A 72,089-nucleotide genomic window follows, 5' to 3' on the forward strand; every position below is an offset into this window, starting at 1 on the left:
GAATATCCCAGGGCAGCTGTCTACTTTTTGCCATTTTTACTAATGACCTGCCACTGGCACTGATTAAAGTCTGTCTATGTATGCTAATGACTCAACATTATACACATCAGCAAGTGGAATCACAGCAACACTTAAAGAGCTGCAGTTTTAGAATGGTTTGCAAGTAATAAGCTAGTCCTAAATATGTCAAAAAATATAAGCATTGTATTTGGGACAAATCATTCCTAAACACTAAACCTCTAAATTTTGTAATGAATAACGTGGAAATTTAGCAAATTGAGGAGACTAAACTGCTTGGTGTAACCCTGGATTGTGAACTGTCATGGTCAAAATATATTGATGCAACGGTAGCTAAGATGAGGAGAGGTCTGTCCGTATTAAAGCACTACTCTGCTTTCTTGACATCGCTATAAACATAACTCCTACAGGCCCTAGTTACATCGCACCTGGACTACTGCCCAGTCATATGGTCAAGTGCCACAATGGGGGACATAGGCAAATTACAGTTGGCCCAGAATAGAGCAGCACAGCTGGCCCTTATATGTACACGGAAAGCTAACAACATGCCTTTCAATCTCCTGGCTCAAAGTAGATGAGAGATTGACTGCATCACTACTTTTCTTTGTGAGAGAGGTATTGACATGTTGAAAGCACTGAGTCATCTGTTCAAACAACTAGCACACAGCTCAGACACCCATGCATACCCCACAAGACATGTCACCAGGGGTCTCTTCACAGTCCAAGTCCAGAAAAGACTCAGTACTACATATGCACAGTACTACATATAGCCGTTACTACATGGAACTCTATGCCACATCAAGTAACTCAAGCAAGCAGATTTTTTTTATTATTATAAAACTACACCTTATGGAACAACGTGGACTGTCACACACACACACACAGGCACACGCTAACACACGATGTGGTAGGCTAACCCAGTGGTTCTCAAACCTCTGTTCGGGGACCGGAGCCAGTTCACGTATTTGATCTATTCCAGAACTAGCACACACGTTTCAACTTGTCAACTAACCCTTGATTAGGTGAATCAGGTGAACTAGTTCAAGGCTAAAACAAAATTGTTTAACATCTGGAGGAGCGGTTTGAGAACCACTGGGCTAACCTAACCAGATAAAACTCTGGACCCTAGGAGGATATGAAATAGTAATAAATCGGCTGTAAAACGGTTTTATATGGGCTATGATGGGACCAGATTTTTCTAATCAGGTCATATGGTAAAAAGTGTGATTGGACAATGGAACTAACAGGGCTGAGTTTGCTTTATGCAGGTTTGCCTTTGCATCTGTAATTAAAAAGTTACTCACACAGTATATCAAATACATTTTATTCGTCACATGCGCCGAATACAACCTTACAGTGAAATGCTTACTTATGAGACCCTAACCAACAATGCAGTTTCAAAAAATATGGATAAGAATAAGAAATAAAAGTAACAAGTAATTAAAGAGCAGCAGTAAAATAACAATAGTGAGACTATATACAGGGGGTACCGGTACAGAGTCTATGTGCAGGGGCACTGAATAGTTAAGGTAATATGTACATGTAAGTAGAGTTATGAAAGTGACTATGCATAGATGATAACAACAGAGAGTAGCAGCGGTGTAAAAGAGGGGGGGGGCAATGCAAATATTCTGGGTAGCCATTTCATTAGGTGTTCGGGAGTTTTATGGCTTGGGGGTAGAAGCTGTTTAGAAGCCTCTTGGACCTAGACTTGGCGCTCTGGTACCACTTGCCGTGCGGTAGCACAGAGAACAGTATGACTAGGGTGGCTGGAGTCTTTGAACATTTTTAGGGCCTTCCTCTGACAACGCCTGGTATAGAGGTCCTGGATGGCAGGAAGCTTGGCCTCAGTGATGTACTGGGCCGCTCACACTACCCTCTGTAGTGCCTTGCGGTCGGAGGCCGAGCAGTTACCATACCAGTCAGGATGCTCTCGATGGTGCAGCTGTTGAACCTTTTGAGGATCTGAGGACCCATGCTAAATTTTTTCAGGTCACTGAGGGGGAATAGGTTTTGCCGTGCCCTCATCATGACTGTCTTGGTGTGCTTGGACCATGTTAGTTTGTTGGTGATGTAGACAAAGGAACTTGAAGCTCTCAACCTGCTCCACTGCAGCCCCGTCGATGAGAATGGGGGCGTGCTCTGTCCTCTTTTTCCTGTAGTCCACAATCATCTCCGTTGTCTTGATCACGTTTAGGGAGAGGTTGTTGTCCTGGCACCACACGGCCAGGTCTCTGACCTCCTCCCTATAGGCTGTCTCGTCGTTGTCGGTGATCAGGCCTACCACTGTTGTGTCATCAGCAAAATTAATGATGGTATTGGAGTCGTGCCTGGCCGTGCAGTCATGAGTGAACAGGGAGTACAGGAGGGGACTGAGCACGCACCCCTGAGGGGCCCCTGTGTTGAGGATCAGCGTGGCGGATGTGTTGTTACCTACCCTTACCACCTGGGGGCAGTCAGTCAGGAAGACCAGGATCCAGTTGCAGTGGGAGGTGTTTAGTCCCAGGGTCCTTAGCTTATTGATGAGCTTTGAGGGCACAATGGTGTTGAACGCTGAGCTGTAGACAATGGATAAGCATTCTTACATAGGTGTTCCTTTTGTCCAGGTGTGAAATAGCAGTGTGGATTATCATCATCTGTGGATCTGTTGGGGCGGTATGCAAATTGGAGTGGGTTTAGGGTTTCTGAGATAATGGTGTTGATGTGGGCCATGACCAGCCTTTCAAAGCACTTCATAGCTACAGACGTGAGTGCTACGGGTCGGTAGTCATTTAGGCAAATTACCTTAGTGTTCTTGGGCACAGGCACTATGGTGGTCTGCTTGAAACTGTATTAAGGGCTGTATTAACTGTAACCAAGTAAAATCCTTGAAATTGTTGCGTTTACATTTTTGTTCAGTAAAGACAGATAGTACTTATACATTATAAATCATATCTGTTTTCAGTCATAACTATTATAGATCCAGAGCTTTTAAAAACACCTCAATCAATCCCACCTATCTTCGTAAACCACCCATTTATGATTTCCCTGTGCCATATATTTTTCAACTGTGCTGTTTCACAATATCTGAACCTGTCTAATCGCATAGTATCTACAGGTAGTAAATTAAAGTTTTTTTACTGAAAGTATTATATTGTTGATTGATTGGCTATGGTTTTCCAAATCTCCCAACAGTGCTATTATTATGGTTAATTTTAGATAAATGTGATTTTTCAGCCATTCCTGAATCTGTGACCAGAAACAAACTGCATAGGGAAATGCCAAAATAAGTGAACTAATGATTCTGTCTCTTCGTAGCAAAAACTGCAGAGATGAGATGGTTGTTTGCCCCATATAAACTCAGCAAAAAAAGAAACGTCCCTTATTCAGGACCCTGTCTTTCAAAGATAATTAGTAAAAATCTACATACCTTCACAGATCTTCATTGTAAAGGGTTTAAACACTGTTTCCCATGCTTGTTCAATGAACCCTGAACAATTAATGAACATGCACCTGTGGAACGGTCATTAAGACACTAACAGCTTACAGATGGTAGGCAATTAAGGTCACAGTTATGAAAACTTAGGACACTAAAGAGGCCTTTTTTCTGACTCTGAAAAAAAACAAAAGAAAGATGCCCAGGGTCCCTGCTCATCTGTGTGAATATGCCTTAGGCATGATGCAAGTAGGCATGAGGACTGCAGATGTGGCCAGGGCAATAAATTGCAATGTCCGTACTGTGAGACGCCTAAGACAGCTCTACAGGGAGACAGGACGGACAGCTGATCGTCCTTGCAGTGGCAGACCATGTGTAACAACAACTGCACAGGATCGGTACATCCGAACATCACACCTACGGGACAGGTATAGGATGGCAACAACAACTGCCTGAGTTACACCAGGAACGCACAATCCCTCCATCAGTGCTCAGACTGTCCGCAATAGGCTGAGAGAGGCTGGACTCAGGGCTTGTAGGCCTGTTGTAAGTCAGATCCTCACCAGACATCACCAGCAACAACGTCGCCTATGGGCACAAACCCACCATCGCTGGACCAGACAGGACTGGCAAAAAGTGCCTTTCACTGACGAGTCGCGGTTTTGTCTCACCAGGGGTGATGGTCGGATCGTCGAAGGAATGAGCGTTACACCGAGGCCTGTACTCTGGAGCGGGATCGATTTGGAGGTGGAGGGTCCATCATGGTCTGGGGCGGTGTGTCACAGCATCATCAGACTGAGCTTGTTGTCATTGCAGGCAATCTCAACGCTGTGCGTTACAGGGAAGACATCCTCCTCCCTCATGTGGTACCCTTCCTGCAGGCTCAACCTGACATGACCCTCCAGCATGACAATGCCACCAGCCATACTGATCGTTCGGTGGCGACACCAGATACTGACTGTTGCTAATGATTTTGACACCCCCCCTGTTCAGGGACACATTATTCAATTTCTGCTAGGCACATGTCTGTGGAACTTGTTCAGTTTATGTCTCAGTTGTTGAATTTTTCTATGTTCATACAAATATTTAAACATGTTTAGTCTGCTGAAAATAAACACAGTTGACAATGAGGACGTTTCTTTTTTTGCTGAGTTTACATTACATTCTGTTTGGCAATACTTTTGTATAATAATTTAAAGTAAAAAACTCAAAGTTTTGAAACAAGCTTTGTTTTGCGTATCAGTTCATAAACCATGTGCTTCGGAATCGGCACATCGAAAATCTCTAAGCAACTATTTTGCAAACAGCCTGTATGGCACCACGGTCATTTTTGGTACACTGATATTTTTATTTTTCAAAACATTTTGGGGCCAATTTTGGTCATTAAGAAAGGGCTATTGACTAAAGTAACTTAGCTAACTAGCTCGTGGCTTGACTTGTTGGCTCTGCTTGTTGACAAGTGTGCTTAATACACGTTAGCAAGAAGCATTTCCATAAAAGGTGAATAAATGGGCAAAACTAGCATGCATGCAATACCAATTGTTATCAATTATTTCGTGAAAGATAATAGGACTTTTTGCTTACCTTTTTTCTCTGCTCTTTCCATGAAAGCCAAACAGTGTACCGTCACCAAGGGATACCATGTCTCGCGATTGTTGGATCTCTTTGAAGGGGTTAGAATTGGGAAATTGTATTCAAATCTTAGCTGTACCATACATTGTATATAAAACAATAAACCGTCACACAATGATCAGACCATTGACTTGAATATCTGTGCACATTTATTAAGATAAGCGCAAACAATAATCAACAAGATCATCTCATGTGACACGTCACAGTATGTTGCTAATGCATTTGACCATAGAATTAGAATTCTAAGCATATGACAAAATGTGATAGATAATTATTCAGGTAATGTGCAGGTCAAATATATACAACATAAATAGACTGATACAAATACATTACATGATCACTGGTTGTGTCACAGTAGTCGAAGGGATTAGACCAAGGCGCAGCGGGTTGCGTGCTCATCATTATTTTATTTATATGTGAACACGAAAAAACAATAACCAAAGAACGACAGTTTCGCAGGCTACACAAAAGCAATGCAAAAAACAACTACCCACAAAGGGACAGGTGGAAAACAAGCTCCCTAAGTATGACTCTCAATCAGAAACAACAATGTACAGCTGTTCCTGATTTGAGAGCCACACCAGGCCAACAAAGAAATACACAACATAGAAACCCTAGAATACAAAACAAGAACATAAACCAAAAACCCCGGAACACATAAATCCAACACCCCTCTACATACACACACATCTAATAAACCCCGAACCACTTAAATCAAATACCCTTTCTACATAGATACACCACTAAACCTAGAAATACTCTACACAAAATAACCCTCTATATAAAGACATAACCAAAAACATGTACAACAAATAACCTCTGCCACGTCCTGACCAAACTACAATAAGAAATAGACCCTTTTACTGGTCAGGACGTGACAGGTTGATTGCATACTATAGGCAAAATGTCTCACCAACCACAAATTGCAAATTTGAGGCCATCACCTTGAAGAGAAGTGAAACGCCTGGCATAGCAACAGAAACTACCAACACATCTCTTACTGGTGTTGCAACAGGAGTCTGACTCAGATTCATCTTGGCTAAATATTGTGTGGCATCCTGAACTACAGAACAAAGCACTATGGGTCAAGGTCCCCATTGAACAGAGGGTCTGCTGCTCTGCATCTGGGTATAATAGTTCATTCTTAGCTTGAGCAGAAGACAGCGTGTTTTAACAACTGCCGTATAACACAGCATCTAATGGCTTTTCACACTACTGAGCCACAAACCAAGCCAACCAACCATGCTGAAAAGGACAATCAAAAAATAAAATATGAGAGCCAGCACAGTTTGGTTTGGGTAAGCATGATCGTGTGAGTAATAGTGTAGGGTTGCAAACCACATCCGTTGGGCCCTGTGGCTCACCTCTTGGTGTGGATGAGAAGTTCCCTCTGCAGGTCTGCCTCCAGGCTTCCTGCCTTGCTGCCCGGAGGGTCGGTGACCAGGGTCAGCTTGTTGAACACCCCGCGGCCAAAGTAGTCCGCCACCACGGAGAAACCGTCGTTGGAGCTGCGCAGCTGAAATGCATAGAAATAAAAAATGAGCCATGATAGAGAAGTAGTAGGCAACACATCAGTTCTGAAAGAAAGATTGAGAACTTTAGTGGTAAATTCAATTCAATATTTTTAAATATTATATTGAACCTCAGACTTGATATATTAAGTGTTGCACTATTACTAGTTCTGTTGTAGTTTTAAGTCGTGCCAATATAGCAGAGAAAAGACAAGCAAAGAGGGTGTGTGTGTGTGTTATGGTGGTTAATTTCTTTACTATCAAATGAGGAGAGACTAACTTATCACACAAATTAGAGTTATACTTAAACTACATTTTTATTAGTGAGAGCTTTGCAATAGCGATGGCTGGTCGACGAATCACCCTCAGATGATTCGTTGAGAGCCCCGAGACAAAAATGCAAAGTTATTTTATAGCCGAGATACACCCCTTTCAACCTACATAATGAACAACAGATATATAGAATGGGTCACAAGGTTAAGATTTGTATGAAAGATACCTATAATTCACAGCAGACAGTATCTGCTGTAAAAACAGTCATCTTTGTGTACAGACCAGGGTCTGGCCCTGGGGTCATCTCTCCCTGGTACCATATAGAACAGAAACATTACCTCATGCTCTGGAATGTGGTCTCTTTAGGTTTTATCACCCAAAAGACATCGTAAATCTCCTGTCAGTATTATCTCCCAGAGGCCATCCTCAGTAGAACACACACAGAATAGTTATAAGAATACTCTATTCTGTTGCATAAAAACAACCATTTGATGCAATAAAGGTATTATAACATAACCTTGCAATTTTCCACCATAGTGTATAATCTAGCACTCTGGTACCCTGCAAACCATGTATTCTACAGAAGTCAAATGTAATGCAGTCCACTGCCCATGTTGTGAATGATTGCTGTCCATACAATGATTTGTACATTGCTAGACATGACCGCCTTGTCAACCTGATAGCCAGCGAGTTGAGACAGGTAGTCTCACCAACAGCACAAATCCATAAACATTCTTGTGTAAGAGGAAGCTGGTTCGATGTTGTTGATTATGTATTTTCCTATGTGCCAAATACAAAAACATGGAGCAGGCCTTTGCCGACAAGCTTCTTAAATACCAGCCCCTCATGGAACGCTTGGACAATCTCGGGTGTAGGTGCAAGCTGGTACCACTGATATTTGACAGTCTTGGCCATGTACACAGGCTTGCAGTGCGTGGCCTCCAGATTAAGGGCAAAGCAGTTGGCTAGGTACTGTACTGTTTCTGCTGTCGTGGACAGCCTAGCTGTTTGGAGGAGGTGCTTTCTGTACCCTTGAGTGCCCTGCATACAGAGACTTTTGAAATGTTTGGATCCTTTTTTAATGTAAATGTGATTGGTGATTTAAATAAAGTATTTGAATGTGTGTGTGTTTCACCTGTCTGGTTAAGTGGTCGTGTAGGTCTCGCTTCTGGTCCTGGGCACGCAGCATTTCCATGACCTTGCGGTTTTCCGGTGTGAAAGTGGAACACTCTACCTCGCTCTCGGCATAGCTTTCAAAGTAGTGCTGGTGGAAAGAATGACTGCACAGGAAGTGAACAGAGAGCAACTCGAGGGGGCTGTTACAAATCAAATCAAATCAAATCAAATGTATTTATATAGGCCTTCTTACATCAGCTGATATCTCAAAGTGCTGTACAGAAACCCAGCCTAAAACCCCAAACAGCAAGCAATGCAGGTGTAGAAGCACGGTGGCTAGGAAAAACTCCCTAGAAAGGCCAAAACCTAGGAAGAAACCTAGAGAGGAACCAGGCTATGAGGGGTGGCCAGTCCTCTTCTGGCTGTGCCGGGTGGAGATTATAACAGCACATGGCCTAGATGTTCAAATGTTCATAAATGACCAGCATTGTCAAATAATAATAATCATAGTAGTTGTCGAGGGTGCAACAAGTCAGCAACACAAGAGTAAGTGTCAGTTGGCTTTTTCATAGCCGATCTTTGAGAGTATCTCTACCGCTCCTGCTGTCTCTAGAGAGTTGAAAACAGCAGGTCTGGGACAGGTAGCACGTCCGGTGAATAGGTCAGGGTTCCAGCAGGTCTGGGACAACAGGTCTGGGACAGGTAGCACGTCCGGTGAACAGGTCAGGGTTCCATAGCTGCAGGCAGAACAGTTGGAACTGGAGCAGCAGCACGGCCAGGTGAACTGGGGACAGCAAGGAGTCATCAAGCCAGGTAGTCCTGAGGCATGGTCCTAGGGCTCAGGTCCTCCGAGAAAGAGAAAGAAAGAAAGAGAAAGAGAGAATTAGAGAGAGCATATTTAAATTCACACAGGACACCGGAAAAGACAAGAGAAATACTCCAGATGTGACAGACTGACCCTAGCCCCCCGACACATAAACTACTGCAGCATAAATACTGGAGGCTGAGACAGGAGGGGTCAGGAGACACTGTGGCCCCATCCGATGTTACACATGCTGCATTTGGTCTTCTGGAAAATCTTTGCACTTGTGAGAAAAGAGGTGGTGAGAGAAACAAAAAAATACATTGAAATCAGTACAGCTTCAACAAATGGTCTTTGGGAGGTTAAATCAAGCTTTCAAAATACAGTACTAAAAACACATTCAGAATGTAGTTAAATTTGCTTCGAAGTTCAGCCATCAAACAAATTTAGAATGTGCTTGTGTATCTTAGTGCGCAGGACTAAAACTGCCCTTAGCCTCCACTCCACATAGATGTCAAAGAACTGGATGAATGGAATATGGAGGAAACTCCAGTTGTGAACATGACCCAGTCTAGGGAATAGGGGTTGTTTTTGGACTGGACTTTGGTTATGATTTTCCTCTCCCTCACCTGCTTCTGAGCTCCTGGATCTCGGTGTGGAGGTGGGCCGTCTCCTCACGGTACTGGCGGATCTTGCGCTCGTCGTCCTCGATCTGCTGTGTCTCCCTCTGCAGCTTGTTGATGAGGTCGTCCTTGATGACCGACAGCGTGGCCGTGGAGTTGTGTGCCAGTGTCTGCACCACTGTGGACCAACACGTGCATAGACACACAAGCACATACATACACGCAAAACTTAGCAACAGTGCCCAATAAAATTCTCAAACTCTGTTATAATGCTCCGATTACATATAAAGCCCTATAGATTACTTAACCCAGCAACTGGCACGTTTACCATGAATGTACGCATATGACAGAAATAAATCCGTACTCGTTTTTCCTATATTGATTTGAGGTTAGCCACGCAGCCAAAACAGAACAGAAACACTAGCTAGTGAGACATTCAATAACAGGAAGGAAGTGGAGCCAGAAAACTGCATAGAACACTTGAGTTTATTTTAAGTTGGTGAGGTCTGATAGAATTCAGACAGTGACTACTAGGGAAATCCCTACAGAAAGCCCCAGAGTCTTCATCTACAGAGAAGGAGAAATACTGAGAAAAATGGCCACCAGCTCACCCAATAAGGGAGGCATCAGGTTGTTCTGGTCGATGTGCTGCAGGACTTGGCTGATGAAGGCCTTGCAGTTCTCCTCTTTGCGGGCAAAGTAGCCCAGCGCCTGCTCCCACAGGCACACTTCCTGGTCACCGTAGCGCTTGCAGGCCTCCACCACTTTGCCGTACTCCTCATTCTGCATGTGGTAGTGCATGATCTGCTGGTACCTAGAGAGAGAATGACATCATTAACAACATCATTCAAATGACGTCATTGATAATTATATCAGTACATACCAATGAAGTCCCCATAGTCTGCACTTGTTCACTCTCCATCATGGATTTTAAAGCATTGGATCTGGGTGTTAAATGGTAGACAATCCGGCTACACCAATCCCATGGTTTTAAATCCACGAGGTGGAGTGAACGAATGCACACCTCAGAGAGAAGCAGAAATATTGGAATTTGAAGTGTTTCTGACTGCAACGGTTTAGAGACAGGAAGACTCACAGTACAGGACCCCTTCTTTGAAGTTGTGCATCTGGCACAGGACGAGGGCCTTGTCAAAAACGGTGTTGTCGCCCCCTGCAGGACCTTCTTCCTCTGCCAGCAAAAATAGAAAGACAGACAGACCGGACAAAAATTAAATGTTTGATACTCCAGACAAAACACAGAAATAGTTTAACATGAATTGGTGACACTACAAGTTCAGGAAATGTGTTTATTCTGAAATCTTAATTCAAAGTCATTTAGGCTGCAGGTACTTCATCTAATATTTCATTTGTAACATTTTGTACATTTTGTATATCTATACGAGTTTAGGTTGTTTGCGTGAACACATGGCGCTTTTCAGTACACGTGTGTGTGTGTTTCCATCACCTCAGGGTTCATGTGACCAGTCTTGCAGTCGTAGCTCTAGCAGCGTGTCGTACACCCCCTGAGAGGAGAAGGCTCCAGGAAGGCCCTTAGCTCCCACGGGTTATTAGTGAACACAGGGATGAACTTCTCTGAATTGGCCTGGGAGATAGAGGTACAGGGTCGTTCCATTTAATTTCAGCAAGCCATGACACCCACCATCTCAGATTGTTTGGAAATCATTTCTGTAGTTAGAAATGGATCAGATTAGCATTCCTGCAACATTATTTTGTTGAAATATAATTATATCAAAATAATTCAGCTAATTGATTGCACCTAAATTGGCCATTTTAATTTATAGGATTCAAATAAAATGTTATTGGTCACATACACATGGTTAGCAGATGTTATTGCGAGTGTAGTGAAATGCTTGTGGTTCATATCATATTCAATAAATATAGTATCTAACATTTGATTTGGACCAAACTTTTTCCTAACAATGAGTAAGACATGACAAATCTAAATAAATTGTCATAAGCCACCCACGGACCTCCCCACACCAGCAACGAGTATACAATATCAGTTCTTTATGTCAGACAAGTAGTATAGAGCTGCGGCTCGGAGTATTGTGTCTTCATCCTCTGTAATGTATTCTCAGTGAGTTTGGTGATGGTATATTTCCCCTGTTCAGAGAATTTAATAATTGAAGTTGTTAGGTTTATGTCCCATCCTGCATCCTGGTATCACCAGGTTCTGACCACTATAATGAGTAGTGTTATTACTATTACCATGAAATATGCATTTTACCATAACTTGATCATTATAACCATTAGAAATAGTCCCATCCTTATCAATATAAGCTGTATTACTTGTCTTAGACTAAATTGATAAAGCCATTTTAATTAGGGAAAGGATCTCAAATCCAAAGTGCTAGACTAATTGGCTGCCCGGGCGATGTAGCTGTTAACCACTAACAACTAACCGGCTGACCTTGTTGGCTGCCACCGGGCCTCTGTCCAGCCTATCTCTGTCCGTGGTGTCCCAGCTGGGCTGGTAGTCGGTACACAGGCCCTTGAGGAGCAGCGTGGTGCCGTCGGGGACATGATGCATCAGGGTCTTGCCGCAGCACTTCATGTTGCTCTCTGCCTGCTCGAAGGGAAGTCGCCCAATGTAGCGCAAGGCCTCATCGTAGTTCTGTATGGAACATAGAGGAGGAAGACAAAGGGGTTTGAATTTCGGTAAAGGGTCGTTCAAATCGGATTGACTTTACCCAAGTGTAGGGGAAGAGCCTCTTTGTCTAATTATAATCATAAATTGTCATTTGAAAATGGGTTTTGTGATCCAACAATGGGAGTAGAGGAGCTGCCTAAAATATGTACTGAATGTGGACAGAAGGCAGCACAAAAAGCCTGTGCCGTTGTCTTCCATCATATGTCCATTGAAAACGTAACTTGCAGGTGCCTTGTTGGAAGAGCGGGGTAACATCTCACAGCAAGAACTGGCAAATCTGGTGCAGTCCATGAGGAGGAGATGCACTGCAGTACTTAATGCAGCTGGTGGCCACACCAGATACTGACTGTTACTTTGGATTTTGACCCCCCCCCTTTTTTCAGGGACACATTATTCAATTTCTGTTAATCACATGTCTGTGGAACTTGTTCAGTTTATGTCTCAGTTGTTGAATCTTGTTATGTTCATACAAATATTTACACATGTTAAGTTTGCTGAAAATAAAGGCAGTTGACAGTGAGAGGACGTTTCTTTTTTTGCTGAGTTTATATTCACTTTGTAGTGTGTCTATGGTACGCAGACAAAGTGACCAGTAGTTAATGTTAATTGAAACCACTTGGATTTTGTTTTATTGGTGTTGTGCCAAAGTACTTACAGCTACCGACCCTTGTCTTATCCAATCAAGTCCTGTTGACATGATCAGCAAGCCGCATTCACTAATTCTTAAGCATTTCTGTCATTTGGAATCTTGTTGGGGATATGTGAGAGGAAGTCAGTGTTTCCCCTACCTTTGTATAGGCAAGGTGGGCTCTCCCAACTTGAGCTTCAATTGCTTTAAATTGAACATGTTGGTATCAGAGAAAAACAATGGATAGGGAACCCTAGAGGTGTTTAATTAAGAGAGAGAATGTGTTTTGTGTTCCAACAATGGGAGTAGAGGAGCTGCCTAAAATATGTACTGAATGTGGACAGAAGGCAGCACCAAAAGCCTGTGCCGTTGTCTTCCATGATATGTCCGTTGAAAACGCAACTTCTCTGCCCTCAGCACGATCGGGAAGCTTGAGCCCTCTTACGTGATACGTAAGTTTCTGGATGCTCAGCGGATCCACAACCTGACGGCCTACCTGCAGGCTCTGCACCGGAAGTCTCTGGCCAATGCCGACCACACCACCCTGCTTCTCAACTGCTACACCAAGCTCAAAGACAGCTCTAAGCATGAAGAGTTCATCAAGGTTAGCATTTAAACAATTAACCAAGGGTTGGTCTCCAACTCCGGTCCAGGGGAGTTAGCTGTGTGTGAAGGTTTTCGTTCCGGGCCTGCAACACGAATCCGACCATCACCCCTGGTGAGACAAAACCGCAATTCGTCAGTGAAGAGAACTTTTTGCCAGTCCTGTCTGGTCCAGCGACGGTGGGTTTGTTCCCATAGGCGACGTTGTTGCCGGTGATGTCTGGTGAGGACCTGCCTTACAACAGGCCTACAAGCCCTGAGTCCAGCCTCTCTCAGCCTATTGCGGACAGTCTGAGCACTGATGGAGGGATTGTGCGTTCCTGGTGTAACTCGGGCAGTTGTTGTTGCCATCCTGTACCTGTCCCGCAGGTGTGATGTTCGGATGTACCGATCCTGTGCAGGTGTTGTTACACGTGGTCTGCCACTGCAAGGACGATCAGCTGTCCATCCTGTCTCCCTGTAGAGCTGTCTTAGGCGTCTCACAGTACGGACATTGCAATTTATTGCCCTAGCCACATTTGCAGTCCTCATGCCTCCTTGCAGCATGCCTAAGGCATGTTCATGCAGATGAGCAGGGACCCTGGGCATCTTTCTTTTGGTGTTTTTTAGAGTCAGTAGAAAGGCCTCTTTAGTGTCCTAAGTTTTCATAACTGTGACCTTAATTGCCTACCATATGTAAGCTCTTAGTGTCTTAACGACCGTTCCACAGGTGCATGTTCATGAATTGTTTATGGTTCATTGAACAAGCATGGGAAACAGTGTTTAAACCCTTTACAATGAAGATCTGTGAAATTATTTGGATTTTTAGTAATTATCTTTGAAAGACAGTTTCTTTTTTTGCTGAGTTTATATACATTATACATTTCCTTATTGATGTTATACAATCCCAACTCTATGGGATTACTTTTCAGTAAAATCCCATGTTTAATACTAACTATATCAGCATCTATGACATGAGCTTGAAGCGACTTAAATCCTGCAAATAAATCATATTTATCATCATTAACTATGTATTATGAAGTTGAAGTTAGATACATCGACCCCTGGGTGAGCATTACCGGATGTACGGTTGGATGGCGACGTGGTCCCCCTTCACGTAGAGGTGGTCCCCCTTCACGTAGAGGTGGTCACCGTACTGCCTGAAGATCTCAGACAGCCCGTCCCTCTCTAAGTGCTGACTCTTAGCCAAGTTTATGGCAATCACAAACAGATTCTTCTTGAATAGCATCTAAAGACAGATTTGAAGAGTTAAGTGCCTTACTCAATGGCACAACGGCAGTAAACGATAACTGGGATCTAAAACCTGTTGCCCTCCAGTTTCCAGTTCAATCCGATACAGAGTTTAACATAATACGTTTGAGGGGAAAAGAAGGCATGACATCAGTCAGTGCACTTTGGCCTCACCTCTAGCTTGGTCTGAGTGTCTTTCTCCTGCAGAACAAACATCTTTCCGTCCCGAGTCAGGATGTAGAAGGAGCCCCATTCGGCCAGAACTTCGATGATGTTGTCAAAGGAAGCGCTGTAGGCAATGAACTTGTTGTCCAGGTCGTAGATAGTCAAGGTTTGCTTCTCTGACGGAGACATCTCTCTGCTCCCAAATTCAGACCTGAGTACAGAACTTGCATTCAATACATTGTCATAGGAGTTAATATAGTTATATCACCTGCAAATATGCATGGGTGGTTTGGTTGAAAATACAACCTTCTGCGTTTGTCCACTTCCATATCAATTGATTTAGAAAAAAATGAATTGTTGTGTTTCATTGTTGCAATAAATAAAGACTGACCCTGGCCTTGAACCTTAGGGGACCCGCTCAATAGAAATGGTTGCTGTGCCAGCATCTGAGGGAGTTGTTCTTACTTGTTGGGAGACTTGGTGTTCATGGTGAGCAGCAGGAGGTATCCCCGGTGCCAGTAAGCTTGTGCCCGTCGAATGCGAAACAGGGCCCCCGTTCGTCGGGCTGGTAAAGGTACACACACTCGTCCCCCGCGACGATGAACTGGGAGTCCTGGTAGGGGTCTGTGAGCACTGAGCAACGCAGCGCACAGCCGTGAGTGTCCAGCTCCAGTTTAGGGTACTCTTTCACCGTCAAAGTGTAGCACTAGCCATGGGGGGAAAACAACACCAAATGAAACAGAAGTAAGTTAGTGCTTATGCGCCAAAGGAATAGTAGTATGGTGGCAGGCTTGGGATCAATGCCATTTCCAATCTATCAATTAAAATCCTCATAAAAAATATGTGGCACCTTTATTGTAATTTACATTAATATCCTGAATTGAAATTGATCTCAAAAGCGATTGTAAGGACTTCACATAGAGTGGCATTGGAAGACTCTAATTACTTACATGGACTTTTTCCAGAGTGGCAACAAATAGGTGAGTGACCTTGCCCTGCTGACGGAAAGCGAGGCCCGTGATTGGACAGGTGCCCTCATGGAGTGTCAGGGTTTTACTGTGCCTGTCCCGAGTGATGTCACCCTTTGTTAACACCACACTGCCATCTGTGAAGCCTGCAAGGACATGGGGGTTATAGATTTATGACAGGGAGCAAAAACAAAATGTCAAACCCAAATCTAAACTATAGCCGACTGATAGGTAGCGCTGAAGAAATGCCGCTTACCAATGGCCATAAAGTTGAGGTTCTCGTGTACAGTGAGGCAGGACACCTCTGTTGGCTTGTTCCCAGGAATAGCTGGGAATATTCTGGTACACAGAGGATTCCCGCTGTCTCGCTTGTCCAGATTCCATATCTTCACCTGGGAAACAGCTAGGTTTTTAATAACAGTTCACAAATAACCAAGAAAACTAACACACTCTTTTTTTGATAGTCTGTATTAAATACATCCTACAAATGTTCTTACCAGGGGGTTAATTCCTTGCTCGTCCTGCCCAACCGAGACCAAAATGCTGTGCTGCTTGAGCTGGTACAGGTGGGTCATTCACAGCTTGTAAGCCTGAAAGGAGGACAACTGTAGTGAGCGTGTCAAAAACCATATCTGACCATCCATATGTAATTTATTCTGGGTCAAGGAAGCATCAATATAGATCAGGAGAGACAAATGGCCATTTGCATGGAGTTAGGGATAGAGGAGACAATTACAAAGGCCTGTTCGAATACTCTCAAACTGTATATCATTAGCCATAGGACTAAGAAGAGTAATGTACAAGCAATGTAAATACGTACTCTTCTTAGTCGTACGGCTAGCACATAATATATTGTGACATGACTGGACTGGTGTAAGCAAGCCTTCCACGGCATTACTGTACATCAAATAAAATGTTATTTGTCACATGATTTGTAAACAACAGGTGTAGACCAACAGTGAAATGCTTACTTACAGGCCCTTCCCAACAATGCAGAGGAAAAAAATATATAAATAATAACACAAGGAATAAATACACAATGAGTAATGATAAATTGGCTATATACGCGGGGGCCGAGTTAATTGAGGTAGCTATGTACATACAGTTGAAGTCGGAAGTTTACATACACTTAAGTTGGAGTCATGAAAACTAGTTTTTCAACCACTCCACAAATTTCTTGTTAACAAACTACAGTTTTGGCAAGTTGGTTAGGACATCTACTTTGCGCATGACACAAGTAATTTTAACAACAATTGTTTACAGATTATTTCACTTATAATTCACTGTATCACAATTCCAGTGGGTCAGAGGTGTACATACATTAAGTTGACTGTGCCTTGAAACAGCTTGGAAAATTCCAGAAAATTAATTCATGGCTTTAGAAGCTTCTGATACGCTAATTGACATAATTTGAGTCAATTGGAGGTGTACCTGTGGATGTATTTCAAGGCCTAACTTCAAACTCAGTGCCTCTTTGATTGACATCATGGAAAAATCTAACGAAATCAGCCAAGACCTCAGAAAAAAATTGTAGACCTCCACAAGTCTGGTTCATCCTTGGGAGCAATTTCCAAATGCCTGAAGGTACAACGTTCATCTGTACAAAGAATAGAACGCAAGTATAAACACCATGGGACCACGCAGCCGTCATACCACTCAGAAAGGAGATGCGTTCTGTCTCCTAGAGATGAATGTACTTTAGTGCGAAAAGTGCAAATCAATCCCAGAACAACAGCAAAGGACCTTGTAAAGATGCTGGAGGAAACAGGTACAAAAGTATCTATATCCACCGTAAAACGAGTCCTATACCGACATAACTTGAAAGGCCGCTCAGCAAGGAAGAAGCCACTGCTCCAAAACTAAAATAAAAAAGCCAGACTACGGTTTGCAACTGCACATGGGGACAAAGATCGTACTTTTTGGAGAAATGTCCTCTGGTCTGATGAAACAAAAATAGAACTGTTTGGCCATAATGACCATAGTTATGCTTGGAGGAAAAAGGGGGAGGCTTGCAAGCAGAAGAACCGCGTCCCAACCATGAAGCACGGGGTGGCAGCATCATGTTGTGGGGGTGCTTTGCTGCAGGAGAGACTGGTGCAATTCACAAAATAGATGTCATCATGAGGTAGGAAAATTATGTGGATATATTGAAGCATCATCTCAAGACATCAGTCAGGAAGTTAAAGCTTGGTCGCAAATGGGTCTCCAAATGGACAATGACCCCGAGCATACTTCCAAAGTTGTGGCAAAATGGCTTAAGGACAACAAAGTCAAGGTATTGGAGTGGCCATCACAAAGCCCTGACCTCAATCCCATAGACAATTTGTGGGCAGAACTGAACAAATGTGTGCTAGCAAGGAGGCCTACAAACCTGACTCCGTTACACCAGCTCTGCCAGAAGGAATGGGACAAAATTCACCCAACTTATTGTGGGAAGCTTGTGGAAGGCTACCCGAAACGTTTGACCCAAGTTAAACAATTTAAGGGCAATGCTACCAAATACTAATTGAGTGTATGTAAACTTCTGACCTACTGGGAATGTGATGAAAGAAATAAAAGCTGAAATAAATCAATCTCTCTACTACTGTTCTGACATTTCACATTTTTAAAATAAAGTAGCGATCCTAACTGACCTAAGACAGGGAATTTTTACTAGGATTAAATGTTAGGAATTGTGAAAACTGAGTTTAAATGTATTTGGATAAGGTGTATGTAAACTTCCGACTTCAACTGTATACAGTGCCTTCAGAAAGTATTCATACCCCTTGACTTATTCCACATTTTGTTGTTACAGCCTGAATTCAAAGTTGACTAAATATGTGTTTTTTCTCACCGATCTACACGCAATACCCCATAATGACAAAGTGAAAATATGTTTTGAGAAATGTTTGCAAATGTATTGATAATGAAATACAGAAATATTCAATTGACATAAGTATTCACACTCCTGAGTCAATACATATTAGAATCACCTTTGGCAGCAATTACAGCTGTGCGTCTTTCTGGGTAAGTCTCTAAGAGCTTTGCACATCTGGATTGTACAATATTTGTCCATTATTCTTTTCAAACGTCTTCAAGCTTTGTCAAATTGGTTGTTAGTCATTGCTAGACAACCATTTTAAAGTCTTGCCATAGATTTTCAAGCAGATTTAGTCAAAACTGTAACTCGGCCCTCAGGAACATTCACTGTCTTTTTGGAAAGCAACTCCAGTGTAGATTTGCCCTTGTGTTCTAAGTTATTGTCCTGCTGAAAGGTGAATTCATCACAGCTATTAAATTGTAACTGTTTTAAAGTCACCATTGGCTTCATGGTGAAATCCCTGAGTGGTTTTCTTCCTCTCCGGCAACTGAGTCAGGAAGGAAACTTGGATCTTTGTAGTGACTGGTTGTATTGATACACCATCCAAAGTGTAGTTAATAACTTCACCATGCTCAAACAGATATTTTTTTGTTTTACCCATCTACCAATAGGTGCCCTTCTTTGCAAGGCATTGGAAAACCTCCCTGGTCTCTGTGGTTGAATCTGTGTTTGAAATTCACTGCTTAACTGAGGGACCTTACAGATAATTTGATCTATTATTGCACAAAGAGTGAGTCCATGCAACTTATTATGTGACTTGCAAAGCAAATGTTTACTCGTTAACTTATTTTGGCTTGCCATAACAAAGGGTTGAGTACTTATTGACATTCCAGATTTTTATTTTTAATTAATTTGTAACATTTTCTAAAAACATAATTCCACTTTGACATTATGGGGTATTGTGTATAAGCCAGTAAAAAACATTATATATAATTTTTGTATATTTTTTTTATCTGACGTTTAGTGCCAAAAGGAGCCCTCATTCAATATTCTCCAATGGGATAATCGGTTTTCCTGTAGTCCCACCGATTAAGTGCTGTCAATCAATGGTATATTTCTATTAAACTGGCCCGGGTTGAACTGTCCCGTCACGTAACTGGGCGAAGTTGGTGAGGGAGGAGCGCCCTGCTCAAATTGAACAGCAATCTGCGCCGCTTGGTTATGTTGTCAACAAGGCAGCATGAGCCAGCATTCATAAAATATATGTTCAAATTTTCAAACTAGTTTCCATTGGGAAGGCATATTATCAAAAGCAATCACTTTCCCCATGTGAAAACACGGAATCCTACTCATAGTCCACGTGCTAACTTATGTCACTTTTGAGCCGACGAATGCAATCAACTTTAAGCCGTTGCAACACACGCCTAAACGGGTGGCCGGGCAAGATTAATCGAATCCCCCCTATACCACCCAACATACCAGTTACAGCCAATCAGAGTTGTTTAAAGGGGTACAGGGTATGTCTACCCGCCTATCAGCTCTTTCAAGGCAGATGCGATCACTACACTGCCTGATACCAATTTTGTTGCTAGATTTTGCTACTTTTAAAAATGTATTTGGAACTTTTAGCAACTTTTGAAAAGCGACTCAAACGCTAAAATGCACGCATTTTCTATCTAAATGACAAAAACTATTTTCTCTGTCACACACTCAGTCACAAAACACGTGCATGGCTGCAAAAGTGCATTGTGAGTGACGCCAGCAACAATTTCAGCAAATTGCAAATCATTGTTGGCTGACTGCAGCAGCAGTAGTACAGGTTCGACGAGCCAAACCCAATGAATATAGTTGGTCACGAATGTTTGATCTTGAACAGAACTTACATCAATCAACATGTCTCAATCAAAATTGTACAGAAAAGAGAGTCTGTACCTGAACACATGTCAAATCATATTTTTTGCAGAGATGTTTAGTCAATTTGAGTAACGTTATTGTGTATTCCACGTAATGACGCAGTTTTACGTTATCACGCAATGACATCACAACGTCATTTAGCGACTTCTAGCAACAAATCAACCTGCTCTAGCAACTTACCCTGAAAATTAGTTGGCAACACTGCCTGCCAGTGTGCTTTGCGCTTAACTCAGCGGAGGTTAACACCATGGAGTTATGGATTTCATAAACTTTATCCGATCATCATCTAGCCTGCAACATCGCTTGTTTCGTAGTCTGCTGAGCATCATGACCAAGCCTACTTTTACATTCGGACGTTCAATGGCTAAGCAAAGGTAATAAACCTCTCAAGAGAGCAGGCCCTGTGAGGTTAGGGAGGAGATATTTGCTTTTCTCTGCAATTGCCGCGACAAGAAAGAGAACATATCTAGCGAAAAAGCTTGATGTGGAGTTAAGGTGTTTCAGATTTTCTTCTTTAGTAACGTCTTCAATCAATTGAATGGACTTTAAATGTGGGACTTACATGGGAGGCAAGGTGCGAATTATGGGGGGAGCCAGGGGGGCTCAGGTCCCCTGAATGAGACGTTAGCTCCCCTAAATGCAAGAACATTCCAACTTGAGGGGGTGGGCTTTAAATAATGCAAATTTAGTAATTCTCCTATTTGTCTAAAATGTAGTGGTAAATATGTTTTACAGTGATAAATATGAAATTAAAAGATTCCTAATGAAACAAACACACCCACATCTATGTCATGGTTTAAACCACAGGTGTCAAACTTATTCCACAGAGGGCCGAGTGGCTGCGTGCTTTCGCTACTCCTTTGTACTTGATGAATTAAGGTCACTAATAAGTAAGGAGCTCCACACACCTGGTTGTCTAGGGCTTGATTGAAAGGAAAAATCAAAAACCTGCAGACACTAGGCCCTCCATGGAATGAGTTTGACATCCCTTGTTAAAACATTTATTTCTGTGACGGCACTGTCCACTCAGTAGTGCTGAATTTAGGCCTCATATAGATGTTCATTTGTACTTCCTCATTTTCTCCATTTGTTTGCCATGCGTCCTTGATAAAAATAGCATATGCCTTTATTCCAATGCATTACACTTTGGGTATTTTATTAGGATCCCATTAGCTGTTGCAAAAGCAGCAGCTACTCTTCCTGGGGTCCACACAAAACATGAAATAATACAGAATATTATAAGACAAGAACAACTCAAGGACAGACATTTTGCTTTTGTCAGTCAGCTGTTTAGGGTGCTCATTGCTTTGTTTTTCAGTTGCACGCGGGTACTGGTGTTCTCTGTGCCCAGAAGTAGTCAACCATTTATTGTGCTTTATTATTAATGACAGTAGGCCTATAAGGTGACTATTTCAGTTAGAAGAGCTTAACATTCGGTTAGAAGCTTTCGATTTTGTAATGGCATAGGCCTACATTATTTGGGATTTGTGTACCCAAGAGAACTGTTTTCACAGTGAAACATCATGAACTGTTACATAGGCATAGTTACACTTACAGTGCATCTTCAGAGATCTCCAAGATCCAGGATTCGTACAGGGTTTAAGTTCAATGTTCTAATTCAATTGTTAAATGCTTAACAATGATAAATACATTAATTACATTTATGACAGTGTTAGGGTAACGAAAGAAAGGTAGTGTTTTATGTCACAGGATCTGTGAAGGCTCCAAGCATTAACTCATGAATTATGGACAACTCATGAACTAGGGTGTAAACATGTTTTGATTCAACTCATGTATTACAGTGAATGTAGGCTACATGTTCTGCGTGTGTTCATGTGGATAAAATTGCCTCGGCTGAGAGGGTTGACTACCGGCAGTGGTGTAAGCCTAGTGGAAGGTAAATGCCTTTTACCCATCTTTTTCAGAAAAATGCATTGAAGGTCTTTTTTCAGAGTTTACCTTCCTATTTTTTACCATTACATGACTGGCTACCACTAGGCCTATTTGAAGTTCATGGTAATACACACTGTGGCCTAGTCTAGTATGTTGACCATGGGTGTTAGGGTGACCATCCCATTTTCCCAGGACACTTTCAGCCCCATTTCAGTGTCCCGACTTTTCAGGCTGAATGTCATTAGGCACATGGTTTGGTGTTTTGTAACAGAAGTCCATTTCCATTCATCAACTGGCACGAATATACATGCAGTTTGGATGCTGGGCTTATTTTGGAGTGGAAGAACATACACAGCCTACTTTTTAAAGTAATTTGTTTGACAACCAGATTAAAATATTATGTCTGGTTGTCTTCATGCCACATTAAAAGCTAATTCATTTTTACAGTTTAAATGACATCTTTATTATTAGTCTCATAAAACGCAAGAGACCACACCAAATGTCATAGTGCAATTTGCACTCTGAGGGGAGGGATAAAACGATTATTGACGTGATTTAAAAACGTATTTTCAAAATAAGAGTTATTTTCTCCTCTGATTTGAGCCCAAACAAAACAGTCCATTTCCCTACACTGCACAACTATATTCAGGCATCATCAGTACAGATCTCTCCCGTGATGCCTGAGTTTTTAGATAAAATGAAAGTTAACATCGCAACGAGATTAAGTCCCCACAGAGGTGGTGCAGTTTGTTATAGGGACCCGTAAGAGAGAGACTTCTCCACAATATAGTCAACTGAGATACGCCTTGCATAAAAGGTTTCTATGTGTAAAAAAACAACAGAACAAGACAGAGAAAATAATGAAATGATAAAGAAATAGAAAATGGAGCCGAATGTGATGCTGGTCAACTGAGATATGCCATGCATAAAAGGTTTCCTATGTGTAAATAAAAACTAAATTGTCAAGCTATGTATGTAAAATACAGGAAAGTAGAAATACCTTAATGTGATGCAGGTCAACTGTGTTAAAAGTACAAATGTGTTACATTATTTAAACAATTTGATGCACCGAATTAGGCTAATCTTAAGCACTTAAAATGAATTTTAACATTTCATTTTAATAAGTGCTTTATAAAATTATAATTGTTTTTTATACCGGTCCTAGGAAGAGTAATCCCATGTAGAAAATGTCTGGCCGGCCTGCCGAGTGGTCTGTGCCACTAGAGATCCTGGTTCGAGACCAGGCTCTGTCACAGCCGGCCGCGACCGGGAGACTCATGGGGCGGTGCACAATTGGCCCAGCATCGTCTGGGTTAGAGGAGGGTTTGGCCGGCAGGGATGTTCTTGGATGCGGTCCAAATACTTAAAAGACATCCCCTCAGCCCTCAAATTAAGTGGACACTTCTGATGACGTATCATGACGTCTGACGAGTATACACTTTCAGGGCAAGGGAGGACCACCCTTGGCCGGAAATTCATCAAAGGAAATTCATCCTGTGATGATTGTGTTTTCAGCCACCAGCAGCATATGGGTGCATTATATGTGCTACAGTCAATTATGAGTGCATGTCTACTTATATTAAATATATAATTATTAATATACGCCTACTGTATGATAACTAGCAAATGAATTAGCTAACTGACGTTAGCCTGCTTAGCTGGAACTTCTGATGAAGGAAAATGTTTTCAAATCTACAATTTCCAAAAGATGAGCAAACAAAAACATATTTACTTTTTACGAGACGTGTTTGTGCAGTCATGTGCATTAGTAACACAATTTGTAACTTATTTGCATTTGTTTTTACTTACACTTGTGTTGACTTCTCCATTGATGTTGTTTTTAAGTTTTCACAGACTTTTCTTAGCGGATGTACAATCATCGCAAATGTAATTATGGGGAGTTTCAGGCCCCGGAGTGAACATAATTGTACACTCACAAACTTAACTAAAAACGAGGGCTGAGGGGGCTTACGTTGCAAACTTCCCTTGCTTGGCTAGTCATTTAGACCACCCTCCAAGATGGCGATGGGGATTCCCACAAGGGCATAAGGCGAGGGTAAGTGAGGGTGTGTCTTTTATGAGTTTGAACAGCAGCCCTTGTCCCATCGTGCACTAGCAACTCCTGTGGTGGGCCGGGCGCAATGCACGCTGACATGGTCGCCAGGTGTACGGTGTTTCCTCCGACACATTGGTGTGGCTGGCTTCCGGGTTAAGTGGGCATTGTGTCAAGAAGCAGTGCGGCTTGGCTGGGTTGTGTTTCGGAGGACGCACGGCTCGACCTTCGCCTCTCCCGAGTCTGTACGGGAGTTGCAGCGATGGGACAAGACTGTAACTACCAATTGGATCCCCCAAATTGGGGATAAAGGGGTAAAAAAAAATGTAAACATATATATTTTGAATTATAACAAAGCACTCACCAAAGAAAAGTTATATATATATATATATATATATATCATATATTTAAATAATGTCTGCCCCCGTAAATAACCTTTTTCAAATCTGGCCCCTTAAGAAAATTGTTGAACAGCCCTAACATATGTGATGAGTCAAAAGAATTTGTGCAAAAAGGGTCAAAGCAGACAGTCCAGGTAGCTATTGTAAACTATTTAATTAACTATTTAGCAGTCTTATGGCTTGGGAGTAGAAGATTCAGGGTCCTATTGGTTCCAGACTTGGTGCATCAGTACTTTTCACGGAGCTATTTGAACAGGGCCATTGATTCAGTTGATTGTGCCTTTGAAGGCCAGTCTAATATCTTTTATTCACTCCCTTCAAGCTAATTTCTCGGACTGGCACCAAGGCTAACTTCTTACCTAGTTAACTAAAAAAGGCTCATGTCCTGGCTGTTTCCTAACGTCAGCTAGCATACTAGCTAACTCAAATGTTACTATTTAACTAGCTAAATCATTATTCATAATTTCCTTACTTGGAACTAGCTAGGTAGCATTATTAGCTCACTTGCTTAGACAGACTGCTTGCAGGGAGGGGTGTCTGTGCATCAAGTTAGCGAGCAATAGCTAGCTAGGCTGTTCAAATCATGGAAACCACTGAAAGGATATCTCCAAGAATGATATGGCCCCGGTCTGAGTCACAAGCCGATATGCCGACGGGGAGGACTACGTTTTTGCCATTATCTCCAGCGTCTTTCACTGTCTCTTTATCAAAAAATACAAAACGTCTCCACTGTAAGTAAAATGCAGTCATTCTCTTCGCACTGTATCCTCACAGTGAATAAATCATGTGATACCCACCCACAAGTCATGTGAGAGAGAGGAATGAGAGCGTTAAATGTAAATTATTAAAAAAAAAAAATAAATGAACACACGATATAATATGAATATCAATGTAGGTGGCAGGCTGTAAGTGTGAAGGTCAGAAAATAAAGTTGTTCAATGTTCGTTATGTTAGTTTTGACATACCACCCATTAAATCGTTTTTTATTTATTTACTTGCATAAAATAAAGATAAGAACTCATTAAAAAGAAAAATATGTACCAATAAGAAATGGATAGTCAGATCAATCAGGAATCAATTAAATGGACTACAACAGTGTTTTGACTACAACTACTAGTAGTCGCCGATAAAGTAGGTCACCTTAAGAAAATGTCGTTATATAATTTCCCCCCCCATTAATTGAACGTGGACCAATCACATATCGACAAAGATTTCTTCTCGCCAGCCATCACTGCACGTGGACCTATCACTCTGCAGTACTTGGAACGTAGAAGGCAGGCTCTATGCGTCAGCGCTCTCCTACCGGAACAACGACTCGAGTGGATCCAATGAGATCACGCCGCGTTCTGGGCCCTATGGTGAGAACAAGCCGGTGATATAGCAAGGTAAAAATCAAGAAACCGTTATTAGTGTGGCTATGAAGAGATTTTCAGTCAATACATATAGCCAACCGTAAGAAGCACACAACGCAAATAATACGAGATTGGAAGTTTTAGCTTGTTGCAAGTTAAGTCGTGCTCTCCTTTTGTTGATATTTTTGTGTAATTCAGCCTGCTTCAAAAAACTCAACTGCTGCCGGCTCGAGAAGGTAAGGTCTGCTCTGTCACTCCTCTCATAAATGTGCCTAGCTAGCTAAGTCATTGTTTTTCCATTCTTTATCTACCTGCAAATACTGTTGTTCATAGGTTAATTGAAGCAGTAACTAGCGGTTATTTCCTAACAGTCTCATTTCAAATCAACTAACTAGGCTGGTTGAGATTTTAATTTAAGGTATATTATTCTAGTTCACTATATGGCTTTTTTTTTACCTAACCTAAGTTAGCTCGTTGAACCCGTTTCCAGAACCCAAGACTGCTTTGTTTTTTTTTGTTAATGCTCAAGGCATTACCTGTTCTGGGCGTCCATAGTAGTACGTCAGTACTCTGATGGGACTAGAAGTTTCTACGCTCATGTATTTGAATATCTCCATGCTAGATAGCCATTAGCTTGCTGATTGCCTATTTGCCACTTGAGACCTTTGCTAGGCTATATCCTTCATTCCGTGAAGTGCCCAAGTCCGCAGCTAGAAAAAGCATTACTTCAATATGTCACCATGCTTCCTGACTCCATCAGCACTTCAATTGACAGTCACAGAACTAATCTACTCTGATTTGCTAAGTAGAATACTTTAAAGGTACTGTACAATTCATGCCACGTGTCAAATAAATTCGTCAGTGAGATCAGGCCAATTAGATGATTGCGGGTTCAAGATCAAAGGGCATGCTACTGTACCTTGAATGCACCTGCACAAGCTGGCACCTAGAGTTTGGAAGTGTGATGTCTAAAGAACCCTATGAGGTGCTGAAGAGTAATGGCAGATAATTGTAATATTCTAAAAGCTGTTGTTCCTACATCTGCACTGGTGTGGAAAGAGGCTATTATAGGGGAAAGTAATATGGTGTATGCCCACCAGGCATTTGCTTTTACCTCTCCTCCTGTTCAACAGTGCAGGTGACGGAATGGACACTCGGACCGAACAGATCTTGAGATGCAATCGATTGTGCATTCAGAAAGTATTCAAATCCATTGATTTTTTTTTTTTCTCCACATTTTACTTTACAGCTTTATTCTAAAATTGAATACATTGTTTCCCCTCTCAATCTACACACAATACCCCATAATGACATAGCAAAAAAACTGATTTAGAAATGTCAGCAAATTTATTAAACTGATATCACATTTTACATAAGTATTCACACCCTTTACTCTGTACTTTGTTGAAGCACCTTTGGCAGCGATTACAGCCTCGAGTCTTGTTGGGGAGCGTCGCTGCACAGCTATTTTCAGGTCTCTCCAGAGATGTTCTATCGGGTTCAAGTCCGGGCTCTGGCTGGGCCACTCAAGGACATTGAGACTTGTCCCGAAGTCACTCCTGTCTTGTCTTGGCTGTGCGCTTAGGGTCGTTGTCCTGTTGGAAGTTGTATCTTTGCCCCACTGAGGTCCTGAGCTCTCTGGAGCAGGTTATCAATGATCTCTGTATTTTGCTTTGTTCATCTTTCCCTTGATCCTGACTAGTCTCCCAGTCCCTGCCGCTGATAAACATCCCCACAGCATGATGCTGCTACCACCACGCTTCACCTTAGGGATGGTGCCAGGTTTCCTCCAGACGTGACACTTGGCATTCAGGCCTAAGAGTTCAATCTTGGTTTTATCCGAACCAGAGAATCTTGTTTCTCATGGTCAGTCCTTTAGGTGCCTTTGACAGCCCACTTGGAGTTTGCCTAATGTGCCTTTTACTGAGTGGCTTCTGTCTGGCCACTCTACCAGAAAGCCCTGATTGGTGTTGTGCTGCAGAGATTGTTGTCCTTCTGGAAGGTTCTCCCATCACCACAGAGGAACTCTAGATCTCTGTCAGTGACCATTGAGTTCTTGGTCACATCCCTGACCAAGGCCCCTCTCCCCCGATTGCTCAGTTTGGCTGGGCAGCCAGCTCTAGGAAGAGTCTTGGTGGTTCCAAACTTATTCCATTTAAGAATGATGGAGGCCACTGTGTTTGTGGACCTTCGATGATAAAGTTTTTGGTACACAATCCTGTCTCAGAGCTCTACCGACAATTCCTTCGACATGGCTTGGTTTTTGCTCTGACATGCACTGTCAACTGTGGGACCTTATATAGACAGGTGTGTGCCTTTTCAAATCATGTCCAATCAATAGATTTTACCACAGGTGGACTCCAATCAAGTTGTTAAACATCTCAAGGATGATAAATGGAAATAGGATGCACCTGAGCTCAATTTCAAGTCTCTTAGCAAAGGGTTTGAATAGTTATGTAAATAAGGTATTTTTTTTTAATTATAGGGTGTTGTGTAGAATGATAAGGGGAAAAATGTATTTAATATATTTTAGAATAAGGCTGTAATGTAACAATGTGGAAAAGGTAAAGGGGTCTGAATACTTTCACAAAGCACTGCATTTGCTTTGCTGCTTCTAGAGCATGCGGATGTGCTCACTATTTCCTTCCTGAAACAGCACACTTGTTTCCTATTTGCCTATATGCATTCAATAAAAAAATCTAACTTCTTGAGCATATATAACGGCACAGACTGGAAGGTTGTAGTAAAAAATATATATTTTATTCCCAAAGTTGACTTTTAAAACCAAGGACATTTGTAGCAAAGGGCTTTGTACATGTAGAAGAGAATGTATCTTTGATAGATTCCTGAGTCGCCAAGAATTTAGCTCCTTATGAGGTCTAACAATAGTGAACCAATTATTTATTCAGCACAGTCACCATGGAGGCTGCTATTAGTGTTTGAAAATCAATGTCTTTGTTCTTCTTTTACACTTTTCCTTTTTTTTTTTTTACATTTTAGTCATTTAGCAGACGCTCTTATCCAGAGCGTGTGTACAGGTCATCATGAGGAGGAAGATGTTATGGGCTCTCTTCTGCCTTGTCCTGGCTCTGCTGCCTTCACAAACGGGTACTAACACTACACATGGTTATTCCTTCCAAGACACCTGCCTGCGTCAAGCACTGGCAGATTTGCCTAACACCAAATGCAAATTTCAACACAAATCTGAATGCCTCCATTTTGAGTGCGAGAAGAAAATGGACACATGCAGAGATTTGAGTTAATCTACTCTACTGTGTCACTTCACAATATGATGCGCAGTCCATATTTGTACCTATTTACACAAGTTAATTTACTGATGCACCGGTGAACATCGATTTCATTTCAACTGACGCGAAGGACTTGTCAAATGTTTTGACATTATTTGCTCACATTGCTACCACACCACTGTAGCCAGTGAGAAACTATTGAAGCTAATCCTCTAGTATTGTCTCACATAAAATGTGTAATCATCACTTTATTACAAAAGTACAGGTAATACAATAATCATACCCATTATTTTGTCCATACAGCCTCTGTAGCAGTCATGTCAGTTGACCTAGGCAGTGAGTGGATGAAAGTAGCGATAGTAAAACCTGGCGTGCCAATGGAGATTGCTTTAAACAAGTGAGTATTGCCTTTATTTCTAACCATATCACCATGGGTTATTGACTTTGTGCTTTTAGATGGAAATCCCTACTCCATTTCATGTTTTTTTTAATGTATTCACAACTATTAACATCCATTATTGCTTATGATTAATGAGCTAGCCATTGTTCCTTACAATGTATGTTAACATGGAAATAACCAAATGGGCCTGTGCCATCTTAAGACATGCATGCCTCTGAAAGGTGTGGTGAACGAAATTGGGTAACTGAACAGTTGGGAGAGGGAACGAAGTGTCAGTTCATGATAAAATGCATTCTCAAAGCTTCATCATGTTTCAATGGACTCTCTTTTCCTTTGTGTGGCACAGGGAGTCCAGGAGGAAAACTCCAATAGCTGTGTGTTTGAAAGAAAACGAGCGACTTTTTGGAGACAGTGCATTAGGAGTGGTAAGGCACTTTGTCGTGGTGGAAAAAGTACCCAATTGTCATACTTGAGTAAAAGTAAAGATGCCTTAATAGAAAATGACTCCAGTAAAAGTGAGTCACCCAGTAAAATACTACTTGAGTAAAAGTATTTGGTTTTAAATATACTTAAGTATCAAAAGTTAATGTAATTGCAAAAATATACTTAAGTAGAAATCATTTCAAATTCCTTATATTAAGCAAACCAGACTGCACCATTTTTTTTTTGGCATGTTTTGTTTGTTTTTATTTCTGGATAGCCAGGGCTAATCTCCAACACTCAGACATCATTTACAAAGGTAGCATGTGTGTTTAGTGAGGCCGCCTGATCAGAGGCAGTAGGGATGACGAGAGATCTTCTCTTGATAAGTGCGTGAATTGGACCATTTTCCTGTCCTGCTAAGCATTCAAAATGTAACGAGTACTTATGGGTTTGGGGGACAATGTATGGAATAAAAAGTACATTTATTTTTTAAACAATGTAGTAAAGTAAAAGTTGTCAAATATAGTAGTAGAAATCTAATAATAAAGTACAGATAACCCAAAAAACTACTTAAGTAATACTTTAAAGTATTTTTTATTAAGTACATTTCACCACTGACCCTTTGTCATAGGAACCTACCAGGTCACATATTTTAAAATGTCTATCATACAGTTAGTACTCTGTATTCCCCTCTGGGGATCAATACAGTTCATTAATTCATATCTACACTGACATTGATTTGGATTTCTCTTTCATCTGCAGTCTGTGAAGAACCCCAAATTTGTCTATAGGTATCTTCAGAGCCTCCTGGGCAAGAAGCACGACAACCCACAGGTGGCGTTCTACCAGAAACGTTTCTCCGAGCACCAACTGGTGAAAGATGCGAGTCGGGGCACAGTTCTCTTTAGAAACTCAGAGTAAGTCTTATCTGATTTCCTATCATTGGTTCCCTTTTTCTTTCGTTTTAGCAGCAGATTGAGCCAAGGGATTCATTGTTGAAGTACTTTTGAAGAGTACAAATAATACTCAACTCTATGAGCCATTGGTGATGAGGGGTAAAATGCTTACCTGAACACTTATCAGTTATTAGTGTACGATGTTCCTTTGCATACTGCCTAAATTACACATTACACAGCCTGTGACAATGTTATTGATCCAGTATGTCTTATGCTGTAGTTGTGGATAAGTGTGCTTGGTTCTAATGCCCGCTCTCTGTTTTCCTACAGAGAAATGCAGTACTCTCCAGAGGAGCTCCTGGGCATGGTTTTGAACTATTCACGTGGACTGGCTCAGGACTTTGCAGGTTTGTATGTTCACTAGTAGTATTGGGAAAAGGTTTTCTCATTCAACATTTTGTGTTGTATAATTATTTTGAAGCCCCGCCTGACTGAATATATTTTACTCTCGCTTACAGAGCAGCCCATCAAAGATGCAGTGATCACCGTCCCGGCCTTTTTCAATCAGGCAGAGCGCAGGGCGGTCCTGCAGGCCGCACAGATGGCTGGTGTTAAGGTTCTTCAGCTCATCAACGACAACACGGCGGTGGCGCTCAACTATGGTGTCTTCAGGAGGAAAGACATCAACAGCACAGCTCAGGTGCACTATCTAGGCTGCTTTTACATTTGGATTTTTTTATTTATATTGAACTAGGTTGGTATATTCAGAACCAACTGGTAACTTTTTGAGTTGCGCTTCATAAGTTGCTTCGTGTGTAAGTAAAGTTGCTTAAGATGTCGCTTTCAACCTGTAATTGCATTAAAGTTGCTTTGTGTAACCCTAGTCTTATAGTCATGCCTGTTGTCTCCCTCTACAGAACATGATGTTCTATGACATGGGTTCAGGCAGCACGACGGCAACCATCGTCACATACCAGACGGTCAAGACCAAAGATTCGGGCACCCAGCCACAGCTCCAGATCCGAGGAGTAGGGTGAGACAAAAGGGCCTGTATATAGACACACAGGATGTTGGGGAAAGCACACACCTTAACCTCTACTCTGATCAATATGAAGTGATAGTTTTTGTGTTTGAAATGACTTATGGTGGAGCTATGTCAAGCACATTTCTAAAATGTTCCTAACCTAGCAGATGTTCTCCATCTCTGGCCAGGTTTGACCGCTCTCTGGGGGGCTTTGAGATGGATCTGCGGCTGCGGGACCACCTAGCCAAGCTGTTCAACGAGCAGAAGAAGACCAAGAAGGACGTGAGGGAGAACCACCGCGCCATGGCCAAGCTCCTCAAGGAGGCCCAGAGACTCAAGACGGTGCTGAGCGCCAACGCCGAATTCATGGCACAGGTGAAGGGACATGCTGATCTGTCAGTTTCATTGTCACCCATAGCGCTGTACTGTAGTTGTGTAATACTGTACATCTAAACTAAATGTTCTCACTCTTGCTGTATGATGTTCAGGTGGAGGGGCTTCTAGATGAAATGGACTTCAAGGCCAAGGTGACCCGTGTGGAGTTTGAGGCCCTGTGTGCTGACCTGTTTGAGAGAGTGCCTGGACCCGTACAGGAGGCCCTTAGCTCTGCAGAGATGTCCCTGGTGAGTCACCATAGTTTGTGTTTATTCATTATTAAGAAAATGGGCTGAAACAGGAAGGGACTCCTGTTGCAAAAATTTTTTTTGTAATTCCATTGTGTGCCCTAATGAACATTTGATCTTATTGATCAATCACTATAACTTTATCTACCTCTTGTGGGAAACTGACTTTTATGCATTAACAATGACGTAGACAAAAGCATAATTTGACCCACAAAAAGACACAGGAAAATTGGCAGTACCAAAAAGATCACTGTAGTTTCCAATCCCCTGGGTCTGTGGAATGGCTATGCTCCTTAGGATAATGTATTTTCTTAAAATCCTATCACAATTACGTAGTAGGGTCCAGCGCTCCAGACTGCAACCCTTTGACTTGGCTGTGCCAGTTAAAAAATTCTTGGTTGCACTGGTGTGATCTGCACATGGTCACCTCAAAACATCTTATTTTTTGGGGCAGATAAAACCATGAATTTGTTCAACAGTAAAGGGCATTATCCTCATGATTTCTGTAATAGAAGTGGCTGTGCTGCCGCTGTGCCTGCCTGTTTCGCTGGGGCCGGCTGCTGCAACGAGCAAGCATCTCAAACTTTCTCTTCCCCCTCGTGTGCCCCTTCGTGAATGTAACATTTTGAAATGAAATTGCGTGTACCAAACAACTTTGGATGCAACTTGTTGTACATATTACAGAGAGGAGGGTCTCCGCTTTCTGTAGAATAATTTATTCCTTAACAATCACTATTGAGCTCAAAGCACACGGTTTTACAATCACGATATCTCATAGGGCCTTGAAATATGGAGCCTGTGAAATTGCGCATCAGCTACCGCGAGTGTACTAGTCCTTTTTAGGACATTACATTTACTGTTAGATGAATATGTGGCTACTAGCCGTAAGTGTTATATATTTAGTTAGATCTAGCTGTGTTTTTAGTTTAGTCGAATGAGGCCTATATATAATATTGATGCACATAAAGAGGAAGGAAAATTAATCTCTATTGAACTGAAAAATTCTGGCACCCTATTTTGACAGTAAAATTGTCATGAATTTTAGGTAGACTTGACTATCACAGGAAAGGGAGATACCTAGTCAGTTGTACAACTGAAACGTGTCTTCTGCATTTAACCCAACCCCTCTGATTCAGAAGTGTGGGGGGCTGGATTAGGTTGCATATCAAAGTATTTAGAATCATGCGTTCCTGCTTGGACATGTTGGCTATAACTTATTTGTATATCTCAGTAGTCTAATACACTTAAGGCATTGTGCATGATTTTTATATTGACTTTATAAGATGACGCAAGTGTATTCTATTGTGTGAAGCTGCTGAAAAAATATTTTTGTTCCACGAAATCATGGGCTGGTGCCGCCAACTAAAAAAGTGCCGCCAGGGGGAAATGTTAGTCTGGAGCCCTGACAATCAAAAACTGAAGTAGGATAGTTGATGTCTGTGTGACTAAAAAGTTGCACTTTGATATCGGTTTGATATGAAATTCCCATTATTCTAGTGGAGTGTTCAATGGAACAATATGTTAAACTCTGACATGTTTCAGCATGACAAGCCTTCAGGGATTTATAGATTGAACCAACATGTGTTATGTTAATGTTTGTTTATTTGCAAATACTGTTTGTATATCTTCCAACATTGTCTTCTAACAGGACGAGATTGAGCAGGTGATCCTGGTGGGCGGCTCCACTCGAGTGCCTAAGGTGCAGGAGGTGCTGCTCAAAGCCGTTGGGAAGTAAGTATGTCTAGTGCTGTTGCGGTGACCGTATTACCACCACACCGGCGGACACGAGGGCAGTCAAATTCCACATGACTGTTTAGTCATGGTAATTAGGCTTCTCCAAGCTCTGATGCTGCTACTGGTCATTAGTAACCTACCAAACTTGCTAACTGCCTGGTACTCATGCACAAAGTAGATGTCCTAACCGACTTGCCAAAACTATAGTTTGTTAACAAGAAACTTGTGGAGTGGTTGAAAAACTAGTTTTAATGACTCCAACCTATGTGTATGTAAACTTCCGACTTCAACTGTGTGTGCATAGATGACATTTTTTTTTTTCCCCCGCTGCCCCTATTTCGATGCAGGTGCATAATGGTCCATTCTAAATCAAAACAAATGTAATGTATTATTTAGTATATGTAAAGACAAGATTGAATAAGTACGGAGAAGAAATGTATGCATTCACTACTGTAAGTCGCTCTGGATAAGAGCGTCTGCTAAATGACTAAAATGTAAAATGAATATAGAAAAGTCTGATGGGTGACAATATTATTTACAGTAGTGACGGTATACAGTTGAAGTCGGAAGTTTACATACACTCAGGTTGGAGTCATTAAAACTAGTTTTCAACCACTCCACAAATTTCTTGTTAACAAACTATAGTTTTGGCAAGTCGGTTAGGACATCTACTTTGTGCATGACACAAGTAATTTCTCCAACAATTGTTTACAGACAGATTATTTCACTTATAATTCACTGTATCACAATTCCAGTGGGTCAGAAGTTTACATACACAAAGTTGACTGTGCCTTAAACCGCTTGGAAAATTCCAGAAAATGATGTCATGGCTTTAGAAGCTTCTGATAGGCTAATTGACATTTGACTCAATTGGAGGTGTATCTGTGGATGTATTTCAAGGCCTACCTTCAAACTCAGTGCCTCTTTGCTTGACATCATGGGAAAATCAGCCAAGACCTCAGAAAATAAGTTGCAGACCTCCACAAGTCTGGTTCATCCTTGGGAGCAATTTCCAAATGCCTGAAGGTACCATGTTCATCAGTACAAACAATAGTACACAAGTATAAACACCATGGGACCACACAGCCGTCATCCCGCTCAGGAAGGAGACGCGTTCTGTCTCCTCGAGATGAACGTACTTTGGTGCGAAAAAAGCAAATCAATCCCAGAACAACAGCAAAGGACCCTGTGAAGATGCTGGAGGAAACGGGTACAAAAGTATCTATATCCACAGTAAAACGAGTCCTGTATCGACATAACCTGAAAGGCCGCTCAGCAAGGAAGAAGCCACTGCTCCAAAATGCCATAAAAAAAGCCAGACTAAGGTTTGCAACTGCACATGGGGACAAAGATTGTACTTTTTGGAGAAATGTCCTCTGGTCTGATGAAACAAAAATAGAACTGTTTGGCCATAATGACCATCGTTATGTTTGGAGGAAAAAGGGGTATGCTTGCAAGCCGAAGAACACCATCCCAACTGTGAAGCACGGGAGTGGCAGCATCATGTTGTGGGGGTGCTTTGCTGCAAGAGCGACTGGTGCACTTCACAAAATAAATGGAATCACGAGGAAGGGAAATTATGTGGATATATTGAAGCAACATAAGACATCAGTCAGGAAGTTAAAGCTTGGTCGCAAATGGGTCTTCCAAATGGACAATAACCCCAAGCATACTTCCAAAGTTGTGGCAAAATGGCTTAGGGACAACAAAGTCAAGGTATTGGAGTGTCCATCAGAAAGCCCTGACCTCAATCCTATAGAAAATTTGTAGGCAGAACTGAAGTGTGTGCGAGCAAGGAGGCCTACAAAGCGGACTCAGTTACACCAGCTCTGTCAGGAGGAATGGGCCAAAATTCACCCAGCTTATTGTGGGATGCTTGTGGAAGGCTACCCAAAACGTTTGACCGAAGTTAAACAATTTAAAGGCAATGCTACCAAACACTCAATTAGTATATGTAAACTTCTGACCCACTGGGAATATGATGAAAGAAATAAAAGCTGAAATAAATCATTCTCTATACTATTATTCTGACATTTCAGATTCTTAAAATAAAATGGTGATCCTAACTGACTTTTTACTAGGATTACATTTCAGGAATTGTGAAAAACTGGGTTTAAATGCATTTGGCTAAGGTGTATGTAAACTTCAACTGTATGTACCCCAATTTGGGGTGGAATCTCCTCCTCTCAACACTACATCTCTGTTGCTAGGCAGGAAATGAAGTGACGCGGGCAGTAGACTGTTCCTCCCTTAATGTGACCTGACTTCGATCCCCTTCATCACTAATCCACGGCTCTCTCCCCTTATCAGTGCTGCCACGTGATCGTTTTCCCTGCTCTAAACACATTCCAAGCTTAATTGCATCCACCATATACCTTCCTCCTACAGATAACCATCAACTTCTGATGTAGACCCTCTAAACCTAAGCACTCAATATTTCAATAGGATACCTGATAATTAACCCTATCCCAAGTTTAGGAGTTAGTCCATCAATAGTCTCACACCTCATGTAGCCTAGCTCATATGCCTATATGTTTTAATAAGGTTTGTATCACAACTAAAGTGGCCAAATAACTTCTCAAAATGAAGCACATTAATCTGCTTTACAAGGGGTGTAGAGCCTAACTGGCATATATAAGCAGCGCATGAGTTTTAAGTTTGGGGAAGATCATTTTCACCATAAATGCACCTTTACAATAAAAGCATTACATGCATAATTGCATTTGCGGTCACTTTTGATGATGTGTTGCAGTAATGGAACATTCCTGCTTATAGCCTACTACCATGTGTGCATTGCTGCGCTTATTATGTGAAGAAATAGCCTAATAGTTCAACATTTTAAGCTAAACGTTCTGATCCATTGCGTCAGCTGCATTGCATAACAAAGGTTTTTAGATGCTAGTGGTTGTATTAATATGGGATCTATCTCATCCCACAACTGTCCCAGACTGTTTGGAATATTTATTTCTCACGCAGAATAGAATAGGTTGACTTTTGTGCTATGGAGGATAGTATAGTCGTGCCCAAAAGTTTTGAATGACACAAATATTAATTTTCACTGTCTGCTGCCTCAGGTTGTATGATGGCAATTTGCATATACTCCAGAATGTTATGAAGAGTGATCAGATGAATTGCAATTAATTGCAAAGTCCCTCTTTGCCATGCAAATGAACTGAATCCCCCAAAAAACATTTCCACTGCATTTCATCCCTGCCACAAAAGGACCAGCTGACATCCAGTTAGTGATTCTCTCGTTAACACAGGCTGGAGTTCACTCTGTCATGCCAACAGTAAAGCATCCTGAGACCATTCATGTGTGGGGTTGCTTCTCAGCCAAGGGAGTGGGCTCACTCACAATTTTGCCTAAGAACACAGTCATGAATAAAGCATGGTACCAACACATCCTCCGAGAGCAACGTTTCCCAACCATCCAGGAACAGTTTGGTGATGAACAATGCCTTGATGGAGCACCTTGCCATAAGGCAAAAGTGATAACTAAGTGGCTCGGGGAACAAAACATCGATATTTTGGGCCCATGGCCAGGAAACTCCCCAGACCTTAATCCCATTGAGAATTTGTGGTCAATCCTCAAGAGGCGGGCGTAAAAACATAAACCCACAAATTCTGACAAACTCCGAGCATTGATTATGCAAGAATGGGCTGCCATCAGTCAGGATGTGGCCCAGAAGGTAATTGACAGCATGCCAGGGTGGATTGCAGAGGTCTTGAAAAAGGGTCAACACTACAAATATTGACTTCTTTGCATCAACTTCATGTAATTGTCAAAAGCCTTTGACACTTATGAAATGCTTGTAATTATACTTCAGTATTCCAGAGTAACATCTGACAAAAATATCTAAAGACACTGAAACAGCAAACTTTGTGGAAATGTATATTTGTGTCATTCTCAACTTTTGGCCACGACTGTAGATTGACATAGGCTAGTGCTTTTGCTGTTCGTTAGGCCTACTCTTGTTGGCTGACAAAATGAATGTGGACAATTTCTTCCAATATCTTCAATATGCACCTCGGAATTGGATAAGAACACACGCAGTTGCGTCCCCGACGTGTCTGTCTTCATTTTTGGCCTGTGAGGAAAAAACCTGGTCACGTGACAGAGCCATGTGAGGGCTTCCGACCGCGCAGGGTGCATTACGGCCACACAGGCCGTAATCATCATTAGAATCTCATCATGCAGTCTCCCAATGTATTAAAAATCTAAACATACAGCCCAACGTTTGTAGAACAACTAAAGTTACTCTAAATTAAGCATGTAGGCATACCTATTTCTTTGTTAACCGCTTAACACAGAATAGCCACGTGCACTCCCTCAAATCGTTTGGAGACAATTTTATTCAGCTTTGTTCAATTGTATTCTTCATACTATAAAATAATGCCACAGAATGATAAGCAAATCTTGTCTGCTAAATGAACTAATGTAGCCCACAGCCATTTGGCATAGCCACATAAGGACAACTCAGAGTATTCTATTATTTTCTTCTGAAATGGACTACATTTTCTTCAGATGTTTCTTTAGACCTGTCTAAAATAAATAATGGCATTATTGTGGTGTAGGCTATATTACATGGATTTATTAGACTTTTTAAAATGGCTTGTAGGCTTTGTGGAAGCCAGGAGATGCAAAATGTGTTTGTTTAATTAACAGTCAATTACCATGAGACTGACAGTTGCTTGACAATCACCAGCTGGTGAAATTTTGTGACCGCCAAAGCCCTAAGTATGTCAAGTTTTTCACTCAACAAGTCAATACCTGAGTCTGTATACTACAGGACAAACAAACTTGAGGGACTTAGAATGCTCCCTATTGTCCAGGGTTTGGGCTGAAGGGTGTTCTATTCAAAACAATACTCTCGACAAGGGAACACAATAGAAATGTTTCACCCGCAGATACTACAACAATTGTAGATTCTATAGTTAAATAGTATGTAACTTACATGTTGGCAACGCTCCACCTGGGATGAGAAGGCTTAACGGGATAGTTGAATCCCAAATCAAACTTTGACAGATGCTTTCAGACCTGAAAAGCAATCTAATTTGAAGATTAGTTCACGTATGCTAGATATGCCTTACATCCACAATATTTGACTGCTTTTGAGGTATGACAATGTCTCTGGCCAACCTTGTTTTTGGAGTGAATTATCACTTTGAATAAACAAGATATCTGCATGACATTGACCACTGTGTGTGTGTGTGTGTGTGTGTGTGTGTGTGTGTGTGTAGAGAGGAGCTGGGAAAGAACATCAATGCAGACGAGGCTGCAGCTATGGGTGCTGTGTACCAGGCCGCTGCCCTCAGCAAGGCCTTCAAAGTCAAACCCTTCCTGGTCAGGGAGGCAGCTGTTTTCCCCATCCAGGTAACACAGCTCATTCTTTAACATTGAACCCCACCCCTTTTTTAAAAACTAATTCCATTACCATCCATCCATTCCTTTTAGAGGAGACGAAACCCCAAAAGTTGTCTATTGTCTAGCCTCCCGAGTGGCACAGCGGTCTAATGCACTGCATCGCTGTGCCAGCCGGGTCACTACAGATCCTGGTTTGATACCAGGCTGCGTCGCATGTGACTGGGAGACCCATGAGGCAACACACAATTTGGCCCAGCCTCGTCCTGGATAGGGGAGGGTTTGGCCGGTTGGGATGTCCTTGTCCCATCGCGCTCTAGCGACTCCTTGTGGCGGCCGGGCGCTTGCAATCGGACTTTGGTCGCCAGCTGTACGCCGTTTCCTCCAACACATTGGTTTGGGTTAAGCGTGCATTGTGTCAAGAAGCAGTGCGGCTTGGCGGGGTCGTGTTTCGGAAGACGCACGGCTCTCGACCTTCGCCTCTCCCGAGTCTATACGGGAGTTGCAGCGATGGGACAAGACGGTAACTACCACTTGGATATTGGGGAATAAAAGGGGTAAAAAAATTAATAATTGTTAAGATGGGTCCACATCCCACGCCATCAGTTATGTAAGTTCAGCTATATACCTCAACCCAAAATGAATGGAAAAGCTTAGCACCACAACTCGATATCATACGGTGCTCATCTTTTCATTCATCTCTCTCATTCTCCAGGTGGAGTTCACCAGGGAGACGGAGGATGAGGATGGCTCCAGGAGCCTGAAACACAACAAGCGTATCCTGTTCCAGAGGATGGCCCCCTACCCCCAGCGCAAGGTCATCACCTTCAACCGCTACACTGATGACTTTGCCTTTGATATCAACTATGGCGACCTCAGCTTCTTGGGCCAAAATGACCTCAGGTGAGCACCTCCCCAATAAAGATGGGTTAATTGGTAGGAACTTAGGGCCGATTTCCTGGACACAGATTAAGCTTAGGCCTGGACTTAAAACCATGCTCAACGGAGAACCAATTATTTATTTTCCCAGGACTTGGTTTAATCTGTGTCCAGGAAACTGGCACATAGACTTAACCCAATCTGTGTGAAACAACACGGCAAAACTGTAGAGATGTAACGATTCACCGATGCGTATCAGAATCGGGTTTAAATGTTTAAGATACGAGTGCATTGGTCCACGGGAGCACAAACCGATCCAAATGTAGCATGAATCGGTCCGAAAATCTATTGTTTAAGCCTCCCTCAGTGCCTTCTGTGGTGGAGGGTCAGCCAGAGAAAGCACAGAGCGTAGGTGTCGTTGATTTTGTCTGGTTGCGCGTGATTGGATCAGGGTGATGTCAATCATAACACTGCAGCACCTCTCCCAAGGAAAATTCTGGAAAATTAAGGATATACAGTAACAGCGTTAGTTTGCCATTGGCTATAGGCCAATTCTATTAGGGCTAAGGGGACATACAGTTTTGAATTGTAACAGAAGTCAAATAAACAGCCATAACACAACCTTATGTTGCATCTGATTTTAAATCTCCACCTCGCTTTCTTTTCCTTCCTTTCCTCTGCCAGTGTGTTTGGCTCTCTCAACCTGACCACAGTGCAGCTGTCTGGGGTGAGCAGCAGCTTCCAGAAGCACATGGATGCTGAGTCCAAGGGCATTAAGGCCCACTTCAACATGGATGAGAGTGGCATGCTCCTCCTGGACCGGGTCAGTACCATAGAATTACTTATAGAATGTGAATGATGTGATCTCTATTAGAGGTTGACCGATTAATTGGAATGGACGATTAATTAGGGCCGATTTCAAGTTTTCATAACAATCGGAAATCGTTATTTTTGGATGCCGATTTAGCCTACATTTTTATTTTTTTAATATATATATATATATATATATTTTTTAGACCTTTATTTAACTAGGCAAGTCAGTTAAGAACACATTCTTATTTTCAATGACGGCCTAGGAACAGTGGGTTAACTGCCTTGTTCAGGGGCAGAACGACACACTTGTCAGCTCAGGGATTCAATCTTGCAACCTTACGGTTAACTAGTCCAACGCTCTAACCACCTGCTTTACATTGCACTCCACGAGGAGCCTGCCTGTTACGCAAATGCAGTAAGAAGCCAAGGTAAGTTGCTAGCTAGCATTAAACTTATCTTATAAAAATCAATCAATCATAATCACTAGTTAACTACACATGGTTGATGATATTACTAGTTAATCTAGCCTGTCCTGCGTTGCATATAATCACTTAAGTACACGTTGCTCCAACCATAAACATCAATGCCTTTCTTAAAATCAATACACAAGTATATATTTTTAAACCTGCATATTTAGTTAATATTGCCTGCTAACATGAATTTCTTTTAACTAGGGAAAATGTGTCACTTCTCTTGCAAACAGAGTCAGGGTATATGCAGCAGTTTGGGCCGCATGGCTCGTTGTGAACTGTGAAGACTATTTCTTCCTAACAAAGACAGCTGACTTCGCCAAACGGGGGATGATTTAACAAAAGCGCATTTGTGAAAAAAGCACAATCGTTGCACGACTGTACCTACCATACCAGAAGTGTATATATTTTTAAACCTGCATATTTGGCTAAAAGAAATCCAGGTTAGCAGGCAATATTAACCAGGTAAAATTGTGTCATTTCTCTTGCGTTCATTGCACGCAGAGTCAGGGTATATGCAACAGTTTGGACCGCCTGGCTCGTTGCGAACTAATTTGCTAGAATGTTACGTAGTTATGACATAACATTGAAGGTTGTGCAATGTAACAGGAATATTTAGACTTAGGGATGCCACCCGTTAGATAAAATACGGAACGGTTCCGTATTTCACTGAAAGAATAAGCGTTTTGTTTTCGAGATCGTTTCCGGATTCTACCATATTAATGACCAAAGGCTCGTATTTCTGTGTTATTATGTTATAATTAAGTCTAGGATTTGATAGAGCAGTCTGACTGAGCGGTGGTAGGCAGCAGCAGGCTCGTAAATGTAACAGCTTCCGTCCCTCTCCTCGCCCCAACCTGGGCTTGAACCAGGGACCCTCTGCACACATCAACAACTGACACCCACGAAGCATCGTTACCCATCGCGCCACAAAAGCCGCGGCCTTTGTCGAGCAAGGAGAACAACTACTTCAGGTCTCAGAACGAGTGACGTCACCCGATTGAAACGCTATTGCGCGCACCACCGCTAACTAACTAGCCATTTCACATCGGTTACATAAGCATTCATTCAAACAGCACTTTCGTGCGTTTTGCCAGCAGCTCTTCGCTGTGCTTCAAGCATTGCGCTGTTTATGACTTCAAGCCTATCAACTCCAAAGATTAGGCTGGTGTAACCGATGTGAAATGGCTAGTTAGTTAGCGGGTGCGCGCTAATAGCGTTTCAAACGTCACTTGCTCTGAGACTTGGAGTAGTTGTTCACCTTGCTCTGCATGGGTAACGCTGCTTCGAGGGTGGCTGTTATCGATGTGTTCCTGGTTCGAGCCCAGGCAGGAGCGAGGAGAGGGACGGAAGCTATACTGTTACACTGGCAATACTAAAGTGCCTATAAGAACATCCAATAGTCAAAGGTATATGAAATACAAATCGTATAGAGAGAAATAGTCCTATAATTCCTATAATAACTACAACCTAAAACTTCTTACCTGGGAATATTGAAGACTCATGTTAAAAGGAACCGCCAGCTTTCATATGTTCTGAGCAAGGAACTTAAACGTTAGCTTTTTTACATGGCACATATTGCACTTTTACTTTCTTCTCCAACACTTTGTTTTTGCATTATTTAAACCAAATTGAACATGTTTCATTATTTATTTGAGGCTAAATTGATTTTATTGATGTATTATATTAAGTTAAAGTAAGTGTTCATTCAGTATTGTTGTAATTGTCATTATTACAAATAATTTTTTTTTAAAAACGGCCGATTTTTAATCGGCTTTTTTTGGGCCTCCAATAATCGGTATCGGCGTTGAAAAATCATAATCGGTCGACCTCTAATCTCTATGGTCAGTGCACCCCTCTGATGCTTATGGAGCTCCTCTCTGGAAGTACAATAATGTCAGATACAAAACTTATCAGACATTTAACTTTTTTAAAGATGTTTGCAAAATACATGTAAATAATATGCATTTCATTTTTTCTTTAACGGTTTGATGATTTTGTAAGTACATGTAAAAAGTTCAAATTACTTTTTTTAAATGTAAAACCTACATCGTGTTTATCTCTGAGATCTGTAATACTTATCTACCAACATGAACCCAATTTCAAATTGGCTTGAAGTCACTGAGTTGATTTGGACATGAAAATGTGCACTATTGAACTCATTGTTTTGGGGTAATCAATGCTAACATTAGCCTGTGGTGGTTTTAGCTATGCAAGCCTCATCGTAGGTTAGGAGGTGTTGACTCTTGGTCCATACACAAGGTCAGAAAGCAATGAACATGATTTTATTTTGGTGACTTATCGCTTTAACTAATAGTTTATTTTTATTTTTAGGTGGAGTCTGTCTTTGAGACCATTGTGGAGGAGAAGGATGAGGAATCAACTCTGACAAGTGGGTTTTACGTAATCAATTGACATCTGATTTTCCCCCCCATTAGTCAGTCATAGTCTCTTCCATGTCTGAATTCTGGCTCTTTTGATTTGTCAGAACTAGGAAATACCATTTCCAGCCTGTTTGGAGGGGGATCCTCAGAGCCCAACGCAAATGTGACGGAACCAGTTCAGGTAATCCTCTCCTCAGTCCCCATCCTAATGTAACATGCTCTAGAGTCCCTCTCCTTCACACTAAGTTCATGGCTGTCTAACTCTCCCTGCCTGTCCCCTATTGTTTCTGTGCCCAGGATGAGGAGGAGGTTCATACGGAGCCTGGGAAGGAGCAGGGCCAGAAGGAGCAGGGCCAGAAGGAGCAGGGCCAGAAGGAGGAGGCTGCACCCCAGGAAGAGAAGCAGGAGCCTGGGGAGAAACAGGAGGAGGAAGTCCCAACCCAAGAGAAGACTAAGGGAGAGGCATTGGACAGCAAGGCTGACCCTCAGGTAAACACTCGGCTCAGTTGGATTCCACATGGACGCTCAGCCCTGGGGTGTATTCAGTGCTTTCGTGTTTAATGAACATTTCGAAACTTAACATTTTATATGGAACATTTGGTTACAGGATGTTGTCAGTAAAGCATATACCTCACATGAATGAGTTTTACCTCGTTCTCTGTTTGAATTGGACATTAAATAACTAAGTGTCATTACCATTATGTAAATGAATCATCTTTCTCTGAAAAGGAGGGAGAAAAAAATGGAGTGGCGGCGGAGGAGGAGGAGGCGGCGGAGGAGGAGAAGGAGGAGAAGGGGGAGAAGGCGGAGGAGGAGGAGGAGAAGGAGGCGGCGGAGAAGGAGGCGGGGGCGGCGGAGAAGGAGGCGGGGGCGGAGGAGAAGGGGGCGGCGGCGGAGGAGAAAGCCAAGCCTCAGAAGAGAACCAAGTTCTCTGAAGATGTCTCAGTGGAGCTCCAAGTGAACGACATCCTTAACCCTAGCTTGGAAGAAATCGCCTCCTCAAACAAGAAGTATGTTGCGCTATCTTTCCTTCTGACATTTTAGGAGGCTTCAAATGTGCAGGGTGGGGAAGTTAAACATTGACAAATCAATCTATAATGATATTCATGTTGCATCCTGACTTGGTTCAAAACCTAGCAACTTCGCCAGAGGTTTTGGATCTCTTGGTGTAATGGTTAAGTTGTTTGACAGACTCATAGATCCAGGTTCGAGCCCCAGCAACCTCCAAATTCGCTGCAATAATGTTTTGATTTCCCCTTGACCTGACAGGCTCCAAGACCTGACTGATAGAGACCTGGAGAAGCAGGAGAGGGAGAAGACCCTGAACAGCCTTGAGGCATTCATTTTTGAGACCCAGGTAAGAACAGCACAACACTAGTATGCCCCCCCCCCCTCCCCATAGGTGTGTATATAACCCACTTCTTGCAGCTGTCTAATTCCCCCCCCCCCCTCTTTTCCTCTCCTTCCTCCTAAGGACAAGATGTACCAGGAGGAGTACCAGGCGGTGGTGTCAGAGGAGGAGAAGGAGGCCATCACGACCAAGCTGAGCGAGGCGTCGGCCTGGATGGATGAGGATGGCTACTCTGCAGTCACCAAGGAGCTGCGGGAAAAGCTGCAGGAGCTCAGGAAACTGTGCAAGGCCATGTTCTTCCGTGTGGAGGAGCGCAGGAAGTGGCCCGACCACCTGGCCGCCCTGGAGAGCATGCTCAACCACTCCAGCTTCTTCCTCAGGTGGGTCCTGACAGCTCTAGGATCAGCTTCCCCTAACCATTAGTAGGGAAAATGCTAAACGGATTTTACCAGTTAAGTTGACTGGGAACACATTCTCTTTTACAGAAACGACCTGGGGGGGAAGAGTTACAAGGGGAGGGGATGAATGAGCCAATTGGAAGCTGTAGATTAGGTGGCCATGATGGTATGAGGGCCAGATTGGGAATTTGGCCAGGACACTGGGGTTAACACTCATATGATAAGTGCCATTGGCTCTTTAGTGACCCTAGAGAATCGGGACACCCTTTTTAACATCCCATCCTAAAGATGGCACCCGTCCCCTTCACGGCCCTGGAGCATTGGGATCTCCTTAGAACCCCCACACTGGCCCTCTAACGCCATTTCCAGCAGCATCGGGTCTGCCATCCAGGGAGCGACCAGAACCAGCCCTGCTTAGCTTCAGAGGTGAAATTTACAATGCATCCATTTGACATGTTTTTTTCCTCAAGGAGCGTCAAACTAACACCAGAGGACGACCAAATCTTCACCGAAGTGGAGCTGAAGACGTTAGACAGAGTCATCAACGAGACCATTGTATGTAGTGATTCATAAACTTCTATTTGTTTTACTCATTGATACCTTTGCCGAGATTTTGTTTTGATGGACCATTACCTCAGGAATTCAAAATTACTCAAATATGAGATGTGGTTCACATGGTTATTGTCCCTCGTTTGTCATCAATGTGGAACAAAGAAACAACCTTTTTATTATTATTTGTTCATTTTTAACCCCCAACACCTCCCCCTCTTCTGCAGACGTGGAAGAACGACACGGTGGCCGAGCAGGAGAAGCGTTCTCCCACAGAGCGGCCCGTGCTGCTGTCCAAAGACATTGAGTCCAAGCTGTCTCTGCTGGACCGCGAGGTCCACTACCTGCTGAACAAGGCCAAGTTTGCCAAGCCCAGGGCCAAGGCCAAGGCCAACAGCACTGCCTCGGAGAGCAGCAGCAAAGCCAACAGCACCGCCTCGGAGAGCAGCAGCAAGGCCAACAGCAGCAAAACAGAGGAGAAAGTCATACCTCCCAAGGAGGAGACTAAAGACAAAGGTCAGAGAGAGGGGGGGAAAACCCAATACATTTCTGTTATGGCTTTATACATATAGGGAGGGTCATGTTCAACAGGCCACACCTTAGCAAAATGCTTTGAAACAGAAAATCATGTAATTTGCCACGGAAGTGCTTCACATGACGTGTGCAATAACTTGTCAAAGATCCCTTTTAGACAAAAATGTAATCACCAATCAGACCCATCTTTTCATTGGTGGGATTTGTTTTCATTTGACAGAAACCACTAAGGTGGTGCAGCCAGAAGAGGAACCGCCCACCAAAGAGCCCACTGGACAGAACACAGACTCGTCCAGCCAATCGCAGCCTAAAGATGAAACTGCAAGTACAGGTACGTCTGCCAAAGCAACTATCCTTTTGCATGTGCAACTTGGCACCCAGTTGTCTTACAATTTCTCGCTATACAAGTGAGAATCTAATGGAAAGGAATAGAATTTGGCTTTCCATTCAAGGTGGAGCAACTATGATGGTATAAAACCTTTTCAAAGTAATATGCTGTGCTGTTATATACTAGAGTATAATATTGTATTCCTCTCCATTTTCAGAATCAACAGAGAAAGACCAGTCAGAAAAGCATGTAGGGGATGAGTTATAACAGCTGGAACTGAGAAGATTTAATTGTATTTATTGACGATGTTTAATTGTTCAAGTTTCCTCCCCAAAAAAATGTAGGGGGGGGTTGTTTTTCCACCCACATGTTGAAAACCAGAAAGACATTGGATCAGCTCAGACACCTTGAGCTGTCTTAATCCCCCCTCCTTTCTCAATTTCTGTTGATCTTCATGCCCCTTGGCCACTATACATCTCTCCTCTCACTGACATGGTGAGCAAGGAGCACTTACAAAGTCTGGAATAACCAGTGAATGAACTGAACCCAAGACCTCAAGTTTCTATTCTACTATTCTGCCCTTAAGGTTTAGGCAGACTTTCCTGCATGCAAACAACCTTATTTTGACCACTGTATAATTTGCCTGCATAGAACAGAACAAGTACCTGATACAAAATGTTTTGGAAGGACCAATAATAACAGAACTCAATGTTTCCTCCCCTTCAAAATTCAGCTTTTGTCGCATTCTGTGATCAAAAAAGGTAGACTTTTCCTCTCAAGCACAGTTATCCTCAGATCTTCTGTGTTTTCTTTGGGCAAATCTTGCTTTCATTCACTTTTAATGTGTTTTGTCTGCTTGAGAAAGATCTCATTGGTGTGTTTCAGTTGTCTTTGAATATTGAATTCCTCGCTTAATGCCTTGTATTGTCGCTGAGAAAATGCAAAACAATCGTGGTGTGTATTCCGTACACCATGAGGAAAATTATCCTCGAAATATGATTGACAACCATCCACTGTGTTCATGTGTAAAATCCATATTTTATGTTTTTCAGAACCCTCTCTCCATGTTTGAATTAGCATTGGTCTTTCTGAAAATTCATAACTGACTTAGGATGAGGGGGAAAAAACATGTTACCTTGAATGACAGTTATCTTTTGATATGCAATACTTGTGCCGTCTATAAATTGTACTCAATACAGATAGTTCAGTAAACTTACTTCAATCACCAAGGGGCTGCCATGGGCTATGTTCAATAGGCGGAAAACATTGTTGCAATGGAGTGAAATGGCACATTATCGTATTTCCCGTTGCATAACGTTTTGTTACGATGTGCCCTACTGAACACTACCCTGGTGTTTGTGTATGGATGCCAGTATGAATTTGAGGACTGCTCGACTGTGTTGCACTGTCTGAAAAATAAGCAGATAATATTGTCCATGTTTCAAGCTGCTTGAACCTCTAACAGAGGCGTCCCACTGGGTAAATCAACATTTCCACTTTGGTTCAACATAATTTCAATGAAATTATGTTGAACCAATGTGGAATAGACGTTGAATTGACGTCTGTACCCAGTGGGATGATTTCTGCTCTTTGCGTCACCTCGGGATGGTTTGTGGGGGGGGGAATAAACGCGAAGGGAGATGCCAACGTTTTTGTTTCTAAACCTTTAATGAATGTTTTTTTAAGACAGGTTTTTTTTTTTTTTTTTACAGAAATGATGGATGGATGAACAGTGGCATGTGTATTTATTCCCTCAATCCATGTCTTTAAAAAATAAAGTGTCTTCAAATACACATTCAACGGTACCATTGTAACTTTGGGCTAGGGTCCATTCTGTAATCAGGTAATGGTTTCACTCCAATTCATTGAGTTTAAATTCCAGAACAGCCTGTTTGAATGTGTAATTGTCTGAGGCTAGAGAACTTCAAGGGCAGCAGGACAGATTATGAAACATCATGGAAAAACAACAAGCCATTTTACGATAGTTTTTAAAAGTAAAATATGAGTGTGGTTTTATACACCAGTATTTGTAAAAACTGGGAAATTGAAAGACAGGTTATAGAAAAATTGCATTTAAATATGATTTGGACAGCATCAAAGAAGCCCTTGAAACTAATACACCAAAATAGGTAGTCATGTTTGATTTGACATTTTGAATTATGATAATAGATATTGAATAGCATCCATGTATACTTGACCTTACCCCCAGACAAAGAACATAGCCCTTAATACCAGACTTTAAACACCTTTAAAATGGAAATAAACTATTTAAACATGCAGTGCTATATGTGCAGGTTACACAGATATATTCATTAAGTTATTGCACTGTCACTGACCCACCTACTTTAAGTCAATGATCACAAGAACTAGGACAGAGGAAACAACCTTAAGAGTAACAGGGCAAAGCCTTCCCCTAAAAACTGTCACTCCTTTGTAGAGAAGAGCATTCTCTTCTCTGTGGCCCCAATGGTCCTTGGCACAACGATCCAGTAGGCAATGAAGGCTACCATAGAGATACAGAGCGCGCCAACAATCCCTGCTGCTATGGCAACACCCTGCAAGGATCTGTGTTTTCCACCCAACTGCTCGGCAACTGCAAAGAGGACACAGGTTGAGAGAAAATGCTTCAAAGATTGTTTCTAGATAACTTTTGTATTATGATATCCTTTGAAATTCAAATATAAAGTACTCCATAGGGAAAAGGTTGCAGTGTCTATATGTATAATGCAGTACCATTAAAGTTTTGACACCTGCTCATTCAAGGGTTTTTTTCTTTTACTATTTTCTACATTGTAGAATAATAGTGAGAACATCAACTATGAAATAACACATTGAATCATGTAGTAACCAAAAAAGTGTTAAACAAATCAAAACATATTTCAGATTCTTCAAAGTAAACACCCTTTGCACACTCGGCATTCTCTCAACCAGCTTCACCTGGAAGGCTTTTCCAACAGTCTTGGAGTTCCCACATATGCTGAGCACTCGTTGGCTGCTTTTCCTTCACTCTGCAGTCCAACTCATCCCAAACCATCTCAATTGGGTTGAGGTCGGGTGATAGTGGCGGTGAGGTCATCTGACGCAGCACTCCTTAACTCTCCTTCTTGGTCAAATAGCCCTTACACAGCCTGGAGGCGTGTTGGGTCATTGTCCTGTTAAACAAATGATGGTCCCACTAAGCTCAAACCAGATGGGATGGTGTATAGCTGCAGAATGCTGTGGTAGCCATGCTGGTTAAGTGTGCCTTGAATTCTAAATGAATCAGACCGTGTCACCAGCAAAGCACCCCCTCACCATCACGCCACCTCCATGCTTCACGGTGGGAACCACCAATGGGGAGATCATCCGTTCACCTACTCTGCGTCTCACAAAGACATAGCGGTTGGAACCAAAAATCTAATTTGTACTCATCAGACCAAAGGACACATTTCTGCCAATCTAATGTCCATTGCTCATGTTTCTGAGCCCAAGCAAGTCTCTTCTTATTGGTGTCCTTTAGTAGTGGTTTCTTTGCAGCAATTTGACCATGAAGGCATGATTCACGCAGTCTCTGAACAGCTGATGTTGAGATGTGTATGTTACTTGAACTCTGAAGCATTTATTTGGGCTGCAATTTCTGAGGCTGGTAACTCTAATGAACTTATCCTCTGCAGCAGATATAACTCTGGGTCTTCCTTTCCTGTGGCGGTCCTCATGAGAGCCAGAAATAGTAAAAATAAAGAAAAACCCTGGAATAGGTAGGTGCATCCAAACTTTTGACTGGTACTGTAGCTTTATCAATAGTTGTGATGAAAAGCAGATGCATACCTTCAGATACAATTGCGACAGTATCACCTGCATAAGAAAGAAAAGGAAATTCTGCGTTCATAACATGAAAACCCCCTCAACCAAAACGGCATTACTGGTATATGAACGTGCAGTAAGTACATGTGCTCAGTAAAGTGTTACTGTGCCTTCAATATCTTTTAATCATTTTAGTCATTCTTGCTGATGGATCATTGAATGCTGAAGCACAGAGGAATGCTGATGTGAATGATGGTCATGAACAGTCAGTGGTTGTTGCTCACCGTTGTCCACTTGGGTGCGGATGGGGCCGGAGCTGACTGTGGCTGTGTCGGTCACAGACGTGTCCTGGACCTCCCGCTTCCTCCTTGAGCTGATGATGTCCGTGCAGTTCTGAGGAGAAAAGGGGTGGTTGGAATAGCTTTCTTACACAAGGTCATAGGTCATTGCTAGCATCATCTACTGTATGTTGCTCCATTGTTTCTCTTGTGGTGGCCCATTCATTGGTATGAAGTTATGAACATCTAAGTCCCGTTTATACCTGCTCCTAACATGCATCCGTCATCCTGATCTTGACCTAATCTTGTCTGTTTACACTTATAAGATCTGATCACAATGCAACTTTTAATCGTAGTTTTTGTCATTGTTGTTCTGAACCCACTGCCCGCAAGTCGTCTTTAAATTTGCAATAAATATGTGTCATTTAATTAGCCATGAAGATGTGGCCATTTATTTTATATAATAAAATAATCTAAGTCATAATTGCTCAATGAGTCTGTGACCGTGGTTGCGAGAAAACATTTTTTGGTGTGCTCTTTTTTTTTTAAGCACCTGCCCCCCAAAAGGTCTGTGCACGGCCCTGTACATAGTGCCCCAAATCTCACAATGCCTGGATAGGTGTTTAAAGTGCCAGTAACCACATCTGATCATGCAATCTAATGCCCGACTGCAATTACGTGGCATTCAATTGTTGGTTAATTGGTGCATCACAATTACTTTGCAGATGGGCTGGAATGTGGCTACAACGTCCGCACAGGAGCAGTGACTGACCTGTTGCAGGGAGGTGCAGACGGACCTCTCACAGAGTCTGGTAGAGCAGTGCAGATAGAAAGTGGACAAGGTCCTGTTCTTGTGCTGGACGAAGCGGAAGGCCTCAAACGAGAAACGAGCTTCCTGCTGTTGCCCATTCACCCCCATCACCGTCTGGCCATCCCGGTTACACCTGAGCGATGCAAGGCACTAAGTTATGTCAAGGAAAAAACTAGGTGATCTTGATAACATGATAATTAATCAATAGCTAGAATGTAGCTGCAACTGAGTTTCTAGTCTTTTCCCCATTTACTGTATGTACATGTTTTGTCCTATAGGATGTCTGAATATCTTAGTAATCTAATTATTCCCTAAAAGTGAAGCTTTGTGTGACTGACAACGTGTCCCAAAGGAGTAAGCTCGCACAGTTTTGTCTGGGTTGTCTCACTTACCCAACAAAGAGGTCATAATAAGTGCTGTTGACGGGGTAAGGACTGGTTGTGGCATAGCATCGGTCCAACAACACGTTGAACCTAGAAATGATGGAGAAGAAAATAATTGTTGGCGAAAATGTATTTTCTTTCATGTGAAATATTTGGCAATATTCTAAATGGGACCATTGACATAGTTTCTTTAAAAAGTTGATAATGAGGTTTGATAGGAAATGACATACTCCATCACAATATAGTCTACTACAGTCAGTAAATAACTACCAGTATTTTTTTTCACTTTCATGAAACCTAGTTCCGGCCACTTAATCTGATTGGACGAGATGCGTTAGCCGCTCCGCATTGGCCGGAAACAACACCCTTTAACTGTGACTATATTCACCATATAGCATGGCCTCTTGTGCCTTATTGCTTAAAACTCCATGTTTTCTTCAATCCAGATTTACTATACTCGTACCTTCCAGTGAGATTGGTGGCCTTGACCTCCACAAAGATGCGTGTCTTCAACGTCAAGCCTCCCTCAGGGACCTTGAGCTGGGTTGTGTAGAACCTGTCCTTGGAGCCAATCGGAACAAGACGGGGAAGACTGTCATTTGGGATCATTCAAGCATTCACAAGCACATTGGTCCTCTCTATATAGTTTAATTCAATTATGAACATTCATACCAGAAATACTGGAGGAAATCAGAAAGTAAAAAATAATACAACATTTAGTGTGTTATTCCCTCCAGATCAATTTGGAAACTGCTAACACAGTTTTTTCCATGTGTACACTAAATATTATCTACAATTAATGATTACACCTCACTTCCTTCTCCTCTGTCATAGAAAATGGATCATAGAAACACATTCTTACCGAGTAGAGCGTCATACTCAGGGTACTGATGAAACTCCCATTGCTGTCTTTGACGGCTAGGCTCACCCCAGACCTGTTTGTAAAAAACAAAATGTCTGTCTGTTAGCTACTATCAATTGCTCGAGAAAAACTGCAGCGTATCACCATCCAGGTCACCATATGATACACCGTATGATTCAACCCATAACACAAAACTCAGAAGCATTAGTCCACCCGCCATAACCAGCTACGGTAACTCCATACTTGCAAACACCACGTCACTGCTATGGTCAGGTTTGAGGTTGTTTTTATTTAAACTCGGTTCAGTCCCAGTTTGCATAAAACAATACTCCAATATCAATGTTATTGCAATCTTATTTCTATTTGTTCTGGCATGAATCTGCCTCCATTTGATAACTTCCCATTAAGGGTTTTACTATTGAGGAAGTCCTTCCCTGAATTGAATTAGTTCAGATGAATTGACCCCAAACCTTGGTTATCATGAGTGAACCTAAGAGAAAAGGTGGCCTGGGTTACTCACACAGTCATCTCAGTGTTGTTGACCAAGTACTGGAGTGGATAGCGGCAGGAGAATTTGTAAATCATTTCCTGGCGGTAGGTGATCGTTCCCGCACTGGGGTCCAGAGAGTTGATCATGCCCGAGATGTTGACAAACTGAACGCTGGAGAAATCCGCAAAGAGCCCAGAACCCACCTCCTGAGTGATCTGTGTCAGAGAGAGAGAGAGTCACATGTTACTAGGTTCAGGGTCAAATCCATCTACCCAGAGTTGAAGCAACATCTTCTAGTGTCAACCACCAAATGTCTCCTCCACAGTCAGTGTGATACCATAGAAATAAAATTACTCAAACAAACTAGAATTACCTTTATTTTGTTGTTGCAGGCGGACACCGCCTCTTCTGTGATGGAGAAGTTGTATTTCAGAATAGGCGGGTCGACAGTCCAATCGGGTGTCCCCCGGCACTCTCCCTTGAAGTACTGAGCGTTGAGGGACATCAGTGTTTCATTGTATCCACCGAAGTAGACGGGACATAGCAAGATATGGAGCTCCATGCGATTCGTGCCACAGTAGACCTTAATGTCAGTGTTGGCTGAGGGGACACCAGGTCACACATTACCACAGTAGACTGTCCACTACTGTTCTGCCCACTTAACTCCTACAGTAGCTATAGGCGCTTTGTTTACTACAAGAAAGGCAAGCATATCCAAAGGGGAATTTGAGTGCAATATTTAACATTTCTACAGTAGATTTGTCTGCCCAGTACCTCATGAGTGTGCATGACCACATTTTCATTGCCTTTAAACCACGCAAACATGTTTACCTGACACCTGCGACCATGACACACATCTAACCCCATTCATAAACTGCAAAGATGCATGACATCACATCTGGCCTTGATCTATTTCCCATTGCCCACATATAAAACAAAGACTCCACAAACTGTTGGGTGGCCCCAACTGACAACTGACTTACGTGGTAAAGAAGGAAAGGTGAGAAAGTGGAAGGGGGACAGGAAAGGAAAGGTGTGAGACAGGTAGGGAGGAAGTGGAATTTGGGCTGCAGCTCCACTGACCTGGCTCCCTGAATGTACGGTGTGTGCTGCAGTAGTCATTTTGAGCCTGGACGAGAGGAATCAGAGCAAGCTGATACATGAGGGCCCGCCACATTGTCTTCAAACCAAAGGAGGGGGAAACCCAGATATCAGGATCTCTCTCTGAACTGCTTTTGCAAGGCCAATCTGACAGGTGAAATGTAAAATATTTTAATGTTCATATATATATATATAGCTTTGAATTGAAATTGTACATGTTTTTTCATTGTGAAGAGAATTTGACAAATGTAATTAATCCCGGTAGGAAATATAAACGTAAAAGATTTCTTCACAAAATGAAGAGCAAAGGTACATTTATAGTGAATGGAGTCATGTGATAACTACGTACATGTAAGCACCCTATATGTTTTCTTTGTTTCTTTTCATCCTTAAATTAACCAGGTGAGTCCAATTAATCTATTAATGTATTTTTCAATGGCACCCTAATTTCCCTTCCCATTCCTCCCTGTTGCATTGTTAACAATCATAATTGAGAAGATGTGAAATTACCTTGTGTGATGTATCTTTCCTCTCCTCTCTTTCAGTCTCTCTTTCTTATTCTCTTTCTCCCTTCATGAATCACAGCTATTTATACTGGCCTCCTTTGCAGTGAATGGGTGTGAAAGAGGGCAACTGACAAAAAACAGGGGCTGGGAGAAGAAAAGGGAATGCCAAGAGAGCAATGCGAGAAGCTTAAACACCACTGGTGACTGCTTTGTCTTCAGGATCATCTGGCACATCTCTGGAAAACAAGAACCTTTTATATTTAGTGGAAGTCTCTATGTTCTCCAGCTCTACACCACCAGTCTAAAGTTTTAGAACACACACTCATTCAAGGGTTTTCTTTATTTGTACTATTTTCTACATTTAGATTCTTCAAATAGCCACCCTTTGTCTTGATGACAGCTTTGCACACTCTTGGCATTCTCTCAACCAGCTTCATGAGGTAGTCACCTGGAATGCATTTCAATTCACAGGTGTGCCTTATTAAAACTTAATTTGAAGAATTTCTTTCCTTCTTAATGCATTCGAGCCAATCAGTTGTGTTGTGACAAGGTAGGGGTGGTATACAGAAGATACCCCTACTTGGTAAAAGACCAAGTCCATATTATGGCAAGAACAGCTCAAATTAGCAATGAGAACGAACTGTCCATCATTACTTTAAGATATGGTCAGTTAATACGGAACATTTCAAGAACTTTTAAAGTTTCTTCAAGTGCAGTCGCATAAACCATCAAGCGCTATGATGAAACTGGCTCTCATGAGGACCGCCACAGGAATGGAAGACCCAGAGTTACCTCTGCTGCAGAGGATAAGTTCATTAGAGTTACCAGCCGCAGAAATTGCAGCCCAAATAAATACTTCACAGAGTTCAAGTAACAGACACATCTCAACATCAACTGTTCAGTGGAGACTGTGTGAATCAGGCCTTCATGGTCGAATTGCTGCAAAGAAAGCACTACTAAAGGACCCCAATAAGAAGAGACTTGTTTGGGCTAAGAAACATGAGCAAAGGACATTAGACCAGTGGAAAACTGTCCTTTGGTCTGGAGACCAAATTGGAGATTTTTGGTTCTAACCGCCGTGTCTTTGTGAGACACTGTGTGGGTGAACAGATGATCTCCGCATGTATTTTTCCCACCGTAAAGCATGGAGGAGGAGGTGTTATGGTGAGGGGGTGCTTTGCATGATTCCATATGTGTTATTTCATAGTTTTGATGTCTTTACTTTTATTCTACAATGTAGAAAATAGTACAAATAAAGAAAACCCCATTGAATGAGTAGGTATTCTAAAACTTTTGACCGATAGTGTACATTGAGACGTGATTTATTGTGATGACGATGACATGGGCTGGTTAAAAAAGTTTGTCATCCCCCAAATTCAAATGTGAAATACTGTACAGTAGCATGCATGAGTCTAAACACTAAGCCTATAGGAGCATTTATAACACAATATGAGCTATGCATAATGCATTACTCACAACATAAGCGCTATAACGCAATATGCCTTGCCTTTCTAAGGTCTTCGAAAGCCAAGTTAACAAATAGATCACCGACCATTTCGAATCCCGCCGTACCTTCTCCACTATGTAATCTGGTTTCCGAGCTAGTCATGGGTGCACCTCAGCCACACTAAAGGTCCTAAACGATATCATAATCGCCATCGATAAGAGACAATACTGTGCAGCCGTATTCATCGACCTGGCCAAGGCTTTCGACTCTGTCAATCACCACATTCTTATCGGCAGACTCAACTGCCTTGGTTTCTCAAATGACTGCCTCGCCTGGTTCACCAACTACTTCGCAGACAGAGTTCAATGTGTCAAATCGGAGGGCCTGTTGTCCGGACCTCTGGCAGTCTCTATGGGGGTACCACAGGGTTCAAATCTCGGGCAGACTCTTTTCTCTGTATATATCAACGATGTCACTCTTGCTGCGGGTGATTCCCTGATCCACCTCTACGCAGACGACACCATTCTGTGTACATCTGGCCCTTCTTTGGACACTGTGTTAACTAACCTCCAAACGAGCTTCAATGCCATACAACACTCCTTCCGTGGCCTCCAACTGCTCTTAAACGCTAGTAAAACCAAATGCATGCTTTTCAACCGTTCGCTGCCCGCATCACTACTCTGGACGGTTCTGACCTAGAATACGTGGACAACTACAAATACCTAGGTGTCTGGCTAGACTGTAAACTCTCCTTGCAGACTCATATCAAACATCTCCAATCCAAAATCAAATCTATAATCAACTTTCTATTTCGCAACAAAGCCTCCTTCACTCACGCCGCCAAACATACCCTCGTAAAACTGACTATCCTACCGATCCTCGACTTCGACGATGTGGTCTACAAAACAGCTTCCAATACTCTACTCAGCAAACTGGATGCAGTCTATCACAGTGCCATCCGTTTTGTTTCCAAAGCCCCTTATACCACCCACCACTGCGACCTGTATGCTCTAGTCGGCTGGCCCTCGCTACATATTCGTCGCCAGACCCACTGGCTCCAGGTCATCTATAAGTTTATGCTAGGTAAAGCTCCGCCTTATCTCAGCTCACTGGTCACAATAACAACACCCACCTGTAGCACGCACTCCAGCAGGTATATCTCACTGGTCATCCCCAAAGCCAACACCTATTTGGCCACCTTTCCATCTAGTTCTCTGCTGCCAGTGACTGGAACGAATTGCAAAAATTGCTGAAGTTGGAGACTTATATCTCCCTCACTAACTTTAAACATCAGCTATCTGAGCAGCTAACCGATCGCTGCAGATGTACATTTTCTATTGTGTTATTGACTGTACGCTTGTTTATTCCATGTGTAACTCTGTGTTGTTGTTTGTGTCGCACTGCTTTGCTTTATCTTGGCCAGGTCGCAGTTGTAAATGAGAACTTGTTCTCAACTAGCTTACCTGGTTAAATAAAGGTGAAATAAAAAAAAGTAAAATAAATACAAGTGAAATAAAATAAAAAAATGTACTTCTCATAAACATCTGACTACATTTATAGTGCATTATGAACAAGGCTGTGGCTACATTGAGCGTTATAAAGCCCTATATTAAACACTTTGCCTGCTCATAATGTTTTATGAATGTAGTTATACCTATGTAATGCATTATAGTAGATTATGAAAAGCCCATAAGGCATTATAAATTTGTTTATAATGCATCACAAAGAAGGTATTGATAGTATCATCTTTGCCTTGTGAAAATTGTCATCAATTCACAAGTTGTTCAGTCTTTGAGTTGCATGCTTCTGGTCTGTGTGTAACGGACGTCACGCTGCTTGCTTAGCAAGTACCGCTTCTTGCTGATTTGGCTCACACCAAGGCTCGGACCCAGCACTTCTGCTTTGCTAGCACACGTGACCACCCTCCCGAAGCGTCTGACCAGTCTGCGCCACCGAAAAGTTATTTTATTGCACTTTCACTGCAATTCTGCAGTAAAAGTGGCAACACTTCATCTAAAGAGGCCTGTGTTTTGCTAAATGTCCCTATTGTGAGCCAACTTGTGATGAAATCATTATTAAGACAGCGGCCATAAGACAACAAATTCACAAATCTCCCTCTGGAGATCCATAGTGGTAGAAATGTCCAGGAGTCCTCCTCTACATGAGTTGCCTAACCTTATTGGCAATTCCACTATATGTTGATGAAAACCTGCCACCTGGTTGGAGGTGGTGAATGGGGGCGGAGTGGTGCCAGGAAAATAACCTCTCATTAACGTCAACAAAACGAAGGAGCTGATCGTGTACTTCAGGAGACAGCAGAGGGAACACGCCCCCATCCACATCAACGGGGCCGCAGTGGAGAATTTGAAAAGCTTAAAGTTCCTTGGCATACACATCACTGACAATCTGAAATGGTTCAACCTCAGGAGGCTGAAGAAATTCTGCTTGGCCTCTAAGACCCTCACAAACTTTTACAGATGCACCATTGAGAGCATCTTGTCGGGCTGTATCACTGCCTGGTACAGCAACTGTATCGCCCGCAACCGCAGGGCTCTCCAGAGGGTGGTGTGGTCTGCCCAATGCATCACCAGTGACCAACTGCCTGCCCTCCAGGACATCTACAGCACCCGATGTCACAGGAAGGCCAAGAAGATCATCAAGGACCTCAGCCACCCGACCTCTGGTTGTTCACACCGCTATCATCCAGAAGGCGAGGTCAGTACAGGTGCATCAAAGCTGGGACCGAGACTGTTAAAATGGCCATCACCAGCCGGCCTCAACCGAGCACCCTGCCCTGAACTTAGTCACTGTCACAAACCGGCTACCACCCGGTTACTCAACCCTGAAACTTAGAGGCTGCTGCCCTATGTACACAGACATGGAACAATGGTCACTTTAATAATGTTTACATGCTGTTACCATTTAAAATTACCCATTTTATATGTATATACTGTATTCTAGTCAAGGCTCATCCTGTTCAACTATTGCTGTACATATATAGTTCCTTCGGAAAGTATTCAGACCCCTTAATTTTTCCACATTTTGTTACATTACAGCTTTAATCTAAAATGGATTAAATAATACCCCATAATGACAAAGCATAAACAAGTTTAAAGACATTATTGCAAATGTATAAAAATAAATAAAAAATGAAATATCACATTTACATAACTATTCAGATCCTTTACTTAGTACTTTGTTGAAGCACCTTTGGCAGCGATTACAGCCTCAAGTCTTCTTGGGTATGACGCAACAAACTTGGCACACGTATTTGGGGAGTTTCTCCCATTATTCTCTGCAGATCCTCTCAAGCTCTGTCAGGTTGGAAGGTGAACCTTCACCCCAGTCTGAGGTCTTGAGCGCTCTGGAGCAGGTTTTCATCAAGGATCTCGCTGTACTTTGCTCCGTTCATCTTTTCCTCAATCCTGGCTAGTCTTCCAGTCCCTGTCGCTGAAAAATATCCCCACAGCATGATGCAGCCACCACCATGCTTCACCTTAGGGATGGTGCCAGGTTTCCTCCAGACATGACGCTTGGGATTCAGGCTAACAAGTACAATTTTAGTTTCATCAGACCAGAGAATCCGACCATCACCCCTGGTGAGACAAAACCGCAACTCGTCAGTGAAGAGCACTTTTTGCCAGTCCTGTCTGGTCCAGCGACAGTGGGTTTGTGCTGCCGGTGATGGCTGGTGAGGACCTGCCTTACAACAGGCCTACAAGCCTTCAGTCCAGCCTCTCTCGGTCTACTATGGACAATCTGAGCACTGATGGAGGGATTGTGCATTCCTGGAGTAACTCAGGCAGTTGTTGTTGCCATCCTGTACCTGTCCTGCAGGTGTGATATTCGGATGTACCAATCCTGTGCAGATGCTGCTACACGTGGTCTGCCACTGCGAGGACGATCAGCTGTCCGTCCTGTTTCTCTGTAGCGCTGTCTTAGGCGTCTCACAGTACGGACATTGCAATGTTCACACAGATGAGCAGGGACCCTGTGCACCTTTCTTTTGGTGTTTTTCAGAGTCAGTAGAAAGGCCTCTTTAGTGTCCTAAGTTTTCATAACTGTGTGCCTAACTGTGAACTTAATTGTCTACCGCCTGTAAGCTGTTGGTGTCTTAACGACCGTTCCACAGGTGCATGTTCATTAATTGTTTATGGTTCATTGAACAAGCATGGGAAACGGTGTTTAAACCCTTTACAATGAAGATCTGTGAAGTTATTTGGATTTTTACAAACTATCTTTGAAAGACATGGTCCTGAAAAAGGGATGTTGTTTTTTGCTGAGTTTAAATTTGCAAAAATGTCAAAAAACCTGTTTTCATTTTGTCATTATGGGGTACTATGTGTAGATTGATGAGGAAATAAAATAATTTTATCCATTTTAGAACAAGGCTGTAATGTAACAAAATGTGGAAAAAGGGAAGAGGTCTGAATACTTTCCGAATGCACTGTACTATTCTATCCTACGTATTCTTCAGATAGAATATATATTCTATATACATACTGTCCATAATGTCTATGCATCCCATCACATATATAGATATATTTATGCTCCGGACTCCGACATTGCTCGTACTAATATTTCTAAATTACATTCTTTTACTTTTAGATTTGTGTGCATTGTTAAATATTACTCCACTGTTGGAGCTAGGATCATTTCACTACTCATGCAATAACATCTGCTAAATATGTGTTTGCAACCAATACAATTTGATTTGATTTGATTAGGTTCACAGTATGGATGGCACTTTTTATGGGAGCCTTCAGTGCCTTCAGAAAGTATTCACACTGACTTTTTCTAAGTTTTGTTGTGTTACAGTCTGAATTTAAACTGGATTAAATTGACATTTTGTGTCACTGGCCTACACAATATACCCCATAATGTCAAAGTAGAATTATGTTTTTAGACATTTTTACAAATTAAAAAAGAATGTAAAGCTGAAATGTCTTGTCTTGAGTTAATAAGTATTCAACCCCTTTGTTATGACAAGCCTAAATAAGTTCAGGAGTAAAAATATGCTTAAGAAATGACATAAGTTGCATGGACTCACTGAGTGCAATAATAATGTTTAACATGATTTTAGAATGACCACCTCATCTCTGTACCCCACACATACAATTACCTTTAAGGTCACTCAGTTGAGCAGTGAATTTCAAACACAGATTCAACCACAAAGACCAGGCTGATTTTCAAATGCTTCGCAAAGAAAGGCACCTATTGGTACACTCCTCGAAAAAAACATGCAATCTAGAACCAAAAAGGGTTCTACCTGGAAATTAACTTTATGTCCTGAATACAAAGCATTATGTTTGGGGCAAATCCAACACATCCCTGAGTACCACTCTTCATATTTTCAAGCATGGTGGTGACTGCATCATGTTATGGGTATGCTTTTCATCGGCAAGAACTAGGGAGTTTTTTTTGGTTGATAAAAGAAACGGAAGAGAGCTAAGCACAGGCAAAATATAGGAGAAAAACCTGGTTCAGTATGTTTTTCAACAGACAATGGGAGACAAATTCACTTCTCAGCAGGACAATAACCTAAAACACAAGGCCAAATCTACACTAGAGTTGCATACCAAGATGACATTGAATGTTCCTGAGTGGCCTAGTTACAGTTTTGACTTATATTGGCTTGGAAATCTATGTCAAGACTTGAAAATAGCTGTCTAGTAATGATCAACAATCCCCTTGACAGACCTTGGAGAATTTTTAAAAGAAGAATGTGCAAATACTGTACAATCCAGGTGTGCAAAGCTCTTAGAGACTTACCCCAAAAGATGTAATCGCTGCCAAAGGTGATTCTAATATGTATTAATTCAGGGGGTCGAATAATTATGTAATTTTTTACAAATGTATTTTGTGTAGATCGTTGATAAAAATAACAAAAACGTTTTTTATCCCACCTTGTAACACAATAAAATGTGGAAAAAGTAAAAGAGTGTGTATACTTTCTGAAGGCAATGTATGTGAAAACCTATGTGTCTGCTGTTTGATATATAGACCAAATCACCTCATTTTTTTCTTCTCTCTTTTTGCTTTAGGCTACAACTGTTTGCTTGAAAATGAGGTCTCTGACACAATCACTGCCTTTTAGAATGAGGGACACACCCAACGAGACAAAAAGTGGTAATGTCAGCGTCGCCTGAACAATTGAGCTGGACCGGTTCCTTGTTAAACACAGGAGACTGAATGAAGCTAACAATGTCCTGCAGATGATCTTACAGAGTTTTTCTAAACATGTGTCTCTGAGAGCTACATAAGAGCTGTATAAGCCTGGTATTGAGGCTATCGCATTATTATTGGATCCCTCTATTAAGTGCCAATGCCGGTGTCAATTAACGTGAAAAAGTCCACATAGACAAGGTTCTCCATTCATATAAAATGGTTTCAATGTAGTCCATTTTTAGCTACTTTGCTGGTATTTACATGATACCAACTAAGAAACTATATTCAATGGATACTCAGAAAAGTGTAATTACTATACAGTTATTAGGTAATTACCTTTTTTTTCAATTGTTAGGTAATTTCTAAGGAACTACCTGGTAAACAACGGGCTGTAAAAATCAAACGTTACGGTCATTCTTAACAGAACTTGGCCATACAATGTAACAACGGATGCCTCATTACTTCCATCATTTTGGTCATTAAGGCTGATGTTAGAAGTTGGTGGCAGTGGCTAAATTAACAAACTATGGATTACTACTCTCAAAGTAAGGAAGCATTTGAGTCATTTTTAAATTGGGGTGAACTATCCCACTAGAAAAGCCTGGTCTCGCACCATCCCGTTTGTCATTTTGACTTCAACATTCTAACAGTCTAAACTGCCATGGTGGACATTCCTGCAGTCAGCATGCCAATTGCACACTCTCTCAAAACTTGAGACATCTATGGCATTGTGTTGTGTGACAAAACTGCACATTTTAGAGTGGCCTTTTACTGTCCCCAGCACAAGGTGCACCTGTGTAATGATCATGCTGCTTAATCAACGTATTGATATGCCACACCTGTCAGGTGGATGGATTATCTTGGCAAAGGAGAAATGCTCACTAACAGGGATGAAAACAAATTTGTGCACAAGATTTGAGCGAAATAAGCTTTTGGTGCGTCCGGAATATTTCTGGGATCTTCTATTTCAGCGAATGAAACATGGGACCAACACATCACATGTTGAGTTGATATTTTTCATCATTGTAAATCAAAATGTGTGACCTGCATAAACCTCTATAGGATGATTTGAAAAAGTCTGTCTATTACACATGCTGCGCTGTTCATCATATTTCTTAATTCACTATTGACAATATGGTCACCCATCAGACTATTGTCAATTGAATCTTGTCTTTAGGCTGTGTGCGCAATTAGTTCTGATATACTCTGTGGCTAGTTTATTAGGTACAGCCATCTAGTGCTCGACCGGACTCACCTTTGCCTCCAGAACACCTTGAATTATTTGGGGCATGGAAACGTTGCTCAATTGTTAGGAGGAGACCTAACGTTTGCCAGGAAAACATTCCTCACACCATTACACCATCGCCACCAGCCTGTGCATTCCGAGATGCCGTTCTGCACACCACTGTTATACTGTGCCGTTATCTGATTGTTTCAGGGATGGAAACTGGTAAGGGCCCAAAAAGGTGACACTGAATCATGCAAAAAAATCCCTGCTAGGGGGAAATGCAGGTTTTAACTAATTAAACAACAAAGAATATGATGTACAACTACATGATCAGTCTCTGTGTGTAAAATAAAAAGTGGTTAATGTGAACCTAACTCGCAGCTAAAAAATGTAAAGAAAGCAATCCAATGATATGTGTTGCCTAGACTTTACTGCAAATGACACTCGTCTTGAGAAAAACAACACACTAATATTGCAGTTAGCCATGACAGCATTTATAATAGAACACTTGTGACCATACACATCTAAATATTGCACTTGGGAAAAAAACATCTTAAGTAGAAATAGAATGAAACAAACAGGCATTCTATTTTTGCTCTATTATAGTGGCCACCGATCAAGTGCACAAGGCTACATGTGTGCAAAAATAACGTTCACTGAGTAAAAACTTTAATAATTCCCCCTCACTCACACACAAGTGTTACTGTCAAGTTCAACACAACAAAAGCAATATCTTTGGGCTACACTGCACATTATTACATGATACACTTTCTGCCTGTGGACATCTGTTCTACAATGTGCCAGCAGAGCATGATACCCTTTGTTGGCATAATTGATCTCTTTCAGGCAGAGAGTACACCTGGCATATCCCTTTTTATCAGAGGGAAAGTATGTGGTGTTCCTTTCACCACTATAATGGCATCCAGCGTAAGCCAGGCCCAGCTCCAGCTACACTTGATCCCTGAATCCACTTGTTTAACAAGCAACGCCTCATTTTCACCTAATTCTCTCATTCTGAAAATAAACCACATACTGTAGAGGGAAAACAGTTCACAGATAGTAGTTAGTTGGTTAGCTAGTTAACATTTCACACAGATTGCCAGAGTCCAGTAAGCAACTAACAGTAACGCATTATAACTAGAGGAATGGCAAGGAGTCGTATAACGTTACCAGTTAATACTAAAACGAATTGGTTAGGTTACTAACGTTAGCTAGCTAGCTAACATGAGCTAACATTAGCTGTCTGAATTTATTAGCCAGCTAATTTTCACACCATAAACTCAATTATTTGATTAGTTAAGTTGGCTAATGTTGCTAATATACATTTCTCTGGCTAGCTAATGGAGAATTCGGTCCAGCTAGCAAGATACTTAACAATGCTAACAATACTTGTTCCACCACACTTTCTCCCTCACCTCAAACTTTATATAATTTATATTATAGAGCTTTATATTTTATTTTGTATTTATTTTGAGCTTTTATTTAACTAGGCAAGTCAGTTAAGAACAAATTCTTATTTACAATGACGGCCTAGGCACAGTGAGTTAACTGCCTCATTCAGGGGCAGAATGACAGATTTTTACCTTGTCAGCTCTGGGATTCATTCTAGTAACCTTTCGGTTACTGGCCCAACGCTCTTACCACTAGGCTACCTGCCTATAGCACCAAGGTTCATCAGAGTAACCATACAGTATCACCTTCCAGGTTATGAGACTTGAAATATATATGTAGCCTACTTGCCAAGATATGCTATTCTACTTAAAAAGGTGTCTGACACTCCGAAATATAAACCTGTCTGTTTGTCCCAAATAAATCTCAGAGTATTTCGGACATCTGAGTGCTCCTTTTTCTTTTCCTAGGATAGTGTCCTGGGGTAAGATGTTTTTTGTATTCTACAGTTGGAACCAAGAGTTTTGTTCACTTATTTAGCAAAAACAGAATACACTTTGGGGTCAAATATACTGTAAAACAGTCCACATAATAACATTGTATAGTATTCCATGTCCACAACCTCTATGAATTTACCTTTTGTTTCATTTTCACCACCTGCGGGCAACACCCTCAATAGGCACATAATACATGATTAAATCTGGTCTTGCATTGTATACTGTAGTATCCTGTATTGTTTTAGATTTCATGGGTATTTGAGCTCATAAAATGTCATACATTCAGATGATCTGCTTATATTCGTATGGACATGAGTAACTGCCTTCTTTGGGTGGCGTATAATATGGTTGTATGCTAATATTCCTTTCCTCTATTCTTTTTCCTCATTATTACCACTGATAGATGAAAGGGCAGAATAGATTTTCACCAAACTGCTTTCAGTGTGCTACTTCCTCCAGATTAGTGTTCATGAACTGAAGGAAAAGAGATGAGAGGAAGATTTTGGGGACTATTAGGCCGCATCCCAATTCTCCACACTTCTCCCAAAGTGTGCATGTGCATTGTGCACACTCCCTTTCGTGGATTTAAAAGCATTGGATAGGTGAAATCATTGTCTGGAAGGGATTTTCACCATTGTTAATGGGAGTGTGTAAGTGCACACTTTGGGAGATGGGTGGAGAATTGGGGCCCAGTCATGGACCACAGTCAAAAAAGCATCCTACGAAGAGACACCACATATAGGAGACAGTGTTGCAACAAGATTCAAATAGTGTCATCTTTACTTTGAACAGATCACCTGTACATAAACTAGACATTTGAGTCTTGGCATCTATTGCCATATGTTGGTATAAGTGGAGGCTGTTCAGGGGAGGATGGCTCATAATAATGTCTGGAATGGAGCAAATGGAATGGCATCAAACCATGTGCATGACGTATTTGATACCATTCAACTGTTCTATATCGTGGAGCTCCACCCCATAGGGGAGAGCTGCTCCTAGTGGTTTACCCTGCTGCCTAGGCAGCGAATAGCCTGAAAGAAAAATTATGCACACACCTGCAGCCAATAGGAGTACAGGTTTCACTATATAAAGGGACATTTTCCCTCAATCAGCCTCCCATTATCTTCAGCGACAGGACTGGACTGGAGATGCCGAGAAGAAATCTCAGGACGAACCCGCCGTCGATATCCTGTTCTCGACGTCGTCCTTCACGAGCACGCCTTTCCCACCACCAAAGGCTCTTTTAAGAGCTCAGTGTCGCTGCTCCTCTATGGCGGCTTTGGACCCACACGACTTATGTTTCGTGAGCTTGGGTCATCATGAATGCCCTAGCTGCACCCGCCTTTCATTAAAGGAGAGGAAGCATCGGTGGGCGTTTTCAGGGAGGATACCCGTCTAGAGGACGTCATTGTCTATATTAGCCTCAGGTTCTGAGGCGTCAGACGACGACTGCACCTCTGGAGATGACAAGGATTTTGGGAAGTGTCTACCGACCAAGGCTGAAATGACCCCCCTCCCTAGGGAGAGTGAGGGGAATTTCACATCCTTGTGCAAGGAAGAGACAGGCTCTGAATTCTCAGCAGCCACCTCCTACGCAACGGCCTCTCTGCTCTCTGACTTTACAGGTCTCATTGAGCGGGCTGCGAGCCGTCTGGAGATTACACTGCCCCCCATTCCCTCCGATTCGGAAGTGGATATTATGGTGGGCGGCCCCTACTCCAGAGCAAGATGGGTGGCTTTGCCTTTGGCACTGACTATGCCCTCGCTCGCTAAATATGTGGAGGGTGCACCAGAACGCCGGCGAAGGCGTACACCCCATTCACCAGAGTGGACAGAAACAGCCTCAGGAGATCCCTAGGCTCGAGGACACACTAGCTGAGTACCTCGCCCCAGGTTTGAGCTCCTGGCCATCGTCCAAGAAACCCACACTACCTACGACCAAGGACTGGCTCACAGCACAGCTGGTGGAGAAGTCCTTCCCTCTAGGTGTACAAGCTGTAGCAGCAGCTAACAATATTGCCCTCCTGGCAGCCTCTCTACCCGTCTCACCATGAGCTGTCGGGAGAGGAGATAGAGGAAGGGTCAAAGATTTCCGGCGCCATCCTCCATCTCACACAGGCGTCGGCTAAATGTGCGGGGAGGTCCACAGCCACTTCGGTGGTCGTGGAGTGACACCTCTGGCTGTCTTTGACGGCTATGAAGGAAACCGACAAAGCCGCCCTATTGAACGCAGTCTATTCGGAACCGCTGTCAAAATGCGACAGTGAGTTTCGGGAAGCTTGAGGAGGAGAAGAAGCAGCTGTCGAGACACCTGCTATTGGCAGGAGGGTCTAGAGCAGCTTCAAAGGAACCCCCTCACACCACCGTCTCCAGTAGACCCAGGTCTACAGCCAGACGGAGAGCCTGTCGAGCAGCAGCACCTGGTGTACCAAGAGTGGGCCCCGCCCCTCCGGCAACACCAGAGAAGACAGCGGCTCAACCGACGAGAGAGGTTTTCATTTCGTTGCCCTGGCAGCCAAGAGGCAGTCAGAAGAGATGACGACCATGACGGGACGAGGGGGAGAGAACGGAAGAGAGCGCAGCACTTCTTGTGACAGCACCCACTGTTCATCCCCCACCCCTGCAAAGGGATGGAGGAGCCAATGTGTCCTTTGTTAATAAAGAATGTGTTCCATCTGACTTTGTCACAAGAGAACCTCTTTTCCATAACAAAACTGAGACCGATCAGGTTCCTTCTCTCTCTCTTCCTCTCACCACTCTGCATGTAGCACAGCCCACTATGAGTGCGTAGCTGAGCACACACAGAAGGACGTTGTGAGTGGGAATGACATGAGGAAAGCAAGACGGACGCTCTTAATGAGCCGTCATGCTATACCTCATAAAAACCCTACACTACACACTCTTAGGAGTGAAGTAGGTAAGGGTTTAAAGAGCACCCTGCGTACACAGCCCCATGTTGGGCCGATGATGCAATCGCTGTTGGGAGACGGCACACTAACTCAGGCAGACGCCTCAGTTAGTGTAGCTCAGACCCGTGCTGCGTTCACGGAGGGCTGGAACCACAAGGTTACACCTATAACCAAAGTGTCGGCGCCCCTGCTTCTCACAGAACGCATCAATATTCCCTACCCCTTTCGAATGGGGCCCACCCTGGGCTGTCACACCACTTCAGTGTCGGGGGACAGCGGCAGCTTGGGCCATAGAGGAATACAGGTCCTTCCTACTGTCTGTACCACAGCTTCACGTTCTCCCGCTCTCAGAGCATTATTTAGAGCGGCAGCAAAGCTGCACCCTCTCCTCCTGGCTAAGCCGGGCACTAGAGAAGGGTTATGCCATCCAATTCCACCGAACCCCTCCCCCGTTTTCAGGTGTGGTGGAGACGGTGATGAAGACGCCAGAGAAAGTCGTCGCTCTTGTGAAAGAGATTACGGGAACTTTTAGCGAAGGAGGCGGTCACAGTAGTTCCCCAGGAGTAAAGGAACAGCGGGCTATATTCGCCCTATTTCCTAGTGCCAAAAAAGACGAGGGGGAATGAGGCCAATATCGGATTTATGCACTCTCAACGAGAGCGTAGCCAAACGGCCCTTCCGAATGCTCACAACAAAACGTCTGCTGGAATGTATCCACAACAAGGACTTTTGTATAAGCATAGACCTAAAGGACGCATGCTTTCATGTTCCGATACATCCGCGTCACAGGAAGTTTCTGCATTTCGCCTTTCAAGCGGTGGCTTACGAGTATGCGAGGATGCCATTTGGGTATGCCCTGGCACCTCGCACCTTTTCCAAATGCGTGGAGGAGGCATTGGAACTGTTGCGTCAAGGGATAAGGCTACAAGCCTACCTAGACGACCTACTGGTTCTGGCCCCATTGTCTGTGTCGTGTGGCAATGGTACACACAACACAGACAATGATTCATCTCACACGTCTGGGGTTCGCTGTGAATTGGGAAAACAGTGCGCCCTTGCCCAGTCATCGGATTGTCTACCTGGGGTTTCAGCTAGACACTGACTATGAAGGCTCGAATTTCAAATCCTGGACGGGCTGACCTGTTGCTAGCCCTGCGAAGGTTTTATCCGAATCCCATGGTAACAGCGCATTCCGTCATGACTGTCTGCACATGCGCAGAACACAGCGATGGTTTGCCCAACTAAGACTGGAGCCAGTGAGGCACCTTCGTCGGTTGTTGGTAGTTCCCCTCTCGCTCAGAGCGGACCTGAACTATTGTAGAGACCCGTGCGTTTTGACGCAAGAGGTCCCATTAGGCAGAGTGTCATCCTACATTCCAGTGTATACAGACGCTTGTCTGACTGGATGGGAAGGGACATGTCAGGCTCGGGCAGTCGTAGGTGTGTGGCCTCCCTCGGGACACCACCTCAACCTTCTGGAACTGGAGACAGTTCTACTGAATCTGACCCACTTCATGTCTACCCTACGGGGCCACGACGTGCTGGTCTGGTCGGACAATCGAACTACAGTAGCCTACATAAATTGCCAAGGGGGAGTCCGGTCTCCTGCACTCCACCGGTTGGCGGAGGAATTGTGACTGTGGGCTCACGAGCACCTTCGCTTGTTGACAGCAGCCCACATTCCAGGCTATCAGAACGTCGGAGCAGACCTCATGTCTCGAGGGGGTCCCCGAGACGACGAGTGGCAGTTGCACCCCAACATTGTTCTCCAAATATGGGAACGTTTCGGGAGAGCTGAGGTGGACCTGTTCGCGTCACATGTGAACACGCAATGTCCCCTATGGTTCTCTCTTCGAGCCCAGGACAAACCACCACTAGGGATAGACGCTTTTGCGCACCGGTGGCCAGATGTTCTCCTGTACGCATTTCCACCGATGTCCTGCATTCTCCCACTGCTAGCCTGCATGAGAACAGGAGAGCTGTCAATCATATTGAATGCCCCGATCGCCCTGGGGTTCCGTGGTAAGCGGAGATGACTCAAATGTTGATTGCGCCATCATGGCCAATTCCACATCGCGAGGACGCAATGTCTCAGGCGGCAGGCATAATAGAGCAATTGCCTCTAATCGGCCAGCTACTGAGGGTCTGACCCGAGAGGGACAGGTTAGAGCAGCAGTGGGTTATCTGATTCAGTAATCAGAACCATACAGGGCTCGTGTGACAGTTCCACATCCAGGACGTATGCCAGCAGATGGAACGTGTTTTCACAGTGGTGTGCCACAGAGAATGTGGACCCCGTGTGCTGTCATGTCAAGGGCGTGCTCTTTTTCCTACAGTTCATGTTTGACAAGCAGCACTCACCTGCCACTATCAAGGTGTTCGCGGCAGCGATTTCAGCTTGTCATGAGGGGTTTGCCAGAGACACCGTCTTCAGTCACTCTCTAGTTTCTATTGGGAACGCGGCGGCTTAGGCCAGCGGCTAGAGCCACATTGCCCCAGTGGAATTTAACTTTGGTGCACGAGGCGCTCTGCTTGACGCTGTTCAAGCCATTGAATCAAATCCCCCTCAAGATGTTGTCTCTGAAGACGGCACTGTTGCTTGCCTTGACTACAGCCAAGCACATCAGTGATTTGTGTGCTCTTTCGACGAGACCCGACTGCCTTGCCATCAGTGAGCAGAGCAGTGTTACTTCCTAACTCTGCATTTATACCAAAGATTATTAAGAACTCATACAGGTCTCAGGGCGTTGAGC

The 72,089-nt window shown here is 42.7% G+C and overlaps 2 protein-coding genes and 1 pseudogene across 2 annotated transcripts; 1 reads left to right on the forward strand and 2 right to left on the reverse strand.

Annotated features, from left to right (window-relative positions):
• Positions 1 to 5,032: 5,032 nt before the first annotated feature.
• On the reverse strand, positions 5,033 to 25,624 carry LOC115155082 (vacuolar protein sorting-associated protein 11 homolog; annotated as a pseudogene).
• A 332-nt stretch (positions 25,625 to 25,956) lies between these two features.
• On the forward strand, positions 25,957 to 50,237 carry LOC115154156 (hypoxia up-regulated protein 1). Its single transcript, XM_029700109.1, has 24 exons — positions 25,957 to 26,304; positions 29,107 to 29,176; positions 29,620 to 29,713; positions 30,063 to 30,141; positions 30,902 to 31,056; positions 31,366 to 31,442; positions 31,554 to 31,735; positions 31,953 to 32,068; positions 32,248 to 32,434; positions 32,548 to 32,682; positions 34,331 to 34,413; positions 39,658 to 39,790; positions 40,494 to 40,681; positions 41,342 to 41,480; positions 44,275 to 44,332; positions 44,429 to 44,505; positions 44,622 to 44,756; positions 45,087 to 45,334; positions 45,594 to 45,681; positions 45,799 to 46,055; positions 46,544 to 46,628; positions 46,850 to 47,138; positions 47,377 to 47,487; positions 47,702 to 50,237. The coding sequence occupies exons 2-24, from the start codon at positions 29,113 to 29,115 to the stop codon at positions 47,749 to 47,751; spliced, it is 3,030 nt and encodes a 1,009-aa protein (XP_029555969.1). The 5' UTR covers positions 25,957 to 26,304; positions 29,107 to 29,112; the 3' UTR covers positions 47,752 to 50,237.
• On the reverse strand, positions 49,908 to 55,268 carry si:ch73-261i21.5 (zona pellucida-like domain-containing protein 1). Its single transcript, XM_029701866.1, has 9 exons — positions 55,175 to 55,268; positions 54,465 to 54,691; positions 54,122 to 54,306; positions 53,602 to 53,674; positions 53,203 to 53,300; positions 52,749 to 52,829; positions 52,318 to 52,489; positions 51,552 to 51,660; positions 49,908 to 50,077 (listed from the first exon to the last, which is right to left on the reverse strand). Exons 1-9 carry the CDS (start codon positions 55,266 to 55,268, stop codon positions 49,908 to 49,910), a joined length of 1,209 nt encoding a protein of 402 aa, XP_029557726.1.
• Between the last annotated feature and the right edge of the window lie 16,821 nt (positions 55,269 to 72,089).

Source organism: Salmo trutta, chromosome 19 (assembly GCF_901001165.1).
Source record: "Salmo trutta chromosome 19, fSalTru1.1, whole genome shotgun sequence".
In the NCBI taxonomy this organism is placed as follows: Eukaryota; Metazoa; Chordata; class Actinopteri; order Salmoniformes; family Salmonidae; genus Salmo; species Salmo trutta.

Coding starts and splice junctions, on each gene's coding strand:
- si:ch73-261i21.5 (XM_029701866.1), bottom strand. CDS start 55,268: ATGTGGCGGGCCCTCATGTATCAGCTTGCTCTGATTCCTCTCGTCCAG. Junction 54,307..54,464: donor CCTGCAACAACAAAATAAAG/GTAATTCTAGTT, acceptor TCTCTGACACAG/ATCACTCAGGAGGTGGGTTC. Junction 53,301..53,601: donor TGAGTATGACGCTCTACTCG/GTAAGAATGTGT, acceptor ATTGGCTCCAAG/GACAGGTTCTACACAACCCA.
- LOC115154156 (XM_029700109.1), top strand. CDS start 29,113: ATGAGGAGGAAGATGTTATGGGCTCTCTTCTGCCTTGTCCTGGCTCTG. Junction 44,757..45,086: donor GGGAGAAACAGGAGGAGGAA/GTCCCAACCCAA, acceptor GCGGCGGAGGAG/GAGGAGGCGGCGGAGGAGGA. Junction 46,056..46,543: donor CACTCCAGCTTCTTCCTCAG/GTGGGTCCTGAC, acceptor TTTTTCCTCAAG/GAGCGTCAAACTAACACCAG.